We start from the raw sequence: 72,089 nt of genomic DNA, 5'->3' as shown, positions 1-72,089 counted from the left end.
AGACACAGGATGAAGATACAGTACCTAGATGGTAGAGCAAGGAGATCTAGAAGATGTGTGAGTAACTAGACACAGGATGAAGATACAGTACCTAGATGGTAGAGCAAGGAGATCTAGAAGATGTGTGAGTAACTAGACACAGGATGAAGATACAGTACCTAGATGGTAGAGCAAGGAGATCTAAAAGATGTGCGAGTAAATAGACGCATGTAGAAGATACAGTACCTAGATGGTAGAACAACAAAATCTTGAAGATATGCCATTAAATAGACGCAGGATGAAGATACAGTGCCTAGTTAGGAGAGCAAGAAGATCTAGAAGAAGAGAAAGTAGTGCGATAGAAATTAGCTATAGAATTTAATATGGTTGAGGAAGGTGATCAACACCTGAAATGAAGAGATCAGGAACTCAAGATGGTAGAACAATGAGACCCCAATACAGTTAGGGACCAAAGTAGAGCAAGATGACAGTTTGTCTGGCAACTTCGGATTGCATCGCTTTTTCCGTTGTTTATGTCATTCGCCTATGACTACGTCACCATAAGTGGGCAAGTTTCGTCTACAGTTGCTTTTTAAACAGACATCATAGCATGTTTTACTGGAAGATTGATGAGAAATTTGTCTGTTTTGACGAATTTGTTTTTTCACTTTCTAATATTATGCGTGTAACAGTATAAAATTTAAGATAGTAAGGCAAGAAGATGCAGAAGATATGACAATAAATTGATAAACAGGAGACATGACAGATCAAGAAGATTTGTTAAATAAAAGGAGAGGATAGACAATTCTGCAGCCTCACTTCATTTTGTTCCCTGCTAATTCCATCCTAGCATTAAGAATTGGCAGAAGCACGTGCATGAGAAAATCTCCCATGGATAACATGTTCGTGTTGTTGTTCTGAAATTCGATCTATAAATAGATATAAGAGGAGCTCTAAATAAAATGACGACACTGATAGGCGAGATTTGAATAAAACCAGCCTTAATGCATGGCAAATGCGATTTGGTGTATATAAATATGATGTCTCAATATTTATTTCCATTATCTGTTATGATACTAACTTTAAACCCTGATTACATTATTGAAAGCTGGCTAGAAAGCATGTATTCAGTCAATTATACGTTATCTCCATCAAATGTGGTTTCTAAATGGATTCCTTGATCGTATATATTAGGACAAGATAAGCCATTAGTGTCTCGGACATTTTGTTCGTTTATGTTCTTGTTTTACACACCATTGCTGTCTTATAAGCTGCTCCCTACATCGCATAGCAACCTTCTTCTGGGATTTATTGTAATTGGAGAAGAGAGGTGTTCACGGATCAATTCCAATCGGAAAGAACCGCCAAGCATTCTTTTAAGTAACTGTCATGTTATGTGGTCTGCATTAGCTAAATTGAATAACAAATTATCTAAATGACCACAAACTCGCTCGTATTATTGAACCAGGCGAAATATCAAATTTTCTTAAAAGCAAATTGGCTGCTTAAAGCTTATGGATTAAAGATCAATGGGTAGAGTGTAATTTGAGGCCTTGTTGGATGGATATGTCGTTGTTTAGCTGTTTGTTCAGAGGGTAACGTGTCATTTTACTATTAATAACTCTATAGCACTTGTGGCAAAGTTCCTTAATGCGTTAACCACTTCACGTCTTGTCGAAACACTGGTGAAACGATCTGAAGGAAATGTAACCGCCGTTTGATCATTTCAACTCACTATGTTTCCAAAAAGCTTTTACCACAGAACTTATGACTCCTTACAGACATTGAAACCAATACGCTAAATGGCGTCTTTTATATTAAGATAATAAAATATATTTTCATTGGAGTCCATTGCTTTAAGCATATAATGTATTATACTTGAAGAAAAAGCCCAGAGTGCTCTTAAAGAATTTGATTAATGATGTAGACCTTTTAGTTTCGAATGTTATATACTTTGATATCTTGATCAAAATTACACTTACAGTTTTATTCATAGCCAATCTATTTAATGTTCGATCAAAATTGCGATTAGACGAACAATGACTTTTATTTCATAACCTTACAAGAGAGACAACTTGATAGATGTGTTACTTCAAATACTGGTCTGTTGTTTTAATGTAATGTTACGCAATTTTAAAAAGCAATATTTTTCATTTTAACATGCGGTTATACATAACTTCATTCATTTTAACATGCATTTATCCACTTAAAAGTGACAGTTTACCATCAGTGACTTTTCAAATAAGTTCTGTTAAAAAATCAAAACAATGTGAATGTGCATGATCTCCGACGATAAAAAGGCCGAATGCTAAATATCCTTTAAATATACTCTTCAAAAAAAGAAACGCACAGCCCATTTTTCATCCTTTTTTATTTGAACGGGATCGTTGTTTCCATAAATCTTACTTGTTTTTAATGTCATTATGTAAGGATAAAAGAAATTCATTATTGGTTTTAAATGTAGGGTCACTAATTGTGACGGGTCATACTTTTTTCCGAAATTTGTTTTCACTTGATTGCACCAAGACACATGAGTTTAACAACTTCGCAAGCCTTTCGCATGAAACCCAAATCATGGTTTCAAAATTCGTTGCACATGTTAACACCCAAGGAGCCAAGCGATGCCACATCTGACCGAAGACCAACGCATCAACGCTATCGGTCGGAAACAAGCAATTGAATCCCAGACAAATGTAGCCAGCTATAACTGAATGTTTCCCAGAGTACCAACAGCAAAGTTCAATACCTGACCGCCCAAGCACAGGCCAAACAAGAGTGACCCTATCTGCACTGGATCGTCACATCCGGTTACATCATTTGCGGAAACGGTTCACAAGGGCGACCTGTACTGCAGGAGCAATTCCTGGACAGCGTAGGATCTCCGACTAGACAGTACATATACACCTACGTGAAACCGGATTACGAGCCAGACGTCCCGAGCTGTTGTTTTGAAATACTCCTACACCGTCAAATCCGACTTAAATGGGTTCAGACACACTGGGTATGGCCACAGCAACGCTGGAGAACAGTTTGATTCAGCGACGAGTCGCGGTTTCTGTTGCAACGAGGCAATTGTAGAGCGAGGGTATACCGACGACGAAATGTCACTATACGTTTCTTTTTTGAAGAGTATATTACTCTATGGATTTCAGTCTGCCAGTATAATGGAAATAATAATAATGTGTACAACTCTAGATAATCAATACTACATTACCCTCATGTGTCCTGGTAAGCCATCTGGGCATCTTCGGTTATAATTTTTTTCACGACTAGTGGTCGGAACTAGAAACCGAATGCGGATGGTCCGGGTCATCGTCTGTTCAAAGATGGCTGCCCCCATGGACATGCCATTCTAAACTTAAGCTCAAGAAAGGTATATACATCTCTTGGTGGAGGTTAATGAATTGCTATGCTATATGATGTAATGAAGTATAATAAACAAATAATACTTTCGTGAAGTTAGCGGCGACAAAATTCCCTGTAATTTGATTTTAAATTTGCATAGCGCAAATATTGAAATAATGCTCTATTTTTAGACTTACATAGATTCAGACATATAACTTAAGAGACAAAAAATATCTGCTTATAGAAGTAGGGCTAGCAACCATTTAAAATTTATTCAAGCTTTCCTAAAATCATATGCTGAACAAAAATTTTCGGACTATGGTCCGGACTAAATTAAATTCGGATTCAGTTAGCTCGACCATAGACAAGAAATCACGATAACCGATGTTTGCATCGCCACGTCAAACTAGATACCTTTCTTGCACGTCTTCTCGATACGAATTGGCGGATCCACATTTTTAGGGTCCTAAAGCTTTTACTGTTATGGGGGGGGGGGGGGTCTTTGTTCTTTGCAACCAGCAACAAGGTCTAGTGCCCATTGTTATCTTCTTACCTTCTAAACTTCCCTACAGATTCCACAGTAGACCTAAACATAACCAAAATTTCACTGTTATAATTCAAGGATGTATTTTAAATGTTGATGATTAAACACCCATTTCTATAATGTAGCAATCTATAGAGAGATGTTGTATACATTATTATAATATTCTAAAATAGAAAATGAATTCCAATAAACATGTCTTTAAATCTATTAGAAAATTGTCTATTTATTGAGTAATGCCAGGAAAATGTAAAAAAAAAATAATCATTTTTTTGTAATTGATGAACACAAATAACATTAAGTGTTTTAATCGTCTTTGCAAATTGTTTATTTATTTCATTGTTTATTGGTTTTAAGGAAACTCGTCCATTTCAATCAATCAAATAATCGTCTATACATCTTTTGATGACGACATCTTTTTAGAACACATACAATATGAAATGGATTCGATTAACTATAACATTGCTTTCAAGCCACTTAGCGTTCTCAATTTACTAAGGCGCTTGACAGCATGTTTTCCAAACATTTTAAGAGTGTTGACTGCCAAATTACCGAATATTACTCCTTAAGTGCTCTGTGCATGCTAAGTACGCAATTATTGAAGGCGGACTAAAAGGGATAATGGAACCGTTACTGCAACGTTTTAAGACTATTTAGTCCCGATGTATCTAAAGCTTTGCTTATGTCTTTTATGTAGTTTTTTGCTTTTAAAAGATAAAACTGTCGTTTGTATTAATGGGCTGTAAAATGTTTTTTGAGAAGATGACAAAAAAGCTTTTTAACCCTTCAACCAGATTTTACCACGAAGTCGTCAAATTTGCAGAAAACAGACAAGGTTTTTGTTTTCCAATTTTTTTATATATTGTTTTGTATTTTTTTTTTAAATTAGACATAGAATGTATATTATAAAATAACAACTGACAATCAATGCAGCTTAATAAAAAGTGAATTCATTCGATGTGTTATACGGCACTGGAAATGGTTTACTCAAATGACAACTTCATTCGGGGCATATTTTAAGGAATCTTGACACACTGGAGTACAAAAGGGGTCGGGCGGGTAGAGTCTCCTTTAGAGTACATGTATCTGAATCTCAACAGATGCGGAGCGTAGGACTTCAGGGTAAACTGCCCTGTTCAGGACATCGTAAATCTTCTATAGTTCATGAATATTTTACCTAAATATGCCACTTTCCCTCTCTCGCATAGTAACAGAACAATATCATCGACATTGTCCACCTGCAGTGACGCATTTATGGGTGTGTTAATTATATAAACCAACTAAAATCAATATTTTATAAACTTTCATTAGACAATAATCCATCCGAGAAAACAGACAATGGAACGCATTTCTTATATCAAAACAACAATCAACGCCCATATTCTTATAATAGAAAATAAATAATAACTAGAAAGTGGAACTCATTAAAGAACAGCCAAATTTCAATAACCTGTTCTTTTGTTGCTTAGTGAGTTAAGATGTTGTATATGATGACCATCACCAACGTCAGCACTCAGCGAATATATATGAAAATATCGGCTATCGGCTCGGTGTCCACTGTCGCCTTTCGGGATATCGACCACTGGAATTCCAGGGTTTGGAATAGGGATTCCATCATCCAGTATCTAAATGGTTTGCGAGGCAGGAAGGAATTAACCCATCGGCCATGTACTATATGTGATAGTTCAAGAATCATAGTCATGAATTAATATGGGACTTTCCCTTTCACTGATATATCGATATTGGTATCATTCAGAGGACCCAAAGTTCTAATTAAAGGTAAAAATGTAATCTCTCAGTAAACATTCCGGCCTATATTTATTTCCAATAAACTGACCTTATAAAAACAGTCAAATACCAACCTTGATATAAACATACAAAAATAGTCAATATCATGAGATATTTATTTGTACCAGCTAAGAGCTGGCATACTTTGCATTACGCTCGAAAGCCACCCCCTACATCAACAAAAAGGATAGGGGTTTTACATAGGCTAAGCCTGTTCCCCAATCCCATTCAGACATTCTGAATAAAAATATTGTTTATAAAAAAAAGAAAAAAAAAGGAGGTCGGGATTATGATCTGGTTGTGTAGATTACCATTACGAACAGTGACGAAACGAAAACGGTGCAAATAAATAATATCATAAATAGATCATTGGAAACACGAAGAAATGTTCAAGACATAACGCTGTGGATGATATCTCCTTATTACCACAGGATCTGCGTTCTCTTCCACCAAGAGTGATATTGCAGACAAACTGATATCCCCCAGTCGCCTGTTCTTTCTATTGCACTTATAATATGGGATCCAGTGAGTATGGCACCGACTCACTAACCAGAACGTCCCGGGTTCGACCCCGATCTTACTCCGTAGTTTCCCCTTGTTAGTGGTCATATTGATGCAGAAAAGTAGGACGTTAAATCCCATAATATTCCATTTGTAAAACGGGGGGAGGGTACTATAACATCAACCCATGCATGCATGGATGCAGGTAATTACATTTGACTATGAAGTTCTTCTGTCGTTTTCTTAAAATTCTATGTTCCGGTCATTGAATAATTTCATGTGAATGCTGTCAGACAAGCTTGAAGACAAATAAATTTGATGACTCGAATATCCGTTGATAAATTCAAAGAGGCACCACTTGATTTTTTCAATGTGCACTGTCAAAATCTATTGATGATGCTTGTGATGAGATATCATTATCAGCGTATGGTGGTTCTATAAGAAAGGCGTATAAATAACCCAGAACGTTTCTATCTCAAATTTTGAACACAAATCCAATATTTTGAACACAAATCCCAAATTTTGGACACAAATCACAAGTTCTGAACACAAATCTCAAATTTTGTACCATTATGTAATGCAAGATTTGAATAAAGAGCTGACCATTCTTAAAAAAGGAAATGCAAAATGAAAATATCGAAAATTTCAGTCAAATAACTTTATTCTGAGCGAACTTATGAATGTTTGCAGTTTTGAAAAGAAAAATCTGATTGTCAAGTACCTTTGTCATGATACTAAAAATAAAGTCTCGATTATCAGTCCTTTTTTTGAGTGGCGTAACTTTTAACGTTAAATGATTGTATGGCCCCGGTTGTCTACTCCATTCAAAATCTCAGCCATCCGATAGTCTACAGAGTTTATTGTGGGTTTGCCATGTCTGAATAATGATTTATATAAAATTTGAAGTCAGAAAAAAGACTCGCAATAGGACTCTTACACAATGCATCTTTAACAGTAATGGTCAGGAAGCTCAATGCATGGGTCAAACGTTTAACGTATATTTTAACCATCTTTCTTTTAAGGTATAAATAATAAGTAGGCGGATAGGAGAAAAATAATTGAATGTTAGCGAATAAAAGGAACGAACAAAGTAAAGATTAGATAGGACGGTCCCACCTTCTCCAATAACTATTATAAAACATGGAACTATTCGTTTACAAAGACCATTGTTCTTTTAATCACAGGTCAGCCATAATAGAGATAAAGAAAGATAATAAGCAACAAATTGAAGGGTCAGGCTTCTGCGACCTTTTATTTTTACGCCGAGAGACCTTGTCTGTAATTACGTAGAACTACCAATGGTAGGGATGTCATGTCGGTCGGCTATTAAAATTGAACAAGAATTCGACCAATATCAATTGAGGGGATAATTGTTATACCATACAGATCTTTTGTGGACAACAGTGTTAAGAAATGTGTTTACAAAGGCTTAAATATTGATGGAAAGAGTCGGCATTGTGGTTCGACTCGGTACCCGGTTTGGGTCGGATCCTGTTGATTGAGACCTAGATGTGTGTCTGTTTGGTCCCCTGTTTTAATCGAACCTAAATCAAACAGACGGGGTTGATTTATCATATTCATTTACCTTTAGTTTCATTTTCTTTATGAAACACTCTGCTAGAGAGCTTTTTAGGATAGGAACCACCTCAGGCTCCTTCCCTGTGGGTGTTCTAAAAAGGTGTCTCAAAGTAAGCCACTGTTTGAAAGCATTAAATTCCTTGAAAATCATTGAAATATACTGAATAAATATCAAATCAATAAACCACTGTAGATTTACTCCTGAAAATAGAAAATAATTGTCATACATATAGAGATCTAGTTATTGAAAACAGTTGTCCCAGAAACGTGTTAACGTTACACTTATCATGGATTTCCTCTAGAACAAAGACAATTATCTTGATATAGGTCTAATTACTGGAAATGATTGTTTTTGAAAATAATTGACATTGCTGAAGGCATTCAGTTTTGTACATGTTTTTGCGAATATTATTTCTTCTACGGATACCATACAAGTACATTCAAACGAGTCTAATTTTATCCTGTTTCATTCGGCAGGCCACTTTTTTTTAGATTGCAATGATTAGCAATGCAGAAAATGTTAAATTTATCGCGAAATAACTCTCTATTTTCCATGTAAAATTTTCAACAAAAACGCCGCTTACTACCTTTGAACCAATACAAAAAATTAAGCGAGATCGTCTTTGAATTGGAATGACATCTTGGCAGGGCATTTTATATAAACTCATTTTAAACAAATGTAAATTACACATTAAGGCAAAAGGTCACTTTTCTTTGATCTTTTCATGTATTTGTGGCGTCATTCATGATCACACGCCGGAAATACGCCAAGAAAATGACGGAGCTAATTATAGCTGCAGGCCAAAGCATGCCGGGAGATTTCTAATTAGCTTTATGATTCGCCATATTGGCTGAAGTTTGAAGGAAATGATAGCTGTTAGATGGTTAATTGGATTAAATGAAGGGTTTTCAGGATTACATCATTTTTTTGATTCGAACATTCTGTTGAGAGATTTCGCCTTCAGTCTTGAACTAGAGAGCGGAAAAACATACGGCTTAGTGATTTAACTCCTGGAAGCGTTCAAGAGAGAGTAAAAAGTACTTGTGGAGAGTTTCACATTATCTCGTCAGTGTTTTGTGGAACTTGTTACTTGTAGTTAATAATAAAATTCGTTGTGGAAATTGGTTGAAGTGGCCTTGATATTAGAAACTAATAAACTTCAATAACCAAAAAGTCACATATAATCTGATACAAATCCATACTATGCACAGATTCGATCTTATTTTCTGCTACTTGTCTCTTGTGTGCATGTTCAGAATTTGTCGTTTTATAAATTAGCTGCTACTGTTAAAACGACGATCGCCAGGCTTTAATTTCATATAGCCAAGTTGTTCAGTATGTTTATAAGTTCACCAATCTGATTCAAACACAAATTCTAATCCGTTTCGTTTTTATAGTTCAAAAGTATATATCTGCATTTAAATCAAATTGTAAGTTATAAAATTGTATTTATAAAATGGCTTCTGCAAAACTTGACAAACATTTATAAAGCACAACATGCAGGTTGATTGGGACAAAAGTCAAAGCTGATTGGGACCGAACTGGGATCACATTCTGGTATCAAATAATAAAAAAAGACTGAAAACTGAGATTTTAAAAATGTAACAAAGCCAAGGTGTTAATCTAGATTATATTATGACTATCTTGAGATTTTACGTGTGTCATTTTAAGTTAATTAATTTTCAATAGGCCACACAAATAAATGTATTGACCTAATTGTAAAACCAATACTAGTAGCCTGATAGCATAATGGAAAATATATAATGGCGATCTGGTGAAAAATAAAAATCAACTGATAATATCTGAGATTTTATGACGTAATCCAGGTGTGTGAGAGAGAGAGAGAAATGGGGTTTAACGTCCACTCGACACAAACTAGGTCATTTCGGGACTAACATATGGTTTTATTTAATTTACATAATTCGCTTGCGCGTAGGGGTCTTTAGCAGTGGGAGGAAACCGGAGGACCCGGAGAAAACCCACGAGGTTGGACAGGCGACCCTACTCCTTGCCACGTACAACCGGGGATTCGAAACCACGCCAGTCGACTCAATGACAGACTTTATGATACAGCGCGCGCACGCTAACCATTCAGCCAGGTGTGAGGTTATAACTTGGGGTGAATGTCTGTCTATAGGAATTCCAGGCATTATATTGATATTCTAAGGATCACATCCCTGTAGTCTGTAATATAGGGCCTGTTTCACGAAATTTTAACTAAGATAAAATCCAAATTTTAGTAATTTGATTGGATAATATTATATAAGATTTAGATAACGAGCTGACGGTTCTCGCTATATTAGTTTTAAAATAGATAATGAACAAGTGCAGCGGTACCACTGCAATATACGTCCACATTCCTGGGGGTCAGGACATACACCAAAATAGATAATTGCTGTCTTTACAGTATGACGAATAAATATGCAAAGTTCCAAGATGATCCATTCAGAATTGCAGCAAATTGGGCGTGGCTCGACCCCTGGGGGCTGGATATGGAACAATACAAATAGGTACAACCCTATGATGGATCATGCCGAATTGGATACAAATCTGTTAATAATTGCAATCTGTAGATTATTTACAGACAAAATATTAACAAAAGGTGGGTGTGGCACCGCCCAAGCGGGGCGGATCATGCACTAAAATCAATAGTTGCCGTCCTTAGGGTATAAGGAATAAGTATACCAAGTTCCTTGATAATCGATTCAAAATTAAGGTCGGGGCATGCACCAAAATCAGTAGTTGTCGTCCTTAGGCTATAAGGAATAAAAGTTTATAGACACACAAAGATAAAAGGGTGTGGTGGTTGGGCATGCACCACAACCAATAGGGGTGATCCTAAGTGTATAAGATATAAGCATGCAACGTTTCAAGATGATCCGTTAAGAAATGCGGCCTGTAGACGACAAACAACCACTTACAAAAATTGGGCGTGGCCCTTTCCCTGGGGGTCGGGCATGCACCAAAAACAACAGGGATCATCCATATGGTATAAGGAATTAGTATGCAAGTTTCAAGACAATCCATTAAGAATTGTGACCTGTAGGCGACCTCCTACACCCCCCCCCCCCCCCCACACACACACACATAGACAAGGGCGACGTCAATATTATGAATGTGGACGTATAAAAAGGCATATATTGAGATTTTCATTCAAATTACTTATCCTAAGCCAAGTTATGACGGGTTAAAGAATAGCGTCTCGATTTTCATTGCTATCGTTGTTCCGTTTATAAACAAAGTCTCTATTTTTAAATTAAATTACTAAATGGCGATCGTGTTTCAATCTGTTTAAATCTCAGTCATCCGATGATCTAGAGAGTTGATTATGGGCTTGTCATGTGAATAAATGTCCAATTAATAATTTATATAACAGTTGAGACCAAAAGAAACATCTGCAATCGGTAGATTTTGCTCCAACTATAAGAACTTTCTCAAACATTTTGACCCAGTAAAATTGGAGACCATATAAAACTTTGTCCCATGTTGTGCTGAATATTTGGTATCACCCATTTGTATCTATATTATTTAAAATAGCATCAACATGTGTCGCAAAAAAAAAACACAACAGGTTCTGCGTCGTAATTTAAAGAGGAAATAAGAAAGTCTTAGTGGAATAATTATAAACGACTTTGTTTATTCTATTGTGATAATTAATTTGTAGATTTAAAAGACGCATTAGACGAAGGACAGGACGCAAAGGCACTTTCAAGAAGTAAATTTATCACAAATTAATGTTAATAAAAAATACTGGGGCGTTAATTATATATATTTGTATTTTAATAAACTCATATATCTACGCAGAAGCATAACTTATTATTGTCTACCTTCTAAACAAACTACTTCACTAATTCAAAAATAAAAGGTAAATCGGTTCACATCTGAATATTTTTAGCTGCAAACGTAAAAAAATACGAACACTGCAAATTTCAAAGGCTAAATTTATAACTTTTTCTTTCCGGCTATATACATATATGTTATGTTCGTTCTATATTAATCTAATATATATATATATATATTCAGAGCTTGGACTAAACAAAGCCTCCAACAATGTCATTAAAATGACCCCGTAATCATTAGTCATCTTTAAGAGAAAATGAATGATCCATTATCTCATTGCCCTTAAAATAATTACAACAACCGAATAAACTTGTCATTATTTTCCCCTCAATCAATTGCTTTCTAGAGAGGCATCAAATAATTAGGAAGCAACCCTTTCGTATTAAGATGAAAAAATGCCAAGCGCTGTAAGGCCAACCCCTTTGGCTTATGCAATGTCATGCGAGTAAAAACATAATAAACAAATGTTACAAAAAGTCGTGGTTTAAAGATTTATAAAACCAAAGTCTCGATTGCTACCTTTAATTTAGACATATATAACAGACACCAATTTGTCTAGTATTTCCTCAAGTTGTTATTAATATTTATTCAAAATCTAAATGTTCCTTCACTGCGGGAATGCTTTCATTAACATACTCCCATGATGCAATGCTCGGGGCTGTTATTAGTGTCGTCATTATTTCTATTAAACGAATGCTTTTACGTCTGGACTCGGTAATTTCCATCTTTATATCGCCCAGATCCGATCAGATTCACGTCGTTCCCTCGGGAATGTCTTTCACTCCAGTTAATTTAAGGATTGGCTTATGTAATTCATATCAGAGCCGCAAAAATACAAAGTTTAAACCTTTTCTTGAATCTGGTTAAATGTCAAAAAGTAGAGGACGTGGGGTGCATTATACTGTTATACTGTGTCCGTCAGCAGGATGTGTGTGGGGGGGGGGGGGGAGGGGAGGAGGTAGCACGTGCGCGCTGTATCATAAGGTCTGTTATTGAGTCAACTGGCGTGGTTTCGATTCCCCGGTTGTACGTGACAAGGAGTAGGGTAGCCTGTCTAACCTTGTGGGTTTTCTCTGGGTCCTCCGGTTACCTCCCACTGCTAAAGACCCCAACGCGCAAGTGAATTATTAATTAAATGAAATAAAATTAAACCATATGTTTGTCGCGCAAGGACCTAGTTTGTGTCGAGTGGACGTTAAACCCCACCCCTCCCTCCCTCCCTCTTTCTCTCTCTCTCTCTCTCTCTCTCAGTCAGGACTGGGGTAATCATGGCATGTTTTGAAATGCATTGTAATGACCATATTAATTACATTCCAAAATATGGCCAATTACATGGCCCTTCTTCCAGCTGCAGAGGACAGAGAGCTACCTGATCCTTCCAAACTAGGTTAAACCCCATTTCATTTCATTTCCATCTCAAGGAAAAAACGTGATATATACGAATGGTCTTTTAGTAGAGACCTTGAGTGAAGAGAAGACAAGAGAGGTGGAAGTGAGCCCATAAGTCGGACGCTACAGTGGAAGCAAGAAAACTGAAGAAGGACTTTATGGCTACTCTGAAATTGTCTAAAAAGTTAGTCTTGGCGAAAAAGACGCAATTCAATGAGAAAAAGAACACACGATTACTTCAAACCATTGATCAGTGCAAAGAGCATGGTGGACCACAAACAGCTAACAGTCTTCCACTTCTTGACAGTCCATCCGAAAAAAGGAATTACTGCAGGAAATCGACTACCTGAGGCATACAACTGCACCTGGTATTAGACAACAGCGACGTGTGAAAGACTGCGAAGCGGGCCGTTTCAATTTTCAAAATGAACAAATTCAACTTGGTAGAATTACGGAACTCTATAAAGATCGCTTTAAGGCCAGAAAATGACATTGCTGTTGACATTGATTAACTTCCCAGAGGAGTATTCGGTGATATAAACTGAACTGTGTTGTGTGAAAATTTGTTTACTATGTCAAGCGTTTGCTACAAAATGAGATTTTTCTCATGATTTTTCGTAGTTTTTGATAGTTTGAAAGCTTAGATGCTTCACAACTGTTCTAAAATGTTGTTTTTCGTGCTTTCCTCCCTCTAAAACCTATATGTAGAGGTACTAGACAGTATGTTTAGGATATATTTGACTAAAAACATGAAAAAAAACCCATGAAATTTGGCCGCCATTTTAAATAAATAAATTTTCCAGTATCAAAAGTCATCCGAAGTCAAAAACTCCGACAGATTCTATTCTGAAATGTTGTTTTTCTTTCTTTCCTGCCTCTAAAACCTATATATAGAGTTATTTGACGGTATGTTTATGATATATTTGATTAAAAACATGAAATTTGGCCGCCATTTTTAATAAATTGAATTTTCCAGGGTCAAAGGTCATCCTAGGTCAAAAATTCTGACGGATTCGTGTTCAGCGTCCAAAATGGCCATGGAAACCACAAGTCACGGGATAAAGTTCATATATACCCAACCCTACTTTTAATTTAGAAATCATCCCAGGTCTAATATTTTTCAATAGTGGATATCAGTGTGATATTGTTCTCCCCAATTGTATTGTCTTAACTATACAGTTAAAAACTTAATGACAAAACCTTGTCTTTACCAATAATCTGCTTTTATGGTTCATAGATGCAAAATCGGTTATAAGGGATACGTAAGTGGCCGCCGACAAATTTTGGGGCCTTGAGCGACCTGTTAAATGCGACTAATTCGATACTTTTGTACGGCTAAATCTATTTGTTAAGGCCAGCTCAAGGTCGCTGAGATGTAAATAAGGTTTGGGCACGGGATAGTTGGCGAGATTGTAGGTTAGGGCTAGGGTAAGCATTGAGGCTAGGTCCAGGGTTAGGTCCAGGGTTAGCCCTGTTTACATCTCGTGACCTATGACGAAAAATTGAGCAGGCCTAACCATCTTTGTACACATCAATGTCCAGCGAAATTTCGTTAATAGCCCGCTGCAAAAGGACCCCACCGCTCAAAGCATAAACCAACAAGTATAGTGGTAAATGTTCATATCAGGTTGATAACCAAGAAGCGCGTCTCTTAACCAGATGTTGGCATTTCGTTAAAAACCGAGCTTCAGATAGTTGCATGATGTTACAATAAAGGGTTCTAGGAAACGAAAAAAGAAACACAAATTTAAAACAAATCCCAAACAACCAATATGATCAGATAAATTTGTCTACTGCGTGGGACCTGAACTTAGTAGACTATTTTTCCCCAGGGCCTTACTTACACCGGAAACATGTTAAAAATATCTACAGGCGTGTTGATACATACAAACAGTAATTTAAGAATAGATTCATTATCATTAATGAAGTACCAAACTAGATTTTCCCTGTAAACTTTTTTCTCGTGGTTTGCGTGGTGATAATTAAGGCATGACTTCTTCTACGCAGCGACTTTGTTCACAGTATACTGATTTGGTTGGTAATGAACGGCGTTAATGGATGGGGTTTAAAAAAATAGTCGTTTTGAGACCAACATAATAATATGCTAATTTTGTTATGGTTACGTCTGCCTTAGTCTAATATCAAATCGACAGGACAACTGGACACGTTGATAAATTAGAAAAGCAATAAGAAAATTCGATGATTTAAATATATTTTTGGCAGCCTTCAGAAGATATGATAATAATACCTGATAAGAATAAATTGCACTAAACATATAAAAGCATAAGAAGTGGTATTAGTTGATCTATGGAATATAAGATTACGCTGCCCCAATGTCCTACTTTTCTGCACCAGTCGGGTGCATGCGCCATTCAGTTTACTGTGAAAGAGATCGGCACTACCGCGTATTCTTATTTCAATTTGCAACTGCCAAGGGTTATTTTACGTGCACGCAAACGTGTACATGGGACGGTGGTTTTTCCTCCAATCCAAACGACCAGACACTGTTTCTTTGCAAACCCCAGGTCCTGCACCTCTCACAAGGGGAAACGACTTTGGAAAATCCTGCTTACTGAGCCAGCGATTTACTCACTGAGCCACTGCGGCCCCCAAAGGCAAAGTAAGTTTAACAACTTGTGTTGTCAACTAAGGAACCTTGAAACGAATCATTCATGATGTGATGTTCTTGATAACCGCTAGAGTGTGTACGTAAATTACCGACAATAACACAAGCTATAAATAGATAAATCCATGAGGCATAATGTCTATGACTAAATAACAAAGTATATTACTACAATGCTATGGCATTAATTAAATTATGCGCCTCATTAGTATTTCGTACTTTTTCATTTACTAAGATTGCGCAATAATTCTTCAAGAGGTCGAGGGATTGGATGGCCGACCGGTTAGCGCGTGCGCGTTGTATCATAAGGTTTTTCATTGAGTTAGTCTCGGTCTCCCAGAACCTCCTAGTCTTCAACGTACGGAGGGTCGGGTCAATATTTGACGAAAAGTCTATTGCCCATGCGTAACCGGTAGTTTGGTTTTTAATGTGGTTGATTATCTAAGGGGGTACTCGATTGAACGTTCCGGAATTGAATTCTCTCAATCCCAAAAATAGTGACAATCGAATGAAAAGGGGTATTTCGGACTACAACGTATGCGTCGACTGGATAAGTAAATACCCCAACCAACCATGCAGCCGAAACATATTCGTTGTGTTAATTACGCCACGATTCTACTCACATCATCTCCGTGGTCGTGACTGACAGACCTGTGACATGACTGAATTCCGCGTCACTCGATTGCAGTTCTATGAATTCGGGACGTTCTGGACTGTGAATCGAGTATCCCACCAGTCTCTTTGGCCAAGTCAAGTAAGAGTTGCACCCCTTCCCGCAATAAATCCCATAATTCTTGCATTAATATAAACAAACATGAATCGTGACGAAGAATTATGATTAATTATGAGCATAAACTTAGTTTGTGGATATAGCGCATTATAAATATGCACATTAATTTTAAAATTATATATGGTCCATGAAGAGAAAAATTAATTTCATGGGCGTGAACATCTTGTTTAGGACTAGTTACCCCTCTTAGACTTTGTCTATGGGGAATATCAGGGGCGGATCAGGGAGAGGGAGGGGGGGGGTCAAAACCCCCCACTCAGACACATAATTTTTTTTGTAAATCAACACTTTTTATGAGAAAAGTTTCTCGGCCGTGTGCTTTATCCTTTATCGTCAGATGTGGGACAGGATGGGCATTCAAAGCACTAGATAATGATATTTGTTACTTAAAATACGTCATGATTCTACTCACACCACCTCAGCTGTCGGGACTGGCAGAACTGTGAGTGACAGGACTGAATTCTGTATCACTTGATTGCAATTCTGTCAATTCGGCACGTTCAGGACAGACAATCGAGCACCCCCTTTGATAATGTAAAAGACCGGATAATCTAGCTGATGACCTATTATTCTCAAACAATGACATCTATGTTCTCAAATGTTGATAACGCATCCAGATTAATATTCGTAGAATATTTTTCTGGATGATAGAGACTATCATTGAGTCAACTGGCGTGGTTTCGATTTCCCGGCTGTACGTGACAAGGAGTAGTGTCGCCTGTCCAACTCGGGTCTTGCGGTTTCCTCCCACTGCTAAAGACCTACTACGCGCAAGCGAATTATTGATATACAATTGAACCATATGTTGGTCCCGAAATGACCTAGTTTGTGTCGAGTGGACGTTAAACTCCATTTCACTATCTCGGTTAGTGCTAAATGATAAGGCCAGCTCAATTTTTCGTCATAGGTCACGAGGTGTAAACAGGGCTAGCGCTAATCCAAACACTAATCCTAACCCTAGCACCAATGCTTACCCTAACCGACAATCTCGCAAATAATCACGTGCCCTAACTTTATTTACATCTGAGCTGGCCTTAACTTTGTTAGTGCTAAATGATAAGGCCAGCTCAATTTTTCGTCATAGGTCACGAGGTGTAAACAGGGCTAGCGCTAATCCAAACACTAATCCTAACCCTAGCACCAATGCTTACCCTAACCGACAATCTCGCAAATAATCACGTGCCCTAACTTTATTTACATCTGAGCTGGCCTTAACTTTTAGATTTAGCCCTCTCTATAAGGATATGTAAATCATCTTGGCCGCCCCCTCGGTCTACTGTGGTTGGCTACCCTTGGAAATAGTCCGTCTAAAATAGTATTGTATCATCGAGACTGAACACCATATAGTTCTGACCAAAACAATGCTGCCAGGATAGTTAGTCAATCATCCCGACGATCTCACATTAAACCCATATTGAAGGAACTACACTGGTTACCAATTCACTCCCGAATTGACTACAAACTTCTTTGTATTGTTTATAGATGTCTTCGCGGTTCCAGTCCTGCATATCTATCAGAGCTAATAAACCATTACGTACCATCCCGTAACTTAAGATCACAAGATATGTGCTTATTACGCATTCCAAAGTACAATCTACAAACTTTCGGTTCTAGAACATTCCAGTACAGTGCACCCTTTTTGTGGAATTCCTTACCCCATCATCTTAAAACAGCTCCATCACTTGAATCTTTTAAAACAAAATTAAAAACTCATCTATTTACCACTGCGTTTTAGTTGGAGTGGATCATGATTTGTGTGTAAATTGTGACCATAGAGTACATAGTACGCGTCTAGAGCATGCATTTGTGGATGGATTGGCGCTTTACAAATATACATTATTATTATTATTATTATTATCTGTTAATCTGATAAACAGTCCTCAAGTTTGCATACCTCAGATGGTTCTGAAGAAGGCTCAAAGCTATATAAATTTGAGTGTCGTCGGCGTACATATGGTATTAAGACCCTGTTTACGAAAGATAGTGTGTATGTAGTAAATAATAAACGACCGAAAATGGAACCCTATACTTTAAAACCGTTGAGTTGGATGGGGAACCTTTGATAACAACTGTCTGTGAACGGCTTTCAAGGTATGACCGGAACCATGTTAAGGCTAGTCCACTTACACCAAAGTTGTTCAGCAATCTCTTAAAAAGAATTTGGTGGTCTATCGTGTCAAACGCAGCGCTTAGATCAAGCTGGACTAGTACTGATGTTTGTTTCTTATCAATTTCGGTTATTATTATGCAAATGTCTTTTAAATTCGGGTGCAACAGCTTTTTTCGTAGTTGAAACACATAACGCCTCTTTCGGAACCTCCGACAAACAACCAGAAGCCACAGAGGAATTTACAATATCCGTGATAGCTGGGACCTTCACGTCAAGTCACTGTTTCAGTAGCTAAGTAGGAATGGGATCTACAGTGCACGATGCTGATGCTTTGATGATCGTATTTATATCCAGAATAGATACAGTTCTAAATGTTGAGAGTTGCACGCCAGAGTAATTATAACTACCCTGAGAGTCAGCGAGTGGAAATGTTCCAAGTTCTGATCGCATAGTATCAACTTTGGTTGTGAAAAAATTCACAAAATCATTCGCCAAAACTTCAGAGTCTCGATTTACCGGGAAAGTCTGTTCTGTCATTATTTAGAATTTTATTGATAATCTTGTGATTTTCACGGATATTACCACGATTCTCAAGACTTTATAACATGTGATGGCGACGTTTTGCATTTTTTATTGTAGTGTTAGTCTCACTTTTACATTTTATATATATTTGCCTGTGTATCTCTAGATCTTGTAAAAAGATCTTCACCTCTCTTTTTCCGCTTTCCTTTTCTTGTGTTTACGTTTCTGAATTTCATCATTCTATTTGATCTGATAGTTATACTTTTAGAATTCTATTATATTGTTCAATCTTATGATGAATATTGTGTGCGGGTATGGGAAAGCGCAGTGCATTATACTAATGTTAACCTAAGATATCACCTATATTAAGTTCTTTATTATTAACCCATGGTTCGTTTATACTTTAATACATTTAACAAACCATGTTTTAATGGTCAATAGTATTGTAGGCTTTTATTTGATAGCACGGCATAATTACCACCAAATGATCACTTAAAATAATTATATACTCGTGAATGTATGGGTTAAATATCGGTGTTGGTGAATTGGGTAGCGAGGTTATAAAAAAGGTTTTATAAATTTTCCTAATCCCTTTGAACATTATTTGCAATAAAATATATATGTTTAAACCATAAAAAAGTTTATCTTCTCAACACTTTGGCCTTTGATCAGTACGAGTGTGTTATTTTATTTTTGTCATCTCAATGAGTGTTCTACTTAGGAGACTTTTGGTATATAAAATTGTAGGTTTAGGTCATTCTTGGTATCCCCAGAGTTCTCATTTCTTTCTACTCCACTATACCCTGGGTTGATCCATAGGGTTTCCACGATATCAAAGTCAACGAACCACCCAAGAAACAATTTGATTCTCATTAAAACTCTTGAACCTATATATATTCTAACCTTGAAGGGGAGCCTACTTCCCTTTGCCAACTTCCTTTGCAATTAACGATTTATGGGATTGGTCGATAAAAATAGCACAATCAACAGGGGTTAGTGGAGTAAAACGGAATGAGACCACTGGGGATACCGAGGATGGGTTTACGTTAGCAATTATCGGAAGTGGATCAGAAGTAGTTTTTAATGTTAGGTAGTGGACCTAGTTATAGGGCTCAGGTGTACCACAGGTTAGAGTTTTGAACAGCAACAAAGTTCCGGGTTTTGGTGGGTTACGTTGTGGTCGGTAATAGTGTACAAAAATAAAACAAAACGCTTAAATGTAGGGGGAATCCAACATAAATGACGTCATAAGTGAGGATTTCTCTTTGCTGCATGGAACCTGACATTATCTTCGTTCAGTCGCCGACTTTTTATAACAACACCATGTCCAAAACACCTGCCATTTCCAAGCTGAATTTGCAGCAAGGGTTAGGTTTAAGAATTTGGGGGAGAGGTTAAGTCTCCACATAGGCACTGACCCAGGAAGGTGAAAATTTAGTTCGTGATATTTCCTAGTTTTATAAAAATAGATATGAAATACATTAATTATATATACAAAGTCAATCTGATTAAATCACAGATACTAATTCGTTTTGTTTTTTATAGTTCAAAATTTTGAACTACACTAGGATCTGGAAGAGTTCTTATATTACCGGAGTTCTGGTTGAAGTAAGGGATTAGCCAATGAAACGGTCTGTTACGACGCTTCTTGGCGTGCGATGCACGGAACTGTGGATAAACCACTAGAAACGTCAACGCTGATTGATTAATCAATATCTGACGTCATAGGGTCAAAAGTCGCCCTTACGACCCCTGACGCGACCTTCCAGTAGTGTAGGTCATCGAAAGTATAAAAAAAACCGAAACCAAATATAGATGTGCATTTTATTCAGGTTGATACAAAGTTGGTTTCGCTGTTTTTTGATGTTGGTGGTATTGGGACTAAGACGTTATTGTGCTTATGGCGTTGGTGTACCTGAAACGGAAGAGCTCATAATCGTAATTTGTGGAATATCATGAATAAATTTTATATTTTGTTTATTGTTTTATTGAGAACAAACTATGTGTGTTTCCCCCAAAAAAACATAATTATAGATCACCAAAGACGTAAATAGGGGATATTGAATTAACCCTGCTATTTAGATGTTTTTTTCTAGTAAGAAAGACGTCTGAACTTTGATTATAGGGCAGGAGATCGGCAAATTAAATGTCATCTTACCGATATACATCATTCAAATATCAAGGATATAACAATAATATATTTTGTTATCTGCGTATGCTTTCGTTTCACACTCTAGAGCCGTTTCTGCAAGATGTAGGATACCATGAGCAATACTACAAATTTGACATCATCTTGCGTAAATGTTTTCTGCTGGAGGACAGCAACTTTAAAACCCAGATATTAAAACGAATGCGTTATATTAACCTTGAAGGTCTAGTCTTGACTACAAGCACGTTTGATAATCTGCCTTAAAGGAATCAACAACTAGAAGCTGACGTTTGACTTAGAGTATAACAATAATGAGGCAGCAATAAGTGAGATCATTCGCTTAAATGTCAAAACTTGATTAAAAATAACAAAGTAAATATGACATCATTTTCTAAATACCCAATTATTTCCCATTATTCTATAACATGTATTTAGGTTATTGGACGATACTTATTAAAAACAAGACGTATTTAGAGTGAAAGGTCGATTATATTAGGTTGTGGTATTTTGTAGAGTCCAATTAGAAAGGAATAGTGAAAACAACTCATTTTCTAGTAGGCATAATTTCGCGATGCAACAGTTTCTATTATTTTTATTATATGTCTATACAGCAAAACACTGAACATCACATAAATAAGTTCAAAATACCATCCCCTTGCTTATAAATGCTTAAACAACATATTTGTCTGAGCTAATTGAAGCTCCCCAAAATAAATCTTTGATCTTCAACAGTCCCACATTTTAGCTTGACAACGGTAAGAGAATACTCTTCTATAAGTATATGTTACAATTTAAGAACCATGTTCATGTTTGTTAGTAGCATATTATCAATAAGTATGATAGATAAATGAATACACAATAAATAATTGATATTTACATATACACAAATTAAAATGATCAAGTTCTGAAGTTGGTTGCATAAGGATTTAAATTAACGGATTTATTCAAAGTTTCTTATACTAAAATAACAAAGTGTTCGATTATTATTGATCTTTTCTACCATCTGCATGTCATATTTCCAATATTACGTGCTGATATCAAACAAAAATATGTTTCGTGATTAGCAATAACAATAAGTATATTACCTTAGACTTCATCTCATAGTTAGAACCTAATAACCTGTGTCCATTATTATCATCGTTTAATTTCAATAAATTTTTAGACGTCCATAATCCTATATCACTAAAAGCTGTACTTTAGATATATCAAAAGGATTTGGAAATATGTAGTTCTTTATCAAAGCATACACGTCCGTAATCTTATTTCACCTAAGCTGTGCTTTAGGTACATGCATATCAAAGCATACACGTGAACATACTTTCTATAATATCTTCTAATGGCGGGGGCTTAAACAAACCCTTGTAGAACACCAGTTGTTACACACATTCGGACGATTTGTGACTTATTACAATACATTTTTTCCTAACAAACAAATATTTTTCTAAACGTCCTTAATACTACATTTAAAGTAACGTATGTCTGAAGTAATCAACACAGATTGAGTCGATCGACAGAATCAAAAGAAGACAAATTCAATAAAATTACACTTTCATATTATCAGCTTCCAGAAGAAGCCATGCGAGTTAGGTTAGTTTCAGTACCATCTGAATATACTTGTTTTCGGACTCCATTGGACAGCTTATCTTGACCAGCTGCATGATTTGCAATACGTTATTCAAAAATTTAAAAACTATAATTCTTAAAAATATCCTTATCAAGATTTGACTTGAAATTAATGGTTTGACATACTGCTCAAAATAAAGAAATAAAATTATTTTTTGCTTGTTAACAATGCATGTATCACCACTTTATATAAATGGTTATGTCAGATGACAAAGAGAAAATGGTTTTAAATCTTAAAGCAAAAGTTTAAATTATAGAAGCCACCAAAAATTGATAGTTAGACAACGTCATGCTTATACATTTTACATAAATATTAACAACTGTTTTACAGTGTAGGTCTTTATTGTGTTTAAATTAACTAGATAAACTGTTATCTTAAATATATCAACACATAAGAATCTTCAATATCTTCACAAATCAACAACGTCCCAGAGGAAAAGAAGGAGGCTGTTGCTATCATTATTTTATTACAGTTTTAATCATAGATCTTTCAGAGTGTCTTATAGTTATATCTTCACCCTCTCTCTCGTTTATGAAATGAACAAAAGAACTTTGCAATAAACAAAACAGCTGACTCTAAGACAACGATGTTATCTTTAGTAGTCATCAAGCACGGAGAATTCCATTATCGAGATACCATCATAATTTGCGTATGCTTCCTTCGTTCCGTTTATCATTATTGAGAACTGAGAACAAAATGGCGCTGCGGTTGATCCCCCCATATGTTTTCTTTATAGTTTTGTTCTCTATGACCTCGTCAGTTACAGCAAAACAAATTTCTCTTTCATCATATCAAAATTTGTTGCTTCTTTTTAAGATGATATCTTAATTCCGCCATATCTTTATATCTTGTACAAAATAATGAAAAAAAACGAACAATAATTACAGCCATTTTGACTTTTGGAGTTTCCTGTCATAAAAAGATAATAAAAGTGTCTTGTGGGTGATTTTTGTTAGTAATTATAAGATGATATAGTGATTACTAGTAAATGATATTGTATGTTTTCACAAGCTACGGCACTTTTTGAAAATTTAGCGCCATTTTTATATAACAACGCACTATTCAATTAACTTGTATTTACGTGAAGATGTGTGTATTTACCTTAGAGACAACGCTCTTTACGATTGCTTTGATTATCTCCACCAAACGATATGAAACGCGATTGCTCTATTCCAATTCAATCTGGTATGCTCAAATTGAATTGTATGCAGACGTTGAGATAAATTCGCTAATCTAGGTTTGGTCTGGTCTTCTTATGTCCGCTTTCACAATAGTAATATCGCAGACAAGATCTAGGAGCAGACGAAGAAGCTTGCTCTGTAAATTAGAATATGAATTTACAATCTTTAGATTTACAGAATATGGTCATGAACTGGTTTAGTGGGAAGTTCTTGCCTTTATTGATAAAAGAAACCTAAAGTTTGATAGTAGATCATTAGAGAAGGCATTTATATGAGCTTATGCCCAAATCTTTTCGGGATTGGTTGACGCCTTCTTTGTAGAATAGTGTTTATATGTCATTCTCCAAAGTTGTATCTGAATGGCATCTAAATAGATGCTTCTTTATACATTGCCATCTAAACACTATTCTCCACGGGGAAATGGATATAAAACGAAAGGATACGATGTGTTCATATAAGAAAGCGCAAGGACCTCGAAAAAATCCTTACTCTAAACTATTATATATTGCCGGATAAAGGGTATTGTAGGTGCTGAGTGATTAATAATGTTAAGAATAAATAATTCAGGACAATTATTGTCAGATCTAAATGCTGAAGTACTCGATATGCATCTTAATGTCACCCATGGTGGGAACCCTTGCATACCCATTTGTGTTAGGAGCCGGAATTTTCCAACGTGGTTTCCCCTTGTCGGTAGTGGTGCAGGAACAGGGAACAGCGTCTCTGAAAAGGAACAGTGTCGTTTGGTTGGAATGGAAAACCAAGGTCCCAGGTACACATAGATTGAATGAGAATAATACATGACACAATTCTATGGAATACAAGTTACTTAAAAGTTTATTTCTGGCGACTTTTCGACGAGGGTTCTCTCGTCTTATCAAACAAAAGTACCCTTGATAGTTAGAATTTGATTACTGCCCGGGTAAAATTTCCATCATAACACGCTGTATTTGAGTGTATGGCGTATGTCCGTTTTCATTAACTCGGTTGGAGCAGAAAGGTAAATCGTTACATCCATTTAATTCATTGGAAGAAAATTGATGAAGTCTATAACGGATGTAATCATAGAAGATAACTAATATACCGATGATAATGTCCTTAATTGAACATGATATTTTTGTTTACATTAACAGTTTTCAATCAAGGATGACGCTGCTAAATTTCTGTATTCCATTATGTTTCTGTTGAATTCATTATTGTTTAAGAAGTTTGGTTCAACAACAGGATGTGGACGGTGTAAGGATGAGTGGCATTTAGCCTTCAATTACTAGTAATCGCAATGTTTATAATAACATGTATATGTATTCATCTACATGTAATTGCTCATTGTGTCGTGGGGATCACGTGGCTAAGTGGGTAAGACGCTAGCTCGCTAGCCTGGAGGTCGGGTGTTCGATCCCTGCATTGGCAGAGAAAGTTCATCCAGATTTTCAGGCGTGGTTCTCCCTTGTCAGTGATGCAGGACGGAGGAGCTGGCAAGGAAAGCTGTCTAGTCGTTCGGATGGGACGAAAAACCGAGGTCCCGTGTACACATTGGCGTGCACGTAAAAGATCCCTTGGCAGTTGGAATTCGATATAAGAGTAGGCCGTAGTGCCGCGTAGTGCCGCTGTCCGGGCAAAATTTCCTTCATAGCACACTGTATGGCGTATGCCCGTCTTCATTAGCCCAGGTTAGGAGCAGAAAAGTAGGACGTTAAACTCCATTTCATTTCATTGTGTCGTGGTTCTTCTGTACGTACATGTTCATATATAATTCATCTATTTGCTCTTTGTGTCGTGGTTCTTCCGTACGTCCAACTTCGTGGGTTTTCTCCTGGTCCTCAGGTTTCCTCCCACTGCTAAAGACCCCTACGCGCAAGCGAATTATGGAAATAAAATTGAACCATATGTTTGTGTCGAGTGGACGTTAAACCCCATTCTCTCTCTCTCTCTCTCTCTCTTCCGTACGTACATGTTCATATAATAATGATCGATGAGGCGCGTACATGTTCATAATAATGGTCGATGGGGCGCTTACATGTCCATATAGCATCAATGGGGGATGAGGCGTTCACTAACGGTAAATTCTCTCCACATCAACATATTGTATTCAGTTTAATCCACTGTGAAAATATCAACTCATAAAACCATGTGTTCTTCCGTACGTACATGTTCAATAATATAGAACAATAAAGGTCGATAGATAAGATAAATTTTATTGCATAAAACGCCCGTGGGTAGCAGTATACAAGTAACAAACAGACGAACGTATAAATAAAACTAGTTCAAAGTAGAGAGCGGTGGATTATACGACTGGATAGCAGGGGGTGGGGGATAATATACCTGCCTAGTATGCTTCCTTTAAAGTTGCAATTTCATATTTTTAAGTTATATTTTTAAAATTTATTAAAATAAATCCTTAAAATAAATGGTTTCTATAAACAGTCCTACCTTGTTAAAGAATAATCCTAATAATCCTATAATTCACTATTGCTAGTTGAGAAATTGGCAAAAATATCATTTTAAACTTCAAATTCAAACGTTTGAAGATAGCAATTCCATAGGGGAATAGAAAAACAAGGGAGGTAATTGTGTTATTATTTCCGGGGTCAAAGGATTTTCAAGTGGGAGAATAATACCTATGATCGTATAATAGTGAGTTGACAATCTATTGAGTAAAAGACATAGAAATAATTATGTTTTGACTTTCTTAGAAAATATGAAATTATCGCTTTAAAGACTCTTTAAGATAAGACGATGACAAAATTTGGTAAAATTCTGTCCATATTAACATGCCGCATTCAGTTTAATCCTCTCTCGCTCTCAAAATCGTCGTGAAATAAAACCATCAATCGATCTTAACTGTCACTTTATATACATGTAAGAAACAATGAAGACTGTTATAAAACAGGATATTATAATTAAGCACCAATGATTCTCCATAGATAAGACGCTGATAAATTAGTGTTTTTGTTGTTATTTTATCTGTTTATTTTTTTATATGAGGAACACGTCATGTAGATTACCACAACACATTAAACGATAAATGGAATATCTTGCTTGAGTGCATTAGAGAAAACCCCCATCGAAAATCGTTATTTTATTCCATATACACAGATAATCAGTTAAAAGCATTTTCGTATATCTTTATTAATAAAGACTGAAGATCAGATAATATCATTTGATTTCAAAGATAAAACTGCGCGAGTCCGTGATGTTCTCGTATAATCAGAAAGAAAAAACACAACTTTCAAGTTGATGAAAAACGGTGGGTTTAATCAATAATTTTTAGAAATAGCTCACATTCATTAGAGAACATAATTGTTCAGATTTAATCTACAGAAACAGTTTTTCAAAGCTTGAGTATTTTCTCTTGTTTTGGGTTTTTATTTGTTGTTGTTTAAGGGTTTTAATATATTTTATCTCTTCATACTTCTGCCCGGGTTACAATTGTTATGTATATTGTAGAGGGCTTAATATAAATTTCAATGAAGAAATATCTGGTGCATGTTCTTATCAAAGGAAGTATAGTTGATTTGGTCTGTCTACCATATAATGCACAATCATATAATCGGGAGGTATTGCCGTTCAGTAGTTCCTGATTATATGATAAAACATTGTAGAAAGTTCCGTTCAAGTATATAATCCTGGCCCTCAAATATCCCCTCATAGCAATGTACTTTTAATACTTCGTTAGGTAAACGATATGTAGGACTGGTGTAGCTTGAATCTGTGAAGATGAGGGGGGGGGGATTATGAAGTGCAGCGTATTGTTTGGATGGAAACAGTTTCGGGGATCCCCATTTCCTGGCAAATGTATGTCTTAAAAACTTTAATTTGCACTCTAAGCACAATGTATACATCGGCTTAAATTGCCTTTCTCGTCTAATAAGGACAAGACAAATAAATCACTTTTTCGAAAAAATCATCTGAATTGTTAAAAAATGTCTTAAAGATTTAAGGGAGAGGCTCTGATATTTTGAAGGGGTATCCTGGGGAAGATAACATGCACATTTTGAAATTTCATTCTTATTCTAGAACATGTTTAAGTGGTTATGAAAACGGGGCAATAACTCTATAATTAATTGCGGAGATTCAATAGGGGTCTTCCTTATTATGTGACAATATAAATTGCAGATTTAAATCTAGATGTCTAGTATCCCTTTTTCAGCAGATAAAGTGAGCATGCTCTAACATGTGGGGAGCTTTTAAATGTGAAAATGTTCCAAATTGTATTCGGTTGAAAATATGAGATATTATCGTGAACATTAGAAGAGTATACTTATTAAAAGTTATTAGGACATTTTCCGCACTCTATAGCCAGTCTATATTTAAATTAAAAGCATCTCAACTTTCTCATATAATTTGAAGCATTTCATATGATCTTTTTGCAATATTGTCATATTTTCCTAAGACATGTGTAAACAAGTTCGTGTGTTTATACACCAATTGAAACAAATTTATGTTCACGAAGTTACATCCGGTTTTTCGTTTAAATCTATGTTTTCCCAAGCAAGGCTTTTACGTACATTATTTTTCTAAATAGGTTAATTGTGTGACATTTTGTTTATGAAATTTCATTCCTAATAATTACCTGCGGTGTCTTTTCAAGATTTCTGAGTTTTATTTTGGCTTCGTTCTTTCTTTTGTCTTCGATTTACTTGAGAAAAAACATTCAGTTAAAGACTTTCGTTAAGGAAAATATTTTTATAAGGAGAAGGGAAACTTGCGGTAACGATAAAGTCGTTAAATAATATCTTTATTGAGAATTGTATCGTATTTGTTATTATCAGCAGACTAAACAGTGCGACAGAGTAAAGACAATAACCACCAAGAGCTTTAAGTCGAATTCTTCGCACCGAGGCTCTTCAATCTGTTTTTGTTTTCTAAGTAGTTTTCGATAAAAGAGCAAAAGGAATCGTTGAAATACGCACATATGATTTCTTTCCCATAGACGTATTAAAAATTCATAAGCTCGATCGACAGTTTATTGTATTTTCTTTTAAAGAGGTTTTTAACCAATGATCTCTTGATGTTTACTTAATGGCCTTTAATGAAACAAACAATTTCTGTTTTAATTGACAAGGATGTCGATTACAGGACTAAAAACGTCACGATTAAGCACGGCAAATGCAGTGACTGGATCGTTAGACGTCTTTTAAAAGATAATTCTCTTCTTCTGTAGTTCAAAGTCTTTTGATTTACAGATCATTAAATGCTATTGTATTTCACTGTAAGAAGAACGCTCTTCATGTGTCTTCGTCTAATTTTCTTTTAATTTGTCGATATCCTTTTAAGATCTTTAGATTAACACATTAGAAAAAAATAAGATAACCGATTATCAATATGTACAAGTAGTTGATTAGAAAGTACCCAATCTTTTTAAAAAAGATAGTTAATTTACTGTTGATCTTCGATATATTTTAGCTAAAAATTATTTGACAAATATTTATCAGCAAATAGTTGTATAGGATTTCCTCAAGTAATTAAGGTGTCATATATTAAAAGAAATATTGAATCACTATACTTATTTATTTATAGAATACTTTTCTAATAAACCTCACCAATTAGGATTACAAAACATTAATGTATCAACGTGTGTTTTATACACTGTATTTATACAACTGGCGGGTTTTTTTTCTTTGATGTCCATAGCAGTTATATCTCATATCAACCTGTCATAACGTCATCATAGGTTGATATATTCGGTTCATATCAACCGCTGATGACGTCATGACAGGTTGATATTATCAACCTGTCATGACGTCATTTTATATCAACCTGTCATGACGTCATCTCAGGTTGATATATTCGGTTCATATCAACATCTGATGACGTTGATGATCCAAATAATACAAACATCAAAGAAATAAATTTTTATTCTTTTGACAATTAAAATTTTTTATGTTACAGTTTGTAGCATTCAGCATTGAAATAGACGGCGTACTTATTTAGATCGGTTATCCATGACTAAGATATCTTTCAGAATTTTCTTTTCGTCGACATTTCGATCATTTCTCCATACACTCCAAGACTTGAAAGTATTTATAGCCCAAGAGTTCCTTTGTAAAGTATTTTTGGGTACAGTCCACTTAACACAGCCGGTCAAATCCTTCTCTGAACATACCGAAAACCTTCGCGGTTCACTGTCAGAATTATCGGAAAAGATTGCCTTTTGATCCAAATTTTCTTCAGCCTTTGACTATCAACTGGTAGATCCTCGTCGGAATTTGCATTGACATCTATTCCACCGTCGATCTGTTGGCTATCAAACGAATTGATAATTCGTCTGATAACGTATTACTATCCATTTTGTTTATGCTTTCAATTCAATTGAACCTATATTTACTCCAAAACGGAGACAGTATAAACAATGCATTCACGTGATTAATTCGTTAATTTTCGTTATTTGGCAGAAACTATCGAGCAATTATCCAATCAGTGTTGACTTTTAATGGAAGTGTACATTTAATTTAAGGATGATTAAAACTATGACGTTGTATATGTCGGATATAAACCCTCTCTCCCCTGGATTGATATGATAGAGAACACTTGGGTAGGTTAATATCCTATACATATATATACTATCTCCAAACGCTCAAATATGGGTCCTATTTCTGAACATTTGATTTAAATTTATTAGGGACATAACGTTTTAGAATTAGTCCAACCTCGTGGGTTTTCTCCGGGTCCTCCGGTTTCCTCCCACTGCTAAAGACCCCTACGCGCAAGCGAATTATTGAAATAAAATTAAACCATATGTTAGTCCCGAAATGACCTAGTTTGTGTCGAGTGGACGTTAAACATCTCTCTCTCTCTCTGTTTTAGAATTAGTACTGGAGTCACGTTAGCTCAGTGATTAGGGCTTTGACTCACTAACTAGACCGTCCAGGAATCGTCGAGTGGACATTAAACCCCATTTCTCTCTCTCTCTGTTTTAGAATTAGTACTGGAGTCACGTTAGCTCAGTGATTAGGGCTTTGACTCATTAACTAGACAGTTATTTGGAACAGATAGACATATCGTTTTCTAGCCCGCGAAAGTATTGTTTTCCAAACAACATTTATTTTGCTCCTTATAAACCAGTTCTCCCTACCAAAAGTATGTGCATATACTAACAGTAGCAAATGTTGTTTTTTTATCCAAGAATTTAAAACGACATTCCCGAGTTAACACAGTTTGAATTTGTCTGCATAATCTGTAGTAGACTCTGTTGGTGTCACTGTCCGCCTCAGTGTTCGTATATACTGAAATCCAAATCCAAACTGTCGTGCACGGCGAAGACTTTCTTCCTCTTTCTACAAAACCGTATTGAATTTCTTTGGTCTTTTTGCACCATTTGACTATATATACATATATAACGAGTGCCGTGTGCGGGACCTGATTATAAATAGTTCCACTGCTGATATCATCCGTCTTTGACTCCAGCCACAGTAGTCAGTGGATGGTTCCGAGGCCTCCCTTTCAGCAGGTTTTGTAATCATTTGATTACAAAAAAGTTACAGGCCTGTAACTCCCTTAATTAATCTGGCCCCAAAGGGTACTACACATAGCTATCCAACGGCTATTTTTGCAACGTCGTGACCACAAAAAGAAACTGTTCGGTGACTATTAGTATTTTAATGATTCACACATACATTGTTTGTGATAAAGACATTTATTTCAATACAAATTTTAACGATATATGTGTTGAAAATCATTCGTTTGGGGCTTTTTCTACTTACGTAAAAATCCATGAATGTAGTTAGAGGAGGCTGCCGTGCATAAGCAGTTCAATAGACACCCAATATGTGCTCATCTTTCATGCTTTCCCAGTTAAGGGGAGGTAACTCCATTCAAATTTATTTTACGCGAAAAGATCCAGTCAAGTCAGTAAGCGTTTTTTCCCATCCACTGGAGCCAGGTGTTATGACGTCATAGGCTTGGCCCAGGGTTAGGGTTAGGGCTAGCCCTGTCTACATCTCGTGACTCTGACGAAATCTGCAGGACACAGCCCTTACTCTAACCCACAATCCACATATGACATCATAACACCTGGCTCCAGTGGATGGAAAAAAACGCTTACCGTCCTTCTTGATGGGGGGGGGGGGGGCTACTTCCATCCGATTTTAGGCGAGGGTCCGGGGCGGCCCCGGTAGCTCATTGGGTTCTAGATCGTCAGAGACGTTTTCTGAACGATTTCCGGCGAAATTTTATTTCTTTTTTAAATCCCTTACCATGCAATTTCCTGCGATACTGGCATATATGCACAATGATAGGCTACCAAGGTTGTGGACACTCTAAGAGGTCACAATTTTTATACGATTTCTATGAAACTGACAATCACGGTTTCTTTCAATATTGGTGCATATAGGACCGTCACTTCCTACATATATATTTTTAGCTTATAGGCCCACTAGAGCTCACAATGTCAAAACCGTTCATATACTATTAAAAAAAAGTAGGGGATATTTGATTTTTAAGTGTTATTAAAGTCACCTAATGAAACTGTCGAAGAAACAAATGACAAAATGAAATGAAGTTCACATTCATCGATTTATTCCAAATGATCGTTAGACTAAGTAAGGCACAGACTGACCATTATAAGGGTAAAATGATACCCGGGGTCAAACAGCAAAGTTACCACAGCATCACAACCAAGTCAGTAACGGGTAAATCCTCCTCTGTTTGCCAAACAAGCATTGATCCGACGTGGCATACTCCTAATGAGACGTCTAAGGTAATTTTGGTCCAGACTGTCCCATTCCTGTTGCAACGCAGCAGCAAGTTCTTGGACATTGGCAGGACGTTGACGTAACCTCTGTCCAAGCATGTCCCAGGCATGCTCGATGGGGGAGAGGTCGGGACTCAGTGCTGGCCAAGGTAATGTGGTGATGTTCTGTTGTTGGAGGTAACCTGTAACGATCCTGGCCCTGTGACATCTTGCGTTGTCATCCTGGAAGATGAAACGGCGGCCATGACGTCGTGCGAACGGCACAACATGGACTGGCAAGATGTTGTCCCGGTAGTACTGGCCTGTAACACGCCCTGCAACAACATGTAAAGCCGTTCTTCCAGCAACAGTGATGCCTCCCCACACCATAACAGAACCACCCCCAAATCGATCATGTCTGATGACGTTAACGTCTTGGAAGCGCTCGTTTCGACGACGCCACACCCTCCTACGTCTGTCCAAAAAATCAACAGTGAACCTTGACTCATCTGAAAACATCACATTGCTCCAGCGTCGATTATCCCAGTGTTGACGATCCCTACACCAACGACGTCTTGCCTGAATGTGATGATCTCTCAAACAAGGGATCACGCGACGACGTCGGGCGCGAAGGTGACCCCTATGCAGTCGATTCCGAATCGTCTGGCCACTCACTCTCACACCAGTGTCTGTTTGAAGACGAGCGCTGATCTGATTTGCTGTGATGACACGATTTCTCAAGGCCAAGGTACGGATAAATCGATCCTGGGCTTGAGTTGTCGCCCTTGGTCGACCTGAGCGTGGTCTGTCCTGTACAGATTGTGTATCACGGTATCTGGACCATAGCCTGCTTATGACAGACTGAGAAACATTCATCGTCCGCGCCACAACCGCCTGTGTTGTGCCGATCTGTAGCATGCCAAGGGCACGTAACCTTTCATTTTGGGTAAGCCGACGCATATAAAAATTTGTTTTCTGGTCACTAAAACAATTAAACTGATGTTTCCACCCTGGAATTCAATGCCACAATGACTGTAACATTCAAAGTCAGAGTCGTGCAAATCTTGGGTTGGACCCCCATGATGATCCCAAGCATCACCTGCATTCCATGCGGTAGCTATTGGTGCGTTTGGGCGTCACATGTAACTGGAAATGTTTCTTCTGTTAGGTTCTATAGTGACTTTTTTCGTAGTCATTTGCATATTTTAGTATTATGCCCCCAAAATCAAATATCCCCTACTTTTTTTGAATAGTATATATACTATTCAAAAAAAGTAGGGGATATTTGATTTTTAAGTGTTATTAAAGTCACCTAATGAAACTGACGAAGAAACAAATGACAAAATGAAATGAAGTTCACATTCATCGATTTATTACAAATGATCGTTAGACTAAGTAAGGCACAGACTGACCATTATAAGGGTAAAATGATACCCGGGGTCAAACAGCAAAGTTACCACAGCATCACAACCAAGTCAGTAACGGGTAAATCCTCCTCTGTTTGCCAAACAAGCATTGATCCGACGTGGCATACTCCTAATGAGACGTCTAAGGTCATTTTGGTCCAGATTGTCCCATTCCTGTTGCAACGCAGCAGCAAGTTCTTGGACATTGGCAGGACGTTGTTGACGTTGATGTAACCTCTGTCCAAGCATGTCCCAGACATGCTCGATGGGGGAGAGGTCGGGACTCAGTGCTGGCCAAGGTAATGTGGTGATGTTCTGTTGTTGGAGGTAACCTGTAACGATCCTGGCCCTGTGACATCTTGCGTTGTCATCCTGGAAGATGAAATGGCGGCCATGACGTCGTGCGAACGGCACTACATGGACTGCCAAGAAGTTGTCCCGGTAGTACTGGCCTGTAACACGCCCTGCAACAACATGTAAAGCCGTTCTTCCAGCAACAGTGATGCCTCCCCACACCATAACAGAACCACCCCCAAATCGATCATGTCTGATGACGTTAACGTCTTGGAAGCGCTCGTTTCGACGACGCCACACCCTCCTACGTCTGTCCAAAAAATCAACAGTGAACCTTGACTCATCTGAAAACATCACATTGCTCCAGCGTCGATTATCCCAGTGTTCACGATCCCTACACCAACGACGTCTTGCCTGAATGTGATGATCTCTCAAACAAGGGATCACGCGAGGACGTCGGGCGGGAAGGTGACCCCTATGCAGTCGATTCCGAATCGTCTGGCCACTCACTCTCACACCAGTGTCTGTTTGAAGACGAGCGCTGATCTGATTTGCTGTGATGACACGATTTCTCAAGGCCAAGGTACGGATAAATCGATCCTGGGCTTGAGTTGTCGCCCTTGGTCGACCTGAGCGTGGTCTGTCCTGTACAGATTGTGTATCACGGTATCTGGACCATAGCCTGCTTATGACAGACTGAGAAACATTCATCGTCCGCGCCACAACCGCCTGTGTTGTGCCGATCTGTAGCATGCCAAGGGCACGTAACTTTTCATTTTGGGTAAGCCGACGCATATCAAAATTTGTTTTCTGGTCACTAAAACAATTAAACTGATGTTTCCACCCTGGAATTCAATGCCACAATGACTGTAACATTCAAAGTCAGATTCGTGCAAATCTTGGGTTGGACCCCCATGATGATCCCAAGCATCACCTGCATTCCATGCGGTAGCTATTGGTGTGTTTGGGCGTCACATGTAACTGGAAATGTTTCTTCTGTTAGGTTCTATAGTGACTTTTTTCGTAGTCATTTGCATATTTTAGTATTATGCCCCCAAAATCAAATATCCCCTACTTTTTTTGAATAGTATATATCAACGTTACACCATAATTACGGTTGACTGCAAATTTCATCAAAATCAGACCGAAACTGGCTGACAAAATGGCAGGTGCAGCTACCCTTAAAAGCATGTAGTACTCAGGTTGTGGACCACCCAGAGGTTCGAATTTTCATCCAATTTGATATATCCCAAAGGTTCCTTTCGATATTGGCGCGTATTGGACCGTAACTTTCTGAATTATGACCCCTGTTTGTACGAAATATTACGTTTTTAGCTTGTGGGCCCTCGAAAGATCACCATTTTTTATCTGATTTTCAAAACCGTTCAAATACATCACCGTTACATAATAATGGGTCCTCCCCTTTACACAAATAGTATAAAAGCATGTAACAGGATATGGGCCTGTGTAGGTTAAGCAAAGGTTATGGAGGCGAATTTGACCTCTTTTTGCATTAATTAGTTTTACATAAAATTATTTGAAAAAAATCTACAGAGGGCTCTCTTTAAAATGCCACTAAAATCCATTCTAAATTAAGCTTTAAATAAGCATTACAAAGCGTAATATATTTACGTGTCCAGTTAAAATTTGACAAGTTGTTTCTATATGATCATTGCACCGAAAAGATGTTTGACATCTCATTCTTGTGAGGGCTTAAAGGGTAAGGGCTTATCTGAATTGTCATTACAATATATCCTGGTATGAAAAATCACTCACAATGTTATATCATTAATTTTCAAAGTCACTCAGATCACTGCATTCTGAAAAGTCCTCGCACTGATAGTCAATAAACAGTTCCTACCACATCTTCAGGCATCATTGTCTCCCTCCACGTAGACTCCATTTCTTCTCCAACCAATGTCACGAGCATATCTTCCTTCATAATCGTTGATGCCTGCTGTACGCCATTCTCGAGCTATGAAATGCGCTCGGAGTTTATGAAGCTGCAATGTTTGACGACAGGATGGTAGCAAAGCCATATCTTTATTTTTAGCTCACACCTTATGATATACCTTATTGCTACCATCCTGTCGTCAAACATTGCAGTTTTATAAACTCAGAATAAAAAATCCCCTGAGTTCCTACTCCAGAATACTGGAACAAATAGTACCTCAGAGGTGAAGCAACCAAGTAACCTATGGCTCACATGATATCGTTGTTGTGATGATAATCTTTGAACACCATGAGCGTGACGTCAATTTGTATGTGATCAATTTCTCCTGGGTGCCACTAAAAAAGGACGTATAAAAATGAAGGCACACTGTGAAGTGATATTCGAAAACTCAAGTAGCCTATCCATACATGTAAGTTCTCTTCGGATAGTGCAGACTCAGTGTAACCGCCTATGGAACGGCAGTTACAACGCGTCTATCACTATCTGAACAGAAGCTACAAGATTTAAAATTGTCAAAATCTCTTCCAAAATACGGCCCTAAGCATGATTATTTTCTACGTTGCACGAGGGTATAATGGTAACTGGTATTTGGCCCTTATTTTTAATGCTAACCGATAACGGGGATTCCATAAGTGAAATTTATTTTTCTCATACACCAACATGGCGGCTCGCTCGCAGACCACGATATCTGCGCACGCAGCCTATAAGTACAACGTTACATATATTTAAAGGCCCATTCCCACATACATATCAGATACAACATTTTTCCCCTTTTTAGAGAAACGTTTATATGCACACTTAATTGAAATAAAAGAATTGTGTGCAATTTACGGTTTGAAACATTTTTACTTTAAATGTCACTTACATATGCATGAACTTTACTCTTATCACTGATAATTATTTAACAACAATAGTCTTTCAAATATCTGGGAGGTCTCCGAATTCTATTAGACTGTCTTGTTGGGATCGGTGGTGGATTTTTAAAACTTGGTTAAATCTTTCAGTGCCTCCATTACACTGAGGATTGTAAAGTGAAGTTAGGCGATGCTTGATACCCAAGTTTTTCAAATACTTCTCAAACTGATGAGAGATAAACTGAGGTCCGTTGTCAGATGTAAGTGTATCTGGTATTCCCCATCTTGAGAACAATTCATCAAGGATTTTGATGATAGCAGTTGAAGTTATAATTCCTGTTGAAGCTACCTCTGGCCACTTAGAATGTAAATCGTGTACAACTACTAGAAAACGTTGATTATGTGGTGCAACCTGTACTGCTCCAAAAATGTCAATATGGATCGACTGCCAAGGTTGTGTAGGCCAAGGAGTAGGTTGTAATGGTGGTTGTCTGGGTTTAGAAGATTTACCACTTATCGCACACGCCTCACAATTACGAACATAGTCTTCTATCTGTGAATCCATTTTTGGCCACCGAACTGTTTCGCGACACCGTTGCTTCATCCGAACTATGCCTGGATGACCATCGTGTGACATTTGTAGAACACGCTCTTGCAATGAAGAGGGAATAATGGCACGCAAAGCACGAGATATACACGAACGATTAAATAGGCTAAGTTCATCCTTATGAGTGTGGTATACTCTGAGTTCTGGTTTAACTTGTTTTGGCCAACCGTCTTGAATGTAGGCCCTCAGCTGTTGAAAAAGAGGATCTTCTTGTGAAGATGCTTGAAGTTCTGAAGGTGTAACAAGACCATTCAGGTTAATATCCATATCATCAGTATCAGAATCCAGACTGTTTACTGACTGGCTGGGGGTTATGAGTCTACTGAGCATATCTGCGACTATATTCTTATTACCGCTTACATGCTGAACATCAAAATAATATTGGAGCAATCGGTCAGCCCATCTGTAGATACGTAGAGGACGACGCCTAGAACCATACGTCGAGAGTGGTGTTTTAAGTGCTTCGTGATCTGTTCGTAGGATGAAATATCTACCATACAGGAACATATGCCAATGTTCTGCAGCATGAATACAGGCTAGGGCTTCTCTTTCATTTGTTGAGTATTTCCGTTCGGCTGGAGAAAGTGTTTTAGATGTAAAAGCGACTGGTTTCTCAGTGCCACTGACAAGTTGTGACATGACAGCTCCCAGAGCATAACCTGACGCATCAGTCGTAACATAGGTTTTAGCGTCGGGATTAAAATGAGCTAGGATGTGTGGAGATAAAATATGTTGCTTCAGCTGGTTAAAAGCACTTTTCTGACTTTCTGTCCATTCCCAAGGCATGTCATTACGAAGTAGTTTTCTCAGAGGTTCAGCAGTATCTGCATAGAAAGGAACAAATTTCAGGTAAAAATTTGTTGTTCCAAGAAAGGACTGTAGTTCCGTGACGTTGGTTGGTTCAGGAAGTTTCATTATAGCCTGGGTGTTGGAGATGAATGGTAAGACACCATTAGCAGAAACGCGAAAACCAACAAAATCTATCTGATTTTGTCCAAACTGACATTTCTCCACATTAAGTGTAAGCTTATGGTCAGAAAGTTTACGTAAGACGGCAGAAAGACGAGCCTGATGTGTTTTCTGGTCTTTGACATGTATGACGACATCATCATTTAAACTAATGGTTCCTTCGCACGAGTTGATAATTGATTTTAAAATCTTCTGAAATGCACTAGGTGCTGATGACAATCCATATGGCATACGTTTATACTGGAATACATCATCATGGGTAATGAAAGCTGTGAGGTTCCGACTGTTTAGTTCTAATGGTACCTGGAGATAGCTACGTCTAAGATCAAGCTTAGAGAAAATTGTTGAACCATGGAATTCAGACATCAGTTCATCCAGTGTTGGAAGTGGGTACTTGTCTGGAATTATGGCTTTGTTATCTTCACGTAGATCAACACAGAGTCTTATGTCACCAGTTTTTCTGCGAGCAATGACTAGATTGAAGATCCAGGGCGATGAGTCTATGCGTACAATGATATCCTCACTTTCAAGACGTTTCAATTCCTTGGAAACTTCATCCCTTACTGTGAGAGGTAACCTTCGCAGTTTTTGTGAAACAGGTGCAATGTTTGGATTCACCCTTGGTTTGTGAACAAATGGAGTGACTTTACCAAAACCGGAAACTAGACTGGGGAAATCATTCAACATACTGATTGTGTTAACATCTGAGCATGGTTGAGGTTGTCTTAGAATCTGGAAACCAAGACGATTGAATAAGTCGACACCCATTAAATTGCTGCCCTGTTTGACGATATAGAATTGAAAGTTTGGTATAAACTGTTCTCGATATTGAACTGGCAAGGAGACAATCCCAACTGTTGGAATAACACTTCGATTGTAACTAGTTAAAGCTTGTGTGGTAGATTTTAAAGGAAAGGTTTGAAAGTTTTGGTCATATGTAAATTCATTTAGAATTGATACTTTGGCACCCAAATCCATCATTAGGTCTACATCGACATCATTTATGTTGACAGTACAGTTCTTGAAACTAGTATCTGCTGAAGTTGAATCTATGCTGTAAATAAAGACATCTGTAGGACACTGTGAATTGGGCTGTGGAACTGGTAGTTGAACTTGTCTGACAGAGTTTTCTTGGCCTGAGCTCCGACACATTTTCCCAAAATGACCCTTACGTTGACATCGACTACAGATTTTACCAATAGCTGGGCAGTGAGAATTAAATGTATTGTGAGTATCTGACCCGCAATTTTTACAGTGTAATTGGTAACTTCTGTTATGTTGATTTTGTCGTCTATGGCCATGGTGAAGATTTTTATACTTTGATGATTTACCACGGTTACCTTGGTAACTAACACCCTGAACTCTAGCATCTGATGTCAGTTGATCTGTGTCTACTTTTAATTTTGATAGCCCCGAACAAACCGCTGCCGTTTCGATCTTTTTCGAATCCACCATAGCACTCCCAATTTGTTCCGCATTTGATAGTGTTAGCGTATCTGGCTCCATTAACAAACGTTCGCGTATTCTTTGAGAAATTGTCTTTTCAATGAGCTGATCCCTGATCATTTCATTTGTCAGATTACCAAAATTACAACGAGCACAAAGTTCTTTTAAAGGACAATATTGGTGCCAGTCATTATCACATATACACAGAGATCATTGCTACGATAGCTGAGTAATACAGGTTTCCCGTATCGGAAGTGACGATCGTCAAAGGAAAACACGAGTCGCTGCTCTATATAACTGACTGAAGCGACGAGTGATAACAGATACACGGCCGAATTTCTACTCACTAATAATTCCTTCCAAGACCAAAAGTTGTTATATGGGACTGTAAGAGGATATCTGACAATTCAATAAAGTAATTGAATGTCATTAGATAAGAGAACACGAGAAAAATAGAAATAGTCCGGACATTTCCTTGTTTATATTCATTCTATACCTTATAAAAACATGGTAATGCACGGACTTTTTCTGTTTTTATTACGTGTTCTCTTATCTAGTGGCAGTCAATTCTTTTTATGAATTGTCAGATATCCTCTCGCAGTCTCACACAACAACTTTTGGTCTTCGAATGAATTATTAGTGAGCAGAGATTTGGCCGTGTATATGTTATCACTCGTCGCTTCAGTCAGTTAGAGCGGTGACTCGTGTTTTCCTTTGGCGTTCGTCACTTCCGATACGGGAAACCTGTATTACTCAGCTATCGTATCAATGATCTCTGTGTTAAAAGAATATTTGGAATGTGTTTAACCAGCTCTAACACATATGTGACAATGACTGGCACCAATATTGTCGTTTAAGGTGGCTAGGTAGCTTGTGACTGACTCGCCTGACCTTTGACCTCTTTGACGAAAACGATACCGTTTCATAATTATTGAAGTTTTTGGTCCACAATGTGCTTCCAGTTTACGAACTGCTTCAAGAGTTCAAGAAACGTTGGGCATTCACCTAAAGAGTGAAAAATACGCTGTCCCTCTGCACCGAGACAATGCAACAACGCTGCACGTTTGCGAGCGTCTGCGACATCTTCCGTCTCGAGGTTCGTGGCGATCATATAGGTTTCAAATCCACTGTACCAGCGATTCCACGGGACTGGAGGCTCACCTGGTGTAGAAAGAAATGCTGTGGGTGATGGGAGGTGTAACTCCGCCATCCTCGTCGCCAAATGTTATGTCTAACCCATACTTTAGAGTAGAAAACGTTAGTTCATTTTCAGACTTTATTTTTCTCATACACCAACATGGCGGCTCGCTCGCAGACCACGATATCTGCGCACGCAGCCTATAAGTACAACGTTACATATATTTAAAGGCCCATTCCCACATACATATCAGATACAACACTATCGTAACGCATCGCATGACAGTGGAACCCTAGCATAAGGACATGGTAAAAGGTCCTTTAGAAATAAATGGTAGATGGTAAATGATAAGAGGTTCTGAAAAAATTTTAGGTAGTCATTCTTATGATTCCAGAATGTTGCGTTTACATTTTAGGCTACTGCAGTACCGAACTGACTTACAAACACCGTTTTCCGACTGGTGTCTCCATACCTGCCAGCCCAACTATGTGCACAAATCTTTTTGAGGGAAGACCGTTTTTTTCAATATTATTTGGATCAACAATCATCATTATCATAGTATTGTTATGTGGGTTTAATCCCACTGGGGGTGTCACTATTTCTCAATCTTTAACTCTCAATAAAGAAAACACCATTCAATGATCCACATGTTTATTCTCTTCTCCCAAGGGCAGATCACTCATACAAAGTAGAAACATCAATAATTCTTTTTATAAATCAAAGGCAAAGACAGTTAAAGGAAGGTAACTCTTTCAAGCTTAACTAAGATTCAGACCACAATTAACTACTTATGTAACTAGACTTATCACTATATAACATCCCTCCCTCCTAAGTCAAAAACACAGTTTTTGGAAAAACTAGTTTGACAATACATATCATCTATGTTTGTATAAGTGCTTAAAAATACTAATGTGTAACATATATTACAAGGCATGAAACTTTGAACAAATCAAAGACATCAAAAAAAATGAGTAAACAAATCAGAATAGGTTTATTCAAGTGCTCCAAAACCCCCAAAAGCATGTAGTATATATTACCAAGAAAAGATTGCTCTAAAATATGCGATACAGGTGGGTCTATGAATAAACACGATTCAGAGATGTTAGAATAACACTTATGTTATAATCCTCAAATGAATGTAAAACAATAATTATTATAACAAGGTTTGATATTTGCTTAGGCTACCAGTTACTTGTAGTTTATTATCATTGATAAGTCCATTGGCTACATTAAACAAAACAGGAGATGAGTTAACTGGTATCCAGGAAGAAGTTTGACCTTTCTTGACATTAGAGGTAGTTATCAAAACTTGCAATGAACCACATTTGAACCTAGCTTTATGCAGTTCCATAGAAGACACATTAGACATTTCCTGTAACATCTTACATTGTTCTGATAACTGATAGTGTGATAACTTATCTACATAAGCAATATTATGATTATTTGTACTATTTGGAAGATAATGACAAATATTAATAGGATTTGTAGACCTATTAGAAACAATATCACTCTCATCAAATCTAGGTAAGATAACATCACATTCATCCGTAATGAAACATTGATTAGTTTCAGTTAAAACAGTAAGATTGTCATTGTTAGGAATATTACCTAACTCTTTCTGAAGTTGATCAATGTGGGTAATTTTTGTCTCAAAATTAGGAGACCTAACAAAACATGGTTTTAACCGATTAATCGAATAGACGTCCTGTAGGACCTTACCATCCAACGTAGAGAGAACGTAATGGGTTCGATCAAGAATTTGATGCACAACCAAAGGACCACACCAATCAGCTTTGATTTTACGTGAATTTGAAGTAAGGCTTGATGATGACGGTTTGAGTACATAAACTAACTGGCCCAATCCGTAAATAGGATTCTTACTGAGGGTGTGTGCAATACTGATATTCTGAGATTCCTGTTGACATCTTTGTAATTCAAGCATAGTCTTAGAAATATGAGCAAACTTGTCCTTTAAATGGGAAACATACTCGAAATATGAACGACAAACTCCATCGAATTGCCAACGAAGATGGGTAAGGTTTTTGGGCTTCTTACCAAATACCAACTCGTAAGGGCAAAAGTCACCTAACTGTGGTGAAACAAAAGAATTGTAAGCATAGCAACAGGGAGACACATATCTGACCCAATCAGTTCCATACTGATTTAAGTTAACCTTGAGAAAATCAGAGATTGATCTAATGTGGCGTTCTGCCAGAAGACTACCATGATTTGCAACACTAATTACTTTTTGACTAATACCAAGTGTTGTACAAAGAGAGGTAACCAATTTTCCGATGAAACTTGCAGCTGCATCTGTTACTATGACAGATGGGGGACCAAAGAGACAGACTACTTTCTGGATTAAAGCTTCACACACTGTTTCGGCGTCAACTGACTTAGTTGGGACGCAAATGATGAAGCGAGTAATCTCATCACATATAACTAGAAGATGCTTAAAACCAGAGATGGATGCAGGCATGCTTTTGAAATCAATACTAAGTTTGTCAAAAACATTGTATTCTTCAGGTATCCTAGGATGAAATGTTCTGGTTTTATCTGTCTTGGGTTTGAATTTCTGGCAAGTAGAACATGTATTAATGTACTGTGCGATCCTCTGAAACATGTTGGGAAAGTAGAAGAGCTTTCGCATAGTCAAATAAGTCCGAACTATTCCCTGATGATTACACAACTGGCTATCATGATACTGATGTATCAAATTTGTGCACATTGACTCAGGAATGACAAGTTGAAGAGTAAAGCGATCATCCTTGGGTAGGAGAAGACGAAATAAAATATGCTCTGCTAAAATGTACTCTTCTGCTTGGAGTTTGAGACGTTTCGCAGCTTTGCGATCACTGGGCAATATATTGTGAGACAAATAATCATAGATAGGCTTAAATTGGGGAGAAGACGCTTGTTCAAGCCGAAGCTTATTTTGATCGAATGTCAAATTATAGTCTCTGATGATTTTACGCTTAATAACATTGTACAACTTATCCAATTCAGCTTGTCTTGGGAAATGATTAGTGACCAGCCGTTCACAATTGTGGATGAGGGGTTTGGGAGGAATACAGAGATCAATGGGAGTATCACCATCTATATCAATGTCTACTGATTTACCGACCAGACGAGATTCAGGTATAGAATCATTAGAGGAAGATACTTGTGTGTCGGCGAAAACTGGTGGTGGTTTAGGTGGGACAGCATTCTGGCTTGGTTGGCGTATATAGGGAAGGGGAATGGAAGAGTTCTGTTGAGATTTTGACTGGTGAGTTCTAGAATTCCTTGACTGTGAAGAGATATTATTGGAAGACACAATGGAAGAAGGGATTTCAGTTGAAGTACTAGAAGTTGGTTGACTAACGGTAGTAGTGCGTGTGGAAGGTTTGGGGAAGAGTTCGGGAATGGCTATTTGCTTCTATTTTGCATATTGCCGTGTAACCGGGCGACTTGCTGACTGAGTAACAGGAAATGCGAGCTCAGAAAGGGTAAAAGCAGTGGGCACAACTTGATCAATTTCATCGTCTGTATCAGTTGAACTCCTTGATAAGAAATCTGCTAAGACTAATTCAGTTCCCTTTTTATAGAAGATTTTGAATGAATATTGGGATAGTTTGACAATTAACTTAGTGAGACGTTGAGAACAAGGCTCTTTCTTGGAGTACAGAAGTTGAACTATTGCAGAGTGGTCAACATAAGCAGTAAACTCAACTCCTTTGAGTAAGTACTGGAAATTTGTGATGTTTATGAGAAGACCAAACATTTCCAACTCGGTAACACTGTAATTCTTACATGCCGGAGGTAACTTCTTAGAATAATAACCCAATATGCGCTCCTTGCCATTTATGATTTGTGTAATGTACGATCCAGTAGCTGATCGAGATGTATCGCTATAGAGACTCAAGGGACCATTTGCAGTCGGGAGGTACAAAACAGGTGGGTTAGTAAGAAGATATTTTACATCTTGAAAAGCCTTTTCATGTTCTTCGGTCCATGAAAATTTAGATCTCTTGGAAGAAATCTGATGAAGGGGCTGCATAACTTCTTGTAGCCTTGGCAGAAAGTTTGAGACATAGTTAACGGCTCCTATAAACCTACGAACTTCTTTACTAGACTTAGGACGAACAAGATGTTGAATTGCCTGGCAACGATTTGCCAATGGTTGGAGGGTAACAAGTCCTTCGTTATTAATCTTAATTAAATGACCCATGTACACAACTTGATTTCTGAAGAACGAACATTTACGAGGAGAAATCTTCAGTCCATTATCAATAAGTGCTTGAAAGACAGCCTGTAAGTGACTACTGTGTGACTGGACATCCTTACTAAATACAATGATATCGTCGTGATGAGCAATACAGTAATGACGGCTGTCAGGTACTTGAGAGAGAATCCTATCAATTTCGGCTTGAAAAATAGCAGGGGATACACTTAAGCCTTGTGTTAAGCGCTTGAAGTAAAAGTGGCGACCTCCGTGATAGGACGATATACCCGTGTATTGTTGAGCATTTTGTGAAAGGGGCATAGAAAAGAAAGCAGACTTAAGGTCAAGGCAGCTGATAACTGTGGGTTTAGCATGACCAATTCTTTGCAAGGTAGATGATAATAAAGGGAATGGATGGTTATACCTCTTAATGCGCTTATTTAAGTGACGAAAGTCAACTACAACACGTTTATCTGTAGTTCCCTTTTTAGGGAGAATTAAAACAGGAGAGGTGTACGATTGGTGACCCTCGGCGATAATACCCAATTTTACTAATTTATCAAGTTCAGCATCGATAACCTCTTTATCTGATTCAGTGGTATGATATGGGCGAATATAAAATGGACGAGGGTCATTAACATTAATGTCAACTTCAATGTTAGAACAATGGCCAATCTCACCATAAAGACTGAATGCTTCTCTGCTTTGGGATAGTTGTCTATGAAAATCTTTCTTCTCATTAGGTGACAAAATACAATTATCATACAAGTTAATTTGCTGTTGTAAAATCTCATCTTCTGATAACTGCAATAAAGGATCATCCTTCTTAAGGTGGGAATATTGTTCTGCACGTTGAACAAAATCTGAGGAATCACACACAAAAACAGTACCTGTGTTGAAATAGAACAAAGGATGAGATTGCCTAAGGTGAAGAGTTTTACTACCAGGGTTTGATATGGGAACAACAGCTCTGTTACGCTGTAAAGTAGCGAGTATAAACGATGAACATGTGTTATCTGATCTCTTCTGAAGAAGGACCTCACGATTCCTATAAAGACCTGGGACATGACCATATAAGGCGACAAAGCGTGTATGACCTGGCTTAATGTACACATTGTGTGTTGGGGAAAAGTTGACTCTTTTAGGCTTACACCGAAATACATTATCCTCAAAATGTAAGGAACCTTGTAACTCTGATAAGGTATCCTGACCAAAAATAAGATCAATGCCCACTAAATGTGGGGCAACATAAACCTTTAAACGAAACGAATAACCTTGAATAAAGACTTGTATAAACATGAAAGTTGAACAACTTAACATTTGACCATTACCCATACGAAATTCCAAACATTTTTCTAACTTATGTACAGGTAAACTTGACAAATAAGGAGAAGAATTAACAACGGATTGTGAAATAAGTGATTTAGAAGCACCACTATCAAATAAAATAAGCACAGATTTTCTATCTGATAAACTACCCTTACAGTAATTAAAGGGACTTAACTGAAGAATGACATCCGAGTTAATGTCCTTTGAAACATGTTTGGCTAGATGATTGAGTTGGGGGAATATTTGTGGAGCATTATTATCAAATATTCCCCTATTCAAAAATCCTTGCGAGAACTATGTGTGCGTTGTGGCCTAGATGATCCACCAGGTTGTCGAAAACCCTGTCTGTCAACAGCAGAAGGCTGCGACTGAAAATCTGACGTATAAGGTGACTGATAACTAGTAGGGTTGAAAGAGTGTGACAAATGTCTACGCCTACTCATAAGATCATCTTGCCGAGCAAAACAGGATCTCCATGTGTGACCCGGATTGAGGCAATAATCGCAAAATATAACACGTCTCGACTGACGTATTGGACTGTTATCTCTAAAGGGTGACTGTGAATTGCGCAGCCTAGAATTTGAGGGACTTTTAGGTCGTTGAACCCGGAAAGGTGAATGAGATGTGTCTCTGCTGGAATCAGAATGTGCTGGGGTTCTCCTTTGGGGACTATGGGAATTCTGGGATTGCAATCGTAAACTGGACAAATTCTCAGACAAATTAAAGGAAACCTCTTTTACAGCTGTAGTTGGTGATGAATTACTACCCACATCAAAATAGCGTTGAGCTTGAAACGCAAGTGCTTGTGCAGTTGTGTCATCTGAACTTGCCATAATAACAGCCTGTTTACAGTTGGTTGGTAAAATAGATATAAATTTATCCCTAACTTGTGACAAATTATAACCTAACTGATTGGCTAATTTCTTGATTTTATCTAAATTGTCACTAGGTGACAATGAACAATCATATTGAATATTGGAATATTGGCTATACAATCCAAGTTTAGTTTTAGTTGAGGAATACTTGTCAATGAACTGGTCTTTCAAACTAGCGTAAGAATCAAATTCAATGTCCTCTATCCAAAGACGAGCCTTGCCCTTGAGCGATTGCTTAAACAGTTGTGATATGTGCTCAAATTCTTCATCGTCAATAGCAATATCTTGATGGTTGAGGTAATCCTCAAAGCTAAGAATGTGGGCTCTTGCAGTATCCCTATCAATAACAAGACCCATCGAACCGATCAATCATTTTCTCCATTGCAGATAATAAGAAGAGAAATATTAGGCCAAAAAAATAACATTTACAGTTACGGTACCTAGGACCTTACACACACTGACACTGATCAATTTCTGGTAATAAAAGAATAGGCCTACACTTAAATCATAAAACTTAAACCTGAAAAGAAATTTTGATTAGTAACATACAATTGATTCCTACAAGAAAACAAATATTACATATCAAGGAGTTGACAATATAGTTTTGGACAAATTGACTAAATATTACTAAACAGTTCTGTAAATTAAATTAATAGTTTTATAAAACACAGAATATCAAATTAATGTTGTTATAAAAGCTAAAATGGATGAAAATGTCACTGCACTCCTTTCGAAACAGCACATGTAACAGGAATCGCTAGCGAGTTGAAAATGAATCAAATGTCACTGGACACAGCACACATTCAATGATTTTAAAAACTGGAAGTTGAAATTGTTCAGCTTGTAAATAAGATCTGATCTGAGCTCATCTACACAAAAGTTTGTAATCATTTTCATTCGTCATCATTCATATTACTGCATCTTTGCTTTAATGTTTATAAAAGGCATGACAGGCTAAATTAGGTCTAACTGATTCTTGGCAGTGTTCATGTCTAGATCTAGGCTAATAATTCAATGAAGTGGAATACTACAAACGAACTAGGATACCTCACCAAAATTTCACAATGAAAATGATAAAAATGTTCTTGAACAAAGTCAAACTGCAACCACAAATAGGCACAATAATTGTCTTTTCACACAATGACAATGCGAATATTCACAGTGATAGGCCTAATTAAGCTGTAAGCAGCCTGAAAAGTTAAAGCTGGGCTTGACTCAAACCAGGCGAGTTTGGCTGGCACAAAATAAAAATCAAATCCAATTCAATCGAAGAAAAGTCATGGCATCCACTCAAATTCAATGACTATAAAGTTACTTCAGGGAAAGATCTGGCGTCTCCACCATGTTATGTGGGTTTAATCCCACTGGGGGTGTCACTATTTCTCAATCTTTAACTCTCAATAAAGAAAACACCATTCAATGATCCACATGTTTATTCTCTTCTCCCAAGGGCAGATCACTCATACAAAGTAGAAACATCAATAATTCTTTTTATAAATCAAAGGCAAAGACAGTTAAAGGAAGGTAACTCTTTCAAGCTTAACTAAGATTCAGACCACAATTAACTACTTATGTAACTAGACTTATCACTATATAACAGTATCGATGTACCTACAATGACAATTGAACACGATCGTTGGGGTTCTCATCCCATCACCCAGTCCAAGCCTTCTCAAGCGACGACTTGATTGGCGTGTGACTGGGCGTGATGATACCACTTTTGGGAATGGCCACATGCATTACAAAAAATATGGGCAGGCCCGACGGAATCCCTCCCTCCCCCCCCCACCCAATAATTTGACCACGGACAGTCCTTTCTCCAGGTTATTGCACACAAGTAATAATACGGTTAGATACAGCAAGGCCTGATTTTAACATAGAAGTGAGAATTCTAGAACGTAGTCTTTCAATAGAAAACCCTGCTATGCTCTATAATGATAGAGAAACCCCCAGTTGCGAGGGTCAGGATTAGTTAACTCAGTGATTCTCAACCAGTGTGCCTGAGGAAATTTATTACTAAAGAAGCCAGCTATTTGATGAAATTCGAAAGACTGCAATAAAGTAAGTTCATAGCTGTGTTTTCTTTATTTAGTTTGAGTCATTCTATGTATCTATGACTAGTCTGTGTCTACGGTTGTATGCCGTCTTTGACTAGCCATGTTTTTATTTTATAAAATTCAAATATTTTCCATATATTTTTGGCCAGGTGTGCCGTTACATTCTCATGTGTTCCAAGGTGTGCCGTTGGCCAAAAAAGGTTGAGAACCACTGAGTTAACTGAACAGTCAATCTTATTTCAATCTTATCTCATTGCCGTTGTGTCTATGACAGACGACGGGATTAGTATTTCTCACACTCTTTCCTTGTGTCTCTTGTCTATGAATAATACACTGCTATCAGTTATGGCCAGTTGAAACCAGCGGTTGCCATGCAAGATACGGCCACATTTTGCAAGAAATGTATAGGGAAGAGGTAAAATCAATCGAGTCAATTCTCTCATTAAAGATCTTTTGATCCGTAACATATTTAAGTTTCCTCAGAATGCGACAACAATTGTAGCCCCTCTAGAGGGCCTACAAAATTCATACGTATTTCACAGTTTGTGTAAAAAGCAGATGCTATAGCTTTAGAATGTAAGGTCTGATACTTATCAAAGTCGAACTCATCCAAAAACTTTTGATCCTAAACACATAGTTTAAGTTTAATCTCATAAATCGGACAAAAATCGTCGCCTCTGAAAGGTCCACAAACTTCTTTCATATTTCAAATTTTGCGTAAAAGGCCGGGGGGGGGGGGGGCAATGCGCACCAAAATTAAACGGTCATAATATAATATTTTACTGTATTGGACGTTAAATTTGTAATAAACAACAACAACGACGGTCCACAGCCTGGCCATTATATGCTTTTATGCTATATGCGAAAAGGAGAGCGGCAATTATTATGAAACGGTGATATATTTGAACGGTTTTGAAAAAAAGATAAAAATGGTGATCTCTAGAGGGCCCACAAGCTAAAAACGTGATATTTCGTACAAACAGGGGTCATAATCCAGACAGTTACGACCTTTAGGATTATCAAATTGGATGAAAATTCGAACCTCTGGGTGGTCCACAAACTGGATACTACATGCTTTTAAGGGTAGCGGCCATTTTGTCAGGCAGTTTCGGTCCCAGCTCTAGTGGGTCCATAAGCTAAAAATGTATATATGGAAGTGACGGCCCCAGAAACCGGGATCTTTCGGTTATAAACATACATTGTCAGTTTCATCAAAATTGTATAAAAATTGTGACCCTGGTATTATTATGCACCACCATCAACTATGTTTGCATGGTAAGGGACTTAGAAAAGAAATAAGATTTCACTTCATTGCTGAGTAATTTTAATAGCCGGGAAGCGCTCAGGAGCAGTGGCGGCGCCAGCCGTCGGTGATTGGAGGGGCAAAGCTGGGGCAAAGTCTAAGGTTAAGGGGGCAAAGGCACGAGCTTCAACTAGGGGTAGGGGGCCTCCCCCAGAAAATTTTGAAAAACAGGTTGCCAGAAATGCAGCCTGGCAGTATTTCAGGCACTGATCGATGAGGTAAAGTGTCAAACGAACGGACTTGCGAATCACGACGAAGCCCACTCACGAGCGTCAAAGTAGGGAGTCCTCCCCCAGAAAATTTTGAAAAATAGACTGCCGGAAATGCTGTCTTACAGTATTCTGTCAGGCACCGATCGTCGAGATAAATAGATCTGCCCAGATACCGTTCGTCGTCTGATCACTAGTTTATATCCGACTCGAGAACAAAATGTCAAACGAACGGACTGCGAACATCAACGAATTAACGAATTCCCCTTGTGAGCGCCAAAGTAGCGAGTCCATTGGGGACCTCGCCAAGAAAATTTTGAAAAATAGACTGTCGGAAATGCTCTACAACATGCAAGTTTATGACTGAGTGGGGATGTGGGATTTATTCACCGTAGAAGGTATTGATTACCGAAACGTATCACAAATACTTTTTTTTATTTTCTAAAATTATTGGGGGGGGGGGGGCGGCAAACAGAGGGCAGACCAGATTAATGGGGGGGGGGGCAAATGCCCCCTTGCCCCCCCCCCCCCCCTGGCGCCGCCACTGCTCAGGAGCTTCGGGGCCTAGCGGCTTCTGGATCCTCGCCTAAAGTCCGAGGAAACTAGCCCCCCAACCCCGGTCCAATCAAGAATTGCTTTCGCCGGCCCTGATGGGGGATGGAACAGTGCGCAAACAAGGAAATACAATGTCGTAATAGAATTTTGGATTGGCTGACCAAGCTAGATGACGAAATGGGGCGGATTGGGCCATCGGGCCATCGGGCGATCGCCCGAAGGGCCGGTCGGACAAAAAATGAAAAAAATAATTTTGTTCAATTCGTCAAAAAAACTTTTTTCTGCTGAACATTATATGGCGGGGGGGGGGGGTATTGGACCGGCCATGGAGCGATGATGATCATGTTGTATATGGTCGGTGGCTTTAACGGGCCGCCACACCATCACTGGAGTCTGGAATGGGCTGGTATAATAGACTTTCTGGGCCGGGTGTGCTGGGTGTGGGCCGAAATTCGGAATCCTGCAATGGGGATCCCGAATTTCATCCGAAAATTTCATGGGATTCACCCGACACTGTCGCCCGCAAATTTACTAATTATTAAGTCACCTGCACCCTGTTTGTGGTTGTAAATTACTTGCAGGTCGGGGTTTTGGCCTAAATTAATCGATTTATGAGATATATTATTTGACAGAGTTTATAATCAGATATGCCACCAAATCGCATATTTGGGGTTGATTTTTCAAATTTTCTCGGGAAGAGCACCCGGAACTCCCGGGTTCCAATCACGATTCACCATCGGCGATACGTGGAGATTTTCAAAAATATCGAGTGACCTCAGACATGTTAGAAAATCGATAAGGCCACCGCTTGTGAAATTAACGCTCTATTAGGTACCTTATTTCATAATAAATAGCAATACAACAATGGTTTTAGGTTTCAAGCAAAGTGGGTACGGCAACTATTTGTCGAATTAGTAAATGAGATGCCAAGTGTAACCAAAGGCGTAGCCGTGAAATATATATTTGGGGGGGGGGGGGGGCGCAAATGAAATTATATAAAATGTTGACAATCTGTGACGCCGGAAGCACGATGTAGCGCGATAGGGAGGGTGTGGGAGGGTCACCCTCACACTGAGGGTGGGGTGGGGGGGGGGGGCTTGGGGGCCACCTCCATAAAAAAAATTTTTAAGTTTCAGTCTTCTGTAAACACTGTTTTGGCATATTTTACGGGGTTAAACTAAAACATCACACCAATACAATGTTTATCATGTTTAAGTCAGGGGGTGCCGTATTCATATTTTTTTTTATGACTTTTACATATTGAATGTTACACTTGAATTATGAACAATACAACAAAGAGGGTTTAGTAGGGGAATTTTTATGAGGAGGTTCCAAATGAAACAAAACTTGATCACATAACTTTAGTTTTAAATGAGGATGCATATTTGACAATCACCTTGTTAACTACAATACTATATACATAATACACATTGAGATTTACAAGAAAGTTGTATAGATATTTAAAGTATTTTGTACATTTTGTGTATTATAAATGGATTTCAAAACGTAAACATAAGTGTTTGTGTTTTAATTTGTACATTGTTTTATACAGATAGAATTTTAACTAATCCTAATAATTGTTGTAAATAAATAGGAGTTAGGGCCTACTATGTAATTTTTTTTTAAGTTTTTTTTTTTGGGGGGGGGGGTCCAAGTAAATTCTGGAGTAGGAATCCAGGGGATTTTGTGTTCTGAAGTGGTATTTTATTTGCTTTGGGACCATACTCAATCAGCTGAAAAAGGAATCAAAGAAGTTGTCCGTCATATTTGAAATAAACCTGCCTATCGGAGTCACTAGGGGATGTTCTGAAGTACAGAAACCAGGTGATATACTCTCCTGAGGGCACTTTTTATTTATAGGTCAATTGTGACATCATGCTCACGAAAAAAGAATTTTGTCAGTGAAACAAATCAATCTTTTACCGGGATTTCACGATGTGTTCAGCTTGGAACCCGTTCTGGAGTATAGGAACCCAGGGGATATTTTGTTCCGAAGTGGTGTTTTATTTACTTTGGGACCATACCCTATCAGCTGAAACATGAATCAAAGTTGTCCTTCATATTTGAAATACACCTGTCTATTGGGGTCAGTAGAGAGCATTCTGAAGTACAGAAACCAAGTGATATTTTCTTCTGAAGGGCACATCTTATTTTAGGGTCAATTGTGGCACCATTCCCACCAAAGAAGAATCCTGCTGAAACAAGTCAGTCTTCTATCGGGATTTCATGGTTTGTTCATCTTGGAACCCGTTCTGGAGTATGGGAGCCCAGGGGATTTTTTGTTCTGAAGTGGTGTTTTATTTACTTTGGGGCCATACCCTATCAGTTGAAATAGGAGTCAAAGTTGTCCGTCATATTTGAAATACACCTGTCTATCTGGGTCAGTAGGGGGCGTTCTGAAGTACAGAAACCAGGTGATATTTTGTTCTGAAGGGCACATCTTATTTAAAGGTCAATTGTGGCACCATTATCACGAAAGGAGAATCCTGTCCGTCATATTTGAAACAAATCAGACTTCTATCGGAATTTCGTGATGTGTTCATCTTGGAACCCGTTCTGGAGTAGGAACCCAGAGGATTATTTGTTCTGAAGTTGTGTTTTATTTACTTTAGGACAATACCCTATCAGATGAAAAGGAAATCAAAGTTGTCCGTCATAATTTTATGTGAAATAAACCTACGTACTCGGGTCACTAGTGGGCGTTCTGAAGTCAGAAGCCGAGTGAATTTTTGTTCTGAAGGACACATCTTATTTAAAGGTCAATTGTGACACCATTATCACGAAAGAAGAATCCTGTCCGCCATACTTGAAACAAATCAGTCTTCTATCGGAATTTCGTGATGTGTTCATATGACATAGCGAAGATTAACTTTGTCCGCAAAAATTTCAATTAAACCGACTTTTTCCGCGATTTCGGCGGCGTACAACCTCTAAACCCCAGGGTATGTGCAACTTAAGAATTCCCATTCTGGTCATCGACCATCATGGTGCCTCCGTTAGGCATAGTGGCAATTTTGTCCGCGAGTTTTGGAACAACGGTCAGCTAGCTTCCCGACAAAGATGGTAAATGATACAAAGGGGCGAGCCATTTGCACTTTCTTTTCTTTTCTCAGTGTTCCTTTCTTTAACTACTTCAATGGCGTGTGGAAATTTTGGCCGCCTGTTGGCATGAATAAAATTTTAAAACAAGAAGCTAAGAGTTTCTGTGTCGAAAACTGTGATGAGTGGAATAATATGTTAATACTTTTTATTTATCTTGTAAAATGACGACCATCGTCTAATAATTGCAGCTTAATTAAACATTGGTATCTATTTATTATATTTTATTGTTTGCTGTAGGCCTATGTGTGTGTTAGTTGTATTTTACGTCCGCTTCCACCGAGGTGATATCGCTTTTGCTGTAAATAGTGGTCTCCCAGGAGGACGACGCATTAAATGGATTTGTCTCCCTTGAATGCAGATGGCGTTCTTTTAGAGGCGAAAGGTATCGGCCATTTTGTGAACTTGTGTAGGTAGTGATAACCATCGAAAACGTTTAAAACGTGGAACAACTCATAGTTTTCTGTAAGTGCCCTTATTTGTCGTTCACAACACACATATAAAGCTTCACAGTAACTAGTCAAGCTTTATTTCTTCGATATTTTGCCGAAAATTTTCAAATAAACGAATGAAAACAGAAAAGGAAATTCGATTTATCATTTTTCTGCAATGACGACTTGACTGGACATCAAAACAATAGGCCTAATGTATTTGATGAGTCATATGTTTATCTTTTTAATGATTTAAATAAATAAAAAACGTGGTATACCAATACTTTATTTTAATGAAGATTTTATAGGCCTTGTATTTGATGTCTGACTCTTGATCTATAATGACTATAAAAGATAACATGACACATTCTTGTTTTGGTTGGAAACGTCATTATCTATGATGATCTTCATAGCTAATATTTTACCTTCAAAATCATGTCTAAAAATAAAGTTAATGGTAAATGATTACATTTTATTTTGCAGTGTGTATCAGTTGTGTTGATTTGTTTTCCTGCTGTGGAACATCAGTTTGAATACAGTAAAAGAAGTCTGTTTGGCACATACAGAAAGGGGGTGGAACCGATTGAAGAATATCATTAATCCATCTTATATAAAATACCATGTAAGTTGTATTGATCGGTAATGTTGCATGTTATAGGAACCAGCATGTAATTGGCGTGATTTGACACACCCATATGTTATTGTACTAAGTGTTGCAATGGTTTGAAAAAATCTGTAGTGTCAATATCAAATCTTAAGGGGTAAGTCAGTTAAACCCAGATAAAAAGGTATATTAACAATATCAATTTATCATATTATTTGTAGTGTCAATTATTCTGCCCCCAGTTCGTAAGTCTCATCATAGTATGATAGGTTAATTATTTTTATAAAAATGTACTGCCATAGCAAACATAAGTTTACCGTCCGGAATAAATGATGGTCTATCACAAATGTTAGCAATCTTTAGGGCTCCATGTGCTAATTATCCATATGACTTCAGATACCTCAAAAGATAAATTAAGACTGATGGTTATATTCGTTATTTAACAACACAAAACTTGATTTTGTAGGCTTATTGATTTTGCTAAGCTGCTGATATTTGAATGGGTTATAGACATAACAGCCCTAAACCATAACGGCCAAAATAATTGGTCATAACAGCCAAAAAATTTGGTCATAACGGCCAATCAAATTGGTCGTAACGGCCCAAAAAAACATACCATTTACGAAATGATATTTATTAACATAAATATTGCATAATACTATATATAGTACATGTATCATAATTTATACATACATTACATAAACATTAATTTAATACGTAAATTTACATAGACATTTAACATAATACAAACTATAATATTTCACATACATAATACATTGTATAAAACATACAAACTATAAAATGTATTTCAATAATATTTCACATACAACATAATACATCTAAATACATAATTTACAGTGTTGATAAAAGGGCTTTTTTACGATTTTAAAGTCCCATCAATAAACCATTGTCCAGATTTAGCAAGCAAAACCAACTGTCGCGTGGTTGAAAACATGTATTTCTCCTTTCACTTTTATATCGGCACGTAAAAAATCATCAGGTATTGCATCTTCATTTACCTATAAAATAAATTTGTAAATATAGCTTAACCTAAAATATATTTGTAAATATAGCTTAACCTAAAATATATTTGTAAATATAGCTTAACCTAAAATATATTTTGTAATATTACAAATTTTGTTATATTGTAACATGATATTGTAATTTGTAATTATAACTTTCAACACAAAAAAATAACTGAGAAATTTTCTAACGCAATACATGTTTTTTTCTCTTATTCTGTTAGCTGCTCTATCTGGATTTTCTCTGAATGGATTGGAAATGAGCATTTCTTTTACCTTTAGTTGTTGAAAAATAAATGATTACTGTTTATCTCGTACATGTATATCACCTAATCAGATCAGAGGGTGTGAAGTACCTAATTAGGGATTATCCAATCAGTTGATTAATATTAGTACTCACCTCTTTCCCTTGAATTACAATTACACTTTACAGCATGTAATTTTCCGGGTTGGCTTGGGTTGTTATGCCTCCAGGACACATTGTTTGTATAACTGTAGCACTACATAGATGTTTTATTTAAATAATTGTTTTTCATTAAATTAAAAATGTTTGGCTGTTACGACTAAATGTTTTGGCCATTATGACCAAATTTATTCGCTGTTATGACCAAATTGTTTGGCCGTTATCATGACTAAAGTATGTCCGTTTTGACCAAACCTGTTTTTGGCATAGGACCTTTATGACCACATCCCATTTGAACCAACTGATACCTGACCATGTGTATAGATTTATTGAATGTTTAACACACTAGCAGTTCAAAGCTTTTGTTTACCATTTTTATGCATTTACATGTATATTGAAATACAAAATGAAGTACTGTCACACTCACAGTACAAATATTTTGGCAACTTGCATGTTACCTGCCATCCTTGGTATAGTCCGTGGTCTCATTCCGTTCTACTCCACTAACCCTCATAAGATAAAGTAAGCAAAATGAAATGGCTCCCCTTCAAGAGACAAGGTTAGGAATTAGCCAGAAGATAGCCTAAACGAGAGAAGTCCAGATTATACGAAATGCATATTTATTAACATCAAATTACAATTTTATATATAAATAATATAAGAATGAAGACCAGACGTTTTTATATATATATGTAGGTTCAAGAGTTTTATTGAGAAGTATGTGTGAAATAGTTTTATTTAACGCCCGCTTCAACCAAGGTGATATCACAGACAAGTTTTATTGAGAAGCAAACTGCCAAATAAAAGTTCAGTAATAATGAACATAACAGAATGAAACATTTCAGACAAAGAACGAATAGTAATAATAATAAAAGTCAAACATATGGATGTTATACATATTTGAAATGAGCAAAACACAGATTTTGATAATACAATTAAATATAAATGAATTAGAAATATACATTATTTACATAAATCATTCAGTAAATGAACATGAATATGGTAATCTACCTTTATAATAACAAAAGCGAAACAACTGGTTTGCAAACTGTTTTTATACGACCCCATTTCAATATTGTCGGTCCGGCGTCCACGATTGCTCGTGGACGCTCTAGAGGCGAAAGTTAATATCCAATTGACTTTAAATTTAGACACAGTGTTTAAGGTCATGAGACGAAGAAACCTATTGACACTCTAGAGGCTAAAGTTAATATTCATTTGACTTTAAATCTATACACAATGTTTAAGGTCATGAGATGAAGAATGATTTTCAGCGATTTCTGATAATTACTGCCAGAGTTATGGCCCTTGATAACTTTGAAATATCTTGTGGACAGTAGAGGCTAAAGTTAATATCTGATTGACTTTGAATTTATGCACAGTTTTTAAGGTCATGAGATGAAGAAACCTATTGATATTCAGTGTTTTCCGATAGTTACTGCCAGAGTTATGGCCCTTGATCTCTTTGAAATATCTTGTTATACACAGTGTTTTAGGTCATGAGACATAGAAGCCTATTGAATTGTAGCAATTTCCAATAATTACTGCCAGAGTTATGGCCCTTGGTCACTTTAAAAAATCTAGAGGCTAATGTTAATATCCGATTGACTTTAAAGTTTAAATTTTTATGCACATGAGACGAAGAAGCCTGTTGATTTTCAACTACCATATGTTCGTTAATTACTGCCTCAGTTATAGCCCTTGATCTCTTTGAAAAATTTGGTAGAGGCTCAAGTTAATATCTGATTGACTTCAAACTTACTATACACAGTGTTTAAGGTCATGAAACAAAGCATCCTACTCATTTTCAACGATTTGCAATAATTACTGCCAGAGTTAAGGCCCTTGATCACTCTGAAAAATATTGTGGACGCACTAGAGGCTAAAAAAACTCCATTACATTCATTCATTCAATCTAGAAGCTAAAGTTAATAGAAATTATTTAAAGTCATGAGACAAACAATCGAAACAAATTCTAATGTTTTCTGATCATTACTTCATGGGTTATTACTCGTAATCAGATCTTCATGTGTTGTAAATGTTCTCGTTACTGACGAAAGAAAAAATATGCGACAACACTTGCTGACTGTCCAGACGTCTTAGCTGCTGTGGGCATATGTTTCATTGCCTGAAAACCTATCTTTTGATTTGTTCGTAGACTTTAGCTACAATCAAGGTCAGGGTAGATAATTTGAAATTGTGGAAACCCTATGGATTAACCCAGGGTTTAGTGGAGTAGAACAGAATAAGACCACTGGGGATACCGAGGATGGTTACTTGCCTGGCCAACTTCTGATGAATTTTAATTTGATTTTATTTTCAGCCACAAAGCAGCAGACATGGCTGCCGGACCATATAATTACAGTTATATATTTAAATATATTATTATTGGTGATATGGGGGTAGGAAAATCATGTTTATTACATCAGTTCACAGAGAAGAAATGTAAGTTGAATCTGAAGTTCCAGCTTGGAACTATTTCTGTGATTTTTAAAAAAATAAATAAATGATTAAGGATGATAGGTAAATTATTCAATCTAAGTCTCTTCTAAACTTACACATCTGTCTTCAATCATGAAAACTATTTAATGGCTTTAGTAGTAATTAATTTTAAGTGTAATTATGTGCATAATATCTTTTATTACTGAAATATTAGTTGTAATTAGAAGTAGTCTAATGTATAATTAAGACACGGGAACTGCACAATTTATAATGGTATATGTATGATTATTATTTCAGTTATGGCAGATTGCCCACACACAATAGGAGTAGAATTTGGAACAAGGTACTAACTGGGTTTTTTCTCTCATAATTATATGTACGCATGTCATATTAGTAAGGTCAAATTTCAGAATAACCCTAAGAAAATGTTTATTGCATTTCCCATAGTATTTTCCCCGGTTGTACGTGACAAGGAGTAGGGTCGCCTGTCCAACCTCCGGTTTCCTCCCAATGCTAAAGATCCCTACGCGCAATTAAATTGTTGAAATAAAAATTGAACAATGTGTTAGTCGTGAAATGACCTAGTTTGTGTTGAATGGAGGTTAAACTCCATTTCTCTCTCTCTCTAGTACACAAAGCCGTTGGATAAATTCTTTCATACTGAACAGTACGTTGTAACCCAATTCACGCCACATGGCTAATTGTTTACATCACATGGTTTAATAATATAAGACATATAGAAATAGATTATACTAAAATTAACATACTTATATGGATATACTACTTCTGAAGGTACATTTCAATGCACATACAGGTATCGCTATCAAAGCAAATAAATCTTGCTTGATAGCGATACCTGTATGTGTATTGAAACGTAGCATGTTAATAAAATTCAGAAGTAGTATATAAGTGTGTTAATTTTATCACATGGTTTGTTTCTCAACTTGCAAGTGACATGTAGGTATTTCATCTGCTTTGATGTTTTTGTGCTTGCTGACAGTGTTTTTCAACATAAACAGACCAAAATTGTGGGCATGTGAGACATAATATAGTGCATTTTGGCACATGATGTCAACGTAAACGACTTTTCCTTTTTTTTTTCCATTTCCTCTTGGCTGGGCTCAAATCTGTATACGGCATTACTATAGCGATATCTGATATTCTGATACCTTGGTGACTGACGTTGACACACTTTGGAAATTTATATATTTATTTGAATATATATGTGCCACAAGTCCGTTGAAATATTTAAAAACACTGTCGGCAGACCCAGCACGCACAAATACATTCAAGCAGATGAAATATCTCTCACTTTCCGAGTGTCAAACAAACCACGTGATGTAAACAATTAGCAGGCATTTTTTTTTCTGTTTGTTTGAGCAAATTCTGCTATTTCAGTCGTTCCGCTATAGCTTAATAGTTGTAGTTAACCGATGTCAACAACAATTTATACCTTGAAAATAGTTTAAACCGTTGGTTGAAATTTTGAACTACACTGTACTAGACTTTCGAATAACAGCACGTTTTGGTTATTTGTCTGTATAATTTCGCACACTTTTGTATGGATTGGAGGACAACAAAATAATAAGGAAAAAAATTATTTTGATAAAGCTTGCTGGATTTGAAAGAAGAACTATATTATTTTTAAAACTACTAATTTATATATGTTAAACATTCATATTCCACAATGTAAGTTTACATGTATTATTACAGTTTGTAATGTAAATGTAAGTAAGCAAACAAGTGATATCCATTTGAATAAATAATCTAAAACTTTCACACATCCTGTGGAGGATGTTTTTTTCCACTTTCTCTCTTGTTCTTTAATAAACCACCTCTGTAATATAAAAAGATTTTTGATTTATACATATTATAGATGATGTATCTGATTCTGAAACATAGATGGGTTTTTTCTTTTTTTTACAGAATAATTGAAGTAGCCGGTCAAAAGATTAAATTACAGATTTGGGATACAGCTGGTCAAGAAAGATTTCGAGCTGTAACTAGAAGCTATTATAGAGGTGCTGCTGGCGCTTTAATGGTTTACGATATAACAAGGTTTGTTTTATGTTTAGCAACATGATCCCTTTGACAAAATAAAAACATTCCTTCTGCATCAGATTTTTTTTAAGGATTGTCTGGGAATTAGAATGATTTTTATATGCCCACATTATGTCATTGCTCCTGTCCGTCAGTCAACAATTAGCTTGTGAATGCGATAGAGGCTGCACGTGTAAACAAATGCTTTTGAAACTTGGTGTGAAGCACCATGAGAGAGACTAACCCTATCAATAATCAGCATTCCGCGATCTTCCATTCTGGAGTTACCCCCACTTTGCTGAAAACCTTGCAAACACAGTAGAGGCTACAGATTTAATCGTTTCAAGCTTGTGAAAACGATAGAGATCAGATTTTTTCAAAGCACAAAGGATCCTTAAAAAATTTGGTCAATATCCAAGTTTTCCTTTCAGACAAGATGCTGTGAGGGGCTCTCTTTTTTTTTGTATGGCCTAACATATTAATGGAAATTTCTGGTATGGGAGCATATGTGTATATAAATGAAATTTACTCTAAATTTAATCTACAGGAGAAGTACATATAATCATTTAAGCAGTTGGTTGACAGATGCTAGAAATCTTACTAATCCTAATACAGTAAGTATTGTTATCAGATAATGTTCAATATCAATCTATTTTAGTTTTCAGTTGACTTGACCTGGGCTTCCACTTAAAATTTCTGACTGACAAAGCACAGAAACTTTGTAAATTAGATTCATATTATTATTAAATACGACAATGGATCTGACCCGATTGCCTTTATTTCTAAAAAGATCTAAAAATTTGCTTACACTGATTGTGATCGTAATACAGCTGTAGTAGCTTTGTTCTAGAAAATTCTTATGTCACGTAAACAATATGTGGGTGCACAAATAGAGAATGATAAGATTCTCACATAACAATAACTTTAATTGTTCTACTACTATCAGAAATTCATTATTAATTCATTATTAACATTCAATATAATCCTCTGTTGATGGCTATAACACCAATCATGAGATACTGTGGCTTCTAGGGGGGTTGTATGGCCGAATGGTTAGCACGTGCACGCTGCGCTGTATCATACGGTCTGTCATTGAGTCAACTGGCGGGGTTTCGATTCCCCGGTTGTACGTGACAAGGAGTAGGTTCTCCTGTCCAACCTCATGGGTTTTCCCCGGGTCCTCCGGTTTCCTCACACTGCCAAAGACCCCTACGTGCAAGCGAATTCGAATTATTGAAATAAAATTGAACCATGTGTTAGTCCCGAAATGACTTAGTTTGTGTCGAGTGAACGTTAAACCCCATCTCTCTCTCTCTCTCTGTGGCTTCTACACCTGTTCACTAATCTGTATGGGCGGTTGTATAATTGTACCCTGTCTGTCCGTCTGTTTGGGACACAATAACTTTCCTTCTAATTGAGCTAGAATGTTCAAACTGGATATAGGTGTTTATTAGGTGAATGTCTTGATGGAGTTTGAAGATGAGCATATTGGTAAGCAGACATATGCGATTTAATTGGTTGATGCTTTGGGACACAATAAATTTAGTTCTAATTAAGTGATAGTGATTAAACCTAGTGTATAGTTTTATTACATCAGTACCTTGACTAAGTTTGATAATGAGCATTTTCTGCTCAGGGTAAGCAGAGCGATAAGCAATTTGATTGGTCAAGACTTTGGAACATAACAACTCTGCTTTTAATTGAGATGTTCATTAGGCGAATGTCTTGACTGAGGTCAATGATTAATATTTCACGTTAAAGCTAAGCAGAGCTAAGCAATTTCATTGGTCGGTGCTTTGAGACAAGATAACTTTGATTCGAACTGATGGAGAGTGATGAAAGTTAGTGTATAGTATCACTACCAGTATCAGGTACGTCAAAACCTGACCTGAGTTAGATCGTGAACATTTTATGCTTAGACTAAGCATTGATAATCAGTTTGATTACTCGATACGTTTGAAAAAGTAAAATGTGCAATTAATTAATATGTGTCATCTGTTTATTTTGGGATTTCGGCAGGGGACATCAGCCTTACTGTTAAATTGTATAGTTAAGTAGAGGCTAGAGGCGATCGATTGTAACCATGTATGAAAATGGGGTTTTAATAAGTAGACTAGTTTTGAATTGATCTCTGGGTCCCAACATTTATCCATAACAATGATATTTATCTACATTAGGCTATATTTTTAATCAGTGACAATAATATTTATCTACGTAAGGTTGTATTTTTAATCAGTGACAATGATATTTATCTACATAAGGTTGTATTTTTAATCGGTAACAATGACATTTATCTATATTAGGTTATATTTATGATAGTAACAATGATGGTTATCTACATTAGATTATGTTTTTGATCAGTAACAATTTTGTTGATCTTTATGAGGTTATACTTGTGATTAGTAACAATGCTGGTTATCTACATTAGATTATGTTTTTGGTCAGTAACAATGATGTTGACCTTCTTTAGGTTATACCTTTGATCAGTAACAATGATGGTTATCTACATTAGATTATATTTTTGATCGATAACAATGTTGATCTCCATTAGGTTATACTTATTGATCGGTAAGAAATGTATACTTTTGATAATTATATTAATCTTTTTCAGGTTATATTTTTGATTGGTAATAAATGTGATTTGGATGCTCAGAGAGATGTAACATTTGAAGAAGCTAAACAGTTTGCAGATGAAAATGGTAATTATTATTTATGTAGGCACTATTTAGAGGCCAGAATTAGGTCACCAAAAGTCATTTTTAAGCTTAAAGAAATACGGTCAATAAGCTTCCATTCCCTTTGATAGATTTCAACTACGAATATTTTTATGTTATGTAGCACTTTGTGTTATGAATACAAAAGCAAAGGTGTGCCTCGCTATTTTTCATTCAGAATTAACTAACTCATGAATCAATCAAATATGTGATTAGAAACTCACTGTCACTGTATAAGGATATCTATAACTCCAAATACAACATCATTAAAAATTGCAAACGCTCAAGTTCGTGTACGGTTTATTTCTAAGGCGAAAATACAGAAGAGTTAAACACTGTGTGATCTAAGAATCAAATTGTTGACGGGAGTAAAAGAGTGCTATTGAATATGCTGACGCTATTTCACATTTTGTAGGTTTATGATTTGCTTTTAATATTTTTCGTCTATTCCATGTAGATTATGGTAAATGTAGTAAACTATATAATTATAAAGTTGTTTTTGTTGAGTTTCCCTTTTGTTGTAAACCACATTTCTGTGAAGCAGACTTTAGTTTTGATCCTTTTGTATTTGATAATCCCCATACTTCACTGTTTCAACCCTGAGAACAAAAGCAGGGGGCATAACAAGATGACCCTAATCGAGATGTGTAGTAGTTATACACTCAGTACAGTCAATATATTTTGAAATTTTGAATATTATTCACCATATCTTGATGTCCGATTGGGTATATACCTGGTCGGACAATTGGAAAATTGCGTAGGACATGTCGGGAATATATACAAGCAAAGTAGCATCCATGATTTGTTCCAAAAATGATTTTCTCGAACCAAATTGAAAACAATTCCTCTTTTGTTTTGCCTTATCTCCGAAGAGACATATTTTTGTGTGATTTATTAGTAATAGATAATAGTTAATGTTTATTTTAAATTTATTAAACACACTGAAAATTCACAGTATTTGATGTGAGTCAAGAATATATCATGCTTTTCTCTGTCTGACAGGTTTGATGTTCTTAGAATGTAGTGCTAAGACGTAAGTTTTTATTATTATGTTAAAATATTATTGAAAATCATCTATATTAGAAATAATAGGACAGTTTTGGTGTTAAATTTTCATTAAATAAAATACTTAAACATTTACAGGTCACAAATCAGCTTGTTAGGCTTTTAGACTGTAATGTGTAATTACTATTTAATCTCCTAACTCTGAATATGATATTAGCGATGACAGTCTGCTGTCTCCTCTCCTAGTGGACATGGCCAATTGGTAGGTCATGGCTGAAAGGATGAAAGGACAGCATAATGAATTGTTATTTAAAATGTAGTAACATCGGTTTTTCTTTTTTAGAGGTGAAAATGTAGAAGATGCCTTTTTAGATACGGCAAAGAAAATTTATCAGAATATTCAGGATGGCAGGTAAGATGGACATCAATATTAATAATTATGAAAACCATGCTTTAAGAGAGTTTGCAGTAAATTGTACAGCCCTACATGGGCCTTGACACCTGAAAATCACACTGAAGTGATAAAATGTGTTCGCCATATATTTAGCAGGAGCTATTTAACACCACCAAATTTCTATCTTGAGACAATGCTTGTTATAACTATTTTACATTAAATTTAAAGTGTACAAATAAACACTTGATGTATTATGCTGGCGCCTCTGTCCGTCCAGACATCTGTCTGTCCAGACTCGCTTGTGTTTCTTCACCTCAGAATCGCTTGTTAAATTGATAATTCTACATCTGGGAATAGAAAAATGGAACAGCGATGTGATGGTGAAACTGTTTATAAGGTTGTTCCCCCCCCCCCCCCCCCCCCCCCAAGCTTTGTCAGTTATTTCGCTATTGATAGGCAATCTATTTCCAGATGCTATCTTTTATAACAGTCTTTGTTGGAGACATGATTCGAAATTTGAACAACTACAATAAATAAGGCCCTCCCCGACAAATGATCCATTGTGCGTGGGCCCCTTTAATTAACCTCAAAATTGTTCAACATTTCACTGTCTCTTAACCATTGACACCAGTTATTTCATTTACTTAGTTATATATTTGTATTTGTGTTCCAGCTTGGATCTGAATGCTGCAGAATCAGGTGTTCAGCATAAACCTGCCACACCTCGTAATCCACTCAACACTGATCAGACACCAAATAAGGAAGGCTGTGCTTGCTAGTTGTTCATATTCATTGGTTATTTGTATTTGTGGGTGGGCTAGACAAATCAGGGTTTAACATCCAGTGATTATTGGTGGATTATCTCCCCTTGATGTCTGGTTCTGCCAAGTGAAAAGAAAAAGCCATTCCACATCTGCCTCTATTTATAGCGAATCAATCACAGTGTATTTTATTAGAAATTTCTTCATCTTCTTTATAATCACCACAAGTAGTACTAACGCAGATGAACTATTCATCTTTTACAATTTTAATTTCATTTTATTTAAAAATTGTCATTGAAAATCGTTCACCAAAGACTAACTTTAATTCTCATAAATCATGGCTTTTATACACTGTCTCTTCACTAAATAGCTGTTATATATAGGGTAGACATTTACAATAACTACTCATCTTAAACTGTATAATTTTCAGTATTCCTACATGAAAAAAAAATATCCATATATCTGTTTCCTACTTGTTGTGATTGTATCGTGATGACTTAAAATATTTGTCAACTTTGTTCATCCAAATTGCTAAAGCTTTAGCTGTACTTAGGGTTGCAACGATACATGAACAATAAGTCTTCGATGATATTACAAAATTTGATTCAATTTGACTGAAAATTGAAAGCAATACCTATTTACATTACTTCTGGAAAAAAAAATAAATTGGTTACTAGCTTCATCAAAAATATTTGAAACATATTGTAGTATCACGATAAAAAGAAATTTGCTTGGCGTTACACGTGATATACGAAGTTATTATTTTGTTTATCGCTGCAACCTTAACTGTGATATGATGTCCTTATAAAAAATGGACATCGTGATGTGTTATTTTAATTATCGTAAATTAATGATTTGAATATTTGTCTGACTATATATTAATGCCATTAAATTCTCCTTTTGACCAGAAAAACAATATTATATACGAAATTGGCTTCGTTTGATGTATTTATAAAAAATTGACAGTATTGGCTGTTAATAATTTAATGTTAATATTTTAGAGAAAGTAAGAATATTGTCATGTTGTGCTAGCGGTGGTATAATGATTTGTAATTTATTGTCAACATGATTAACTACCTGTTATAGATTCCATAAAACATATTTCTCTTCCTTCAAAACTTTCGAAGCATATGATTTATTTGTTTTAGTAACTATGCTCCGACAGAGTATATTATAATTCTTTAATATACCGGTAATTATCATGTAAATACTGTTCATATCACAAATATCAATGTATTTTTAACCGATTCCTTCTCCAATGTAAAACCCTTCAAGTTTGATATTCAAGCTGTTTAGATATAGTAATATTTCATTTAATTACTTATAATAGTATCAACAATTTTAAACCATCAATATTATTTAGAACAGTTTTTTTTAATACATTTGTAATTATTTTCAGTAAAGTGTAAAATTATTTGATTGACACCAATGTATTGTTATTTTTAAAAATGTTCTTCGACTGTACAAAAATTTGGAAGAAATCTGGGACCAACCTTTGCGGATTTTGATCTTTGGCACAACTGAAAAACCAATTTTGGGAGTTTTATTTTTTCATTTGGCTCGAAATATGAACTAAATTTACTTGGTTGTTTAGCAAAGGGATTTTAGTGAATGTATACTATGTATTGTAAGAGACAAACTTTGAGATGAGACAAGATTGATATTAGATTTAAAGGAATAGAATTAAAAAATTTGATGTAATATATCATGCATTAAAACTACTGTATTCTACAGAATAAGCACCCTTGGGTTACTAGTCACAAAAAAATGGTAATTCCAAAATTAGAGTACTGTTAATCAGTGACAGGGATTCCAGTTAGAATTATAATGTCAAAGACATAATTCAGAATTTGACAGAAACAGGAATTATAACTTGTAAAACTTGGCACATTTTTTCATGCTGTAAACTTTTAAGTAATAAAACAAAGTGTGTGCACTATAAGATTAAAGTAGAAGTGGTTTTTTTTGGTTGAATATGGTATTTGTAATTTATAAAACTGGGCATGTTCCACATTATAAATAAAACTGTAATAAATTGGTGTTATTTTAATATTGATTAAAAAGATGTAATACATATGTTCATTATAATATTTTATTCATTCTATTTAACTCTAGGATGATACAGATAGTATAGAAGAAGGCAGATAATGTAATGAAGAATATCATCTAAAATTAAAGTCTTGAATGGGGTTGATTCTATTTAGAAACTTTCAGTACTCCACATTCTGTGTAGTTTAAAAGGTCGCGAAGAGGATATTAAGTAATATATAATCTGAGTGTTGTATTAATATATTATAAAATGTCTTGCTCGAGACATTTAAAAAAAACCTTAAAATACTGATTACTCTATCATACACATGCATTTCTATGAAATTGTTGTGTGATGGCCATTTTCTATTTTTGATTAAGCATCTTTACTTTAATGGGGCATTATGTAAAATTAGATATAGATCTGACAGTTCTCGCTATAATAGTTACAAAATAGGTAATGAAAAGGGGATAGCTTGAAAGTTTTAGTCAAATTACTGAGCTGAGTTATTGCAATAAGAAGATAAACAAAGTCTTGACTATCCATTTTTGAATTAAATCATTAAATGGGCGAACTGTTCTAATCTACTTAAAATCAGAGCCATCCGATGGCACTGAGAGTTGATTATGGTCTTGGTAAGTTAATGTCTAATTAAAATTTTATATAACATTTAAGGCCAAAAGAAGGACCAGCAATAGGCAGGTTTAACTCTTGCATAATGCCTGTTTAAGTATGGTTAATATTTGGCTTATGATTGGACAAATATTTGTGGAGACATGTTTTAAGATAGAAACATACAATATGACGGTAGAAGAAAGTGACCAAAACATGTTACGACATGTGTACAATGAGAATTACAATAAACTGTATGAATTGGCATATTATATAACAAGCATTGTTATTATGGTGTATCATCCTAGATGTAGTATATAAGTATGTATGTTTATATATATCATTAGATATATGAGGTGTGAAACCAGTACGTAGCTCAACAGGTATAATAAGTACAATATTGGCACATATTTATAGTAAATGTATATTGTATAAAATAATAACATTTCTTATTGTAAATATGTAATTTGATTTTGTGAACCCACTTACAAACCGTTTTATTCTATATTCATTTGCTTTAGTTATTGTTTTATAGAAATTTGTATAATTTTAATGAAAGACGCTTTGTAATTGTTGGTAGTCTTATACCTCGATCTCCTAAAGCTCACATAATATTCAAGTTTGGGGTAATACTATTTAGTATGGGTTTATTTGGCTCATGATTGAAGTTTGACTGTGTATAAGGCTACACCAATTTGAATTTTATTTCTTGAACACATTAAAACTTTGCTATCTATATCTTATGGTAGGAAGGAATTTAAGAATGAAAACAAAAGTACTTAGTTAGTCTTTTCAAATCTATTAGCTCAAAGTTTTTATGATTTTGAAATGTTAATACATACACTCACCTAAAGTGTATCAAGATTCAGAAGGACTAAAAAATTAAATTGATTTGGCCTCCAAGTACACTTGTTAATGAATTGATGTGAAAAGATTGTTATTGATTGGCTGTGTGATCATTGGCACGTGTTACATATCACTATAATCAGGAACCACAAGTTAATGGCATGAAATTATATATCCCACCCCCCTCAATTAAAAAGCATGACAATAGTAAAAATCTAATTCATCCCAAGACAGATTCAAAATCTTATTTGGTTTGACAATTCGATTTTAAATTTCATTCATATAATTAGAAAAGTTTGGTACAATGTTCTTTTTAACATTTGATAGATTTTCTAAATTATTGGATTTTTCATTTATCAAAACAGTTTATATTTACTATGACTACCAATTTTTCAAGCAAGTGTAAGGAGAACTGAAAAGATTCAGTGTTCTGTAACATATTGTTGGTTTATTTTTAAGTTATTTTATAATAATACATTGCAAATGATAACTGTTAAATTAGACTTAGTAATTATTTGTTTGTTATTAGCTTAAAACTTCTTACATTTCCTGTCAATTATCAGTTATTATTTCTAATATTTATATAAGCAATTGTACATAGCTTTATTTAGTCTGTGATGTGTCTGGAGAATCTGTGGAGACAAAATATATTTTGTAATTATTAGAAAATTTGATGAACACCTTTTAAGAATTTAACAGGCAGAGAAATAGTAATAGCATAACAAAGCCCAACGCTTGATTATAAGTTCAGCAGTGCATGGTATCTTCTTAGTAATTAGAATCAGTGGATGGCATTATGATAATAGTGTCAATTTAGATTTTAATTGGAATATTGATGAAGGTTATAGTAATGATCACTATTCAACTGAACTGCAATCATGAAAGCAATGCAATTTATTCTTGAATTATATTTAAAGGAGAAAGATTGATTTTGATGATCAAAATACAGTACATAAACCATTTAGAGAAACAGAAATATTGTATATTATTTGATACTCACTGTTTTTATTTATAAGGAAAGCACAGATATTATGTATATTTTATGTTGTGAATAGTCTGTATTGGTTGATGCAACAGCAGAATTACATAAAAACTTTATGAAATAGTTTTTGGGGCGCAAGAGAGACATAATAAAAATGATGTATATATATATACTATGAAAGTGTTGGGTTTTTATCTGGACAGGGGGGTTGGATGGCTGAATGGTTAGCGTGCGCGCGCTGTATCATAAAGTCTGTCATTGAGTCAACTGGCGTGGTTTCCAATCCCCGGTTGTACGTGGCAGGGAGTAGGGTCGCCTGTCCAACCTCGTGGGTTTTCTCCGGGTCCTCCGGTTTCCTCCCACTGCTAAAGACCCCTACGCGCAAGCGAATTAATTAAATAAAATTAAACCATATGTTAGTCCCGAAATGACCTAGTTTGTGTCGAGTGGACGTTAAACCCCATTTCTCTCTCTCTCTCTCTTTATCTGGACAGGGTTACCATCGAATTACAACTGCTAAGGGTTTGTTTATGTGTGCACCAATGTGTATATTATAATAATTGAGACAGGGATTATCTCATGCAATGACAGTGCAATACTGCAAGTAGATTGGGCTGGGGACCAAGATTTTGGAATGTCTAGTGCCTGATTATAATATATGTGTGTGTGTGTATATAAAGGTGGACGTTATTTTGTTCCTCCATCCTAGAATGTGGCACATTTGAAAATCCTCAACAACATGACAATAATTTATTTGCCCAACAAGTTCTGATCAGTCACAAGTCTTTATTACTGAAATGAGTTTACATTATTGAACCCCAATCAAATATACAGACTGACATAACACCGAATCTAGTCGATGAAGAACTACAT

General features: G+C 36.4%; 1 protein-coding gene across 1 annotated transcript; it reads left to right on the top strand.

Moving 5' to 3' along the window:
• Positions 1–55,294: 55,294 nt before the first annotated feature.
• On the top strand, positions 55,295–71,396 carry LOC126809729 (ras-related protein Rab-14). Its single transcript, XM_050534485.2, has 10 exons — positions 55,295–55,396; positions 55,846–55,984; positions 59,715–59,836; positions 60,131–60,176; positions 61,760–61,891; positions 62,421–62,487; positions 64,485–64,572; positions 65,590–65,620; positions 65,936–66,004; positions 66,660–71,396. The coding sequence occupies exons 3-10, from the start codon at positions 59,731–59,733 to the stop codon at positions 66,763–66,765; spliced, it is 645 nt and encodes a 214-aa protein (XP_050390442.1). The 5' UTR covers positions 55,295–55,396; positions 55,846–55,984; positions 59,715–59,730; the 3' UTR covers positions 66,766–71,396.
• Positions 71,397–72,089: the final 693 nt, after the last annotated feature.

Source organism: Patella vulgata, chromosome 1 (genome assembly GCF_932274485.2).
Source record: "Patella vulgata chromosome 1, xgPatVulg1.2, whole genome shotgun sequence".
Lineage (NCBI taxonomy): Eukaryota > Metazoa > Mollusca > Gastropoda > Patellidae > Patella > Patella vulgata.
This window is presented reverse-complemented; position numbering and strand designations above follow the sequence as displayed.

Coding starts and splice junctions, on each gene's coding strand:
- LOC126809729 (XM_050534485.2), top strand. CDS start 59,731: ATGGCTGCCGGACCATATAATTACAGTTATATATTTAAATATATTATT. Junction 60,177..61,759: donor GGAGTAGAATTTGGAACAAG/GTACTAACTGGG, acceptor TTTTTTTTACAG/AATAATTGAAGTAGCCGGTC. Junction 61,892..62,420: donor ATGGTTTACGATATAACAAG/GTTTGTTTTATG, acceptor TTTAATCTACAG/GAGAAGTACATATAATCATT.